The sequence below is a fragment of the Crocodylus siamensis genome, chromosome 7, assembly GCF_052110815.1.
Source record: "Crocodylus siamensis isolate JL-2025a chromosome 7, ASM5211081v1, whole genome shotgun sequence".
Classification (NCBI taxonomy): domain Eukaryota; kingdom Metazoa; phylum Chordata; order Crocodylia; family Crocodylidae; genus Crocodylus; species Crocodylus siamensis.
The window spans coordinates 41,700,115-41,772,203 of NC_143401.1; the positions used below are offsets into that span (position 1 = coordinate 41,700,115).

At 43.9% G+C, this 72,089-nt stretch overlaps 1 long non-coding RNA gene across 1 annotated transcript; it reads right to left on the reverse strand.

Annotated features, from left to right (window-relative positions):
* Nucleotides 1-33,180: 33,180 nt before the first annotated feature.
* On the reverse strand, nt 33,181-47,292 carry LOC149859726 (uncharacterized). Its single transcript, XR_016443524.1, has 3 exons — nt 45,604-47,292; nt 44,367-44,559; nt 33,181-34,039 (listed from the first exon to the last, which is right to left on the reverse strand). It is a non-coding gene; the product is annotated as an uncharacterized LOC149859726 (long non-coding RNA).
* Between the last annotated feature and the right edge of the window lie 24,797 nt (nt 47,293-72,089).

Genomic DNA, 72,089 nt, shown 5'->3' on the forward strand with positions numbered 1-72,089 from the left:
CTAGTCGCAAAAGATCCTGAGGCTCATCTCATAGGTTGGCGTATGGCTGGGGTGTAGGGGAGGTTGGAGCCCCCTAGGCATCCGCCAAGGCACTTGACAACTCTGGAGGCATCCTGAGAGGGGACCCCCCTCCACTGAAGAACCATCCGAAGTCATGGCAGACAAGTTTGGGGGATACCCAGAATGTACTCAAGGGACCCTCTGGGGTCTACACGAGGGTCCTAGGCAAACAAGACTAGTTACCCGGGGAAAGGCAGCGCGGGATCGGATCATCGAGTGGAGATAACCCACAAAACAGTATGTGCCTATTTCCCATTTTATCGCTCTAATTGCCTGAACATGTGGCCAAGTTACTATTTAATTAAGTGGTTAATTGCATCTTAAGTCTAATATATGCCAGGGACCTACCAACCCCATGTTCTTAATGAGGGATAGGCCAAGGGATTAGGTGTTTGAATGTAAACCACTTTAAAATAAATTAAAAAACAGGCTTTGGGATTCAGTTCTGTTACTAGTGTTTTAGGATTAAATAACCCTAGAGATTGAAACTATATGTGAACAAGGAAGATCTCACTTCCTTCTAATGGAGGTGTCATTCCTATCTTTCCTTTCGTTGATGACCCCGATTTAGAGAAGGTCTGTTAAACTTCATCAGTGCATTCATGATCCTGCATCGCTAAACTGTTTATCATGAAGTCCAGTCATTCCAAGACCCAGCAGGAGTCCTGAGTAACTGATTATACACTGCTATACATCCAGAATCACTCAAAAGCTTATAAGGATCTCTATGAATCTAAAATGAGGAAAAAAGGAGCTGTACTTGTGTTTGTCATATCTTAAGTGTAAGTTGCTGGTAACACTACTGCAAATGGTTAGGTTAGGAACTATGTTCTAATAGGCTCCTTGATTACCAAATTCTTAACATTTTTCAACTTTGTCGTTGCTCAAAGGGGAATTTTTTTGGAAAATGTGAATAAAACTTTCTTTTGGATGAGGAGGAATGTGGGAGGAATATCTACTGCATCCTCTTAAATAAAATCAAGCATTTTTGCAGAGGTCAGGATCACAAAAAACAAAGACTGGACCAGCCGAGCTTCATTCTTCAACCAAGAATAGCTTTGTTTTGGAATACTGGTATGATAGCAGGATGTGCCAGAGTTCTCTAAACTGGGAGAACTAGATATAAACCCCTTTACAGTACACTCCACAGGGAGTTATTAAGCTCCAATAGAGAGTTAAGAAACAGCTGTCTTTAATGCCAGGTGGCCCATGTTACTTTGTTATTTAGCTCAGCATGTGCTCTGAAACCTCCTGAACAGAGGCAGCTGTGTGAAGAAGGCCTGCTATAGGAGCTATTAAGAGAGTGGCCTAAGGTTTATTCATTGCTGCAACTCATTTGTAGTAAACTGTGATGTGGGAGGGCATCATCCTGAATGTGAATTTTATTCTTAGGGGGAAGATACATTTTGTTTTATTTTCTAACTTGCTACAGTTCACTCAGTCTTTGCGGCTTCTGGCCCTCTTTTTTTTTGCATTCCCTCTGGGGTCAGGGCCCATGAACACAAACTATTTTGTTACAGGCTCAGCTTCTCATTTTTGCAGCCTCCAGCAACAGTAGCAGCACCCCCACCCCCACTCCCCCTCCTGGCTGTCTTGGTCTTAAATGGCCCTGCAGACCCTTCATCATATTTCTCTCTCTCTCTCTCTCTCTCTCTCTCTCTCTCTCTCTCGGCTCCCCTCAGAGCCTTTGGACTCCATCCAGTTCTGACCTCTTCTGATTTTAACCCCTCCTGGACTCCAAGTCACTGACTCTGCCTTGCAAACCTTTCAGACTGTGTGTCTCTGGCCTTCCATGCTCTCACTAACTCTGGCTGGGCTCTGCTCTTTAGCATCCACTCTGAATTCCTCTCTGTGCTCCGTGAGCCTCTCAAACCCCTCAAAGATCTTCCACTTTAGCAGGTCTTTGGGTCTAGCTTTTTTCTTTTTTTTGGTAACTCTAATGGCAATACTTTCTCCAGCAGATCTTTCTCTCTAGAATCCCCAAACTTCCTTCTTCTAGGTCCTACTTAACTTCCAGTTTTCTTTTCCTTACCAGATCTTAACCATAACCTTTTCTGGGCTACAGGCTTCCCAATCCATTCTCATCAGTGGCCCCTTCTTACCTTGCTTTTTGCAAACCAACCCATCCATCAAATCTTGATTTCTCTCTCTCTTTCTTACAGCTGCAAAATTTGTGCTGGCCTTACCTTCTACAAACTAAAAACAACCTCTCTCTCTCCTTTACAGACGCACAGTCCAGCAAGCTCCATTCTAGATCCCTCCAAAAGACCCCGGGTGGTGCTTCTGGTAGAGAATCCTGAGAGCTGTATGGAAGGGTTTGTACCTTTGGAAAAAGAAACCTAAGAAAACTTAATAGTTTAAGAAGTCTAAGAGGTTTAAAGCCTGAAGACAGATTTAAACTTCAAACTTCTCTTGGTGCACACCTCATACAACAAAGGAACTATAAAGTGTCAGTTGCCTACAGGTGTAATATGTTAGATGCTCTTTTTAGAGTGTTTCTTAACCTGTGTGTTTCTAAGGCTATGTGAAAATGTACACCCTGGTCTTCATCCTGCAATTAGATATGTACAGGTACACCCTTATACTCCTGTGACATTTTACTAACTTCACTGGGGCTCCATTTAGTTAAGTAAACATATGTTAGCTATTAGCTGGCCCTCTGGTGCCAAGGAAACTGGGAATATCTACTTTTGTGCTTTTTCCACTATATAAAAGGAGCCTGCAGTATTAAATAAACATACAAAATCAAGTTGTATATGGATGATTTGGTGCTTAGATAAAAAGAATGCTTAAAACTGGATTCACCTAGTTGTACATATAACTTTAAAGCTGCCCTCTTGCATATTTGTGTTTGATAAGTCTTCAGTGTCTTGCTTGGTACATCAGATGCATGCAAGTTCTTAATCATCTGTTCACATAAAGACCATAGTAATCATTCAGGGGAAGAGCTGAAATGTCATTTTCAGCTTGCTCATTTCCAAATTTTTCTTCATATGCTTACCCTGTGCAAACTTCACAGGGCATCAACCACAACTTTTGCATTTAAAAAATGGCTTCATAATCATTGTATAACAGATATTACTACGGTTCTTGGAAGAAAAAAAATCCACTTCTTCAAAACAGTAGTGGATGCAGTTGAAAGACAAGCAGTTCAGAGTTGTAGACAGGAAGGTTTCCTTTAACTGTTTTCAAGGTACCTGGATAATTCAGCAAACACAAAATGATGTCTGAATAAGACACCAGCCTACAAGAAGAGTAACTTTCATGTTGCTTTGTCAGGCCACGAACACAATTGGATGCACTCTGAGTGCTGGAAGGACAAAAGGGTCTTTCACTTTTTTGGTGAAAAATATAGTTTTATGCCAAGAATAAATGGAACTAATTTGAATCAGTAATGTGACAATGGGTGGGCACACAAGGCACGAGCCCTGGGGGTTGCTAATGGGAGGGTTCTGGAAAAAAGCTTGTGGGGTGGGGGGCACCTTGCCCTCTCATCCACTGTCCCTCCTCCTTTGCTCCATATGCCTTCACTGCAGTATCTCCAGCAACAGGGCAGACAGAGCAGTGGCAGTGGTATGCGGTGAAGGAGCAGCAGCTGGTGGTTCACTACTGCTGTGGGAAATGTTACCTTTTTTTGAAGCTGTAAACTAGTGGGTTTTTTGGCAATTTGAAATGTGTCAGCAGCAAGAAAAGGAGGTGACATTTTCCCTTACCAGCAACAAGCCTATGGTCACCCCACTGCATCTTGGGCTTAGTACTGGCAGGTTATATGCCTGGTTTGATCTTTGGCCATTTAAAGCATGGGAGACCCCAACAGCAAATGCAAATATGGCACCTGCAGAGTTGATAGATATGCTTACTTAAATTATGAGAAACCTGGCTTTGCTTTTTTTTTATACCAAGCAACTTGGAGACCAAGGAAGATTCTAATTTGATTTTGTGCATAACCAGTAGAATTGCTACCTAAGGTCTTACTTCAAAATGTTTACTTCAAGGTGTGCACCTTCCCCCACTCCCCCAGGGGTCAGATTTACTACTGATGAACTGGAAAGAACACGACTGACTTCTGGTGCTCTGGCTGAGTTTTCAGGGCTGGCAGTCAGAAAAAAAAATCTCTTTGCTTATAAACAAAATGACTGATGCACAAATGGATGAAACACCATAAACATGGAATTTCATGGGGGTTTTTTGTTTGTATTTTTTTAGTCACTTTCTGCAGTGGTACCACATACTTCTTAGTTCTGGACATTGCTGTATCTGAAGAGAATCTTTAATGATTGAGGGAGTAAAACTAAAAGTTCATGGACAGTATTTGTACATAGTACTGAAGGAAAAAAAAAGATACAGTTGAGTAGTAAGTGTCCAGATAGTGTTGGTAGAAGCTGCACATTTGAATAGCTGAAAGATTAAATGACAGTTAGCTCTGTCATGTTTTTACCAAAGAGCAATGTTGTCAGTGGGGAAAGTTTTATTCTAAACTTTATTTTCCTACTGAGTTTGTATCTTAGGGCCTTGTTACATGTTGCCCTTTGACCTGCTCAAATGTAAAGTGGTGTCAGTGGTAGCTCCACCAGTTGTACCTGAAGGCCAAAATCCTTCTTTGTCTGCTCCACCTGCACAGCTGTGACTTGCCAGTAGAAGGCTGGTGAGCAGGGACCTGACTAGGAACTACAGTTATGAGTTGCCACTACAGGACTGGTGACCTAGGACAGGCTTCTTTCCCTGCTCTAGGTGGGTCTGTGAGATGGGTTGGGGGGACAGAAACATGAAACTGGGAGGCAGAGAGTTAATGGGATGCAGGTAGGTAGTGAAAGGGTGGTGGAAAGAGAATGGGGTGGTGGAAGGGTAGTGAAATGAAAGAAGTCAGCCACTGAAGGATAAAATAAGAAGTTAAAGAAAATTGCAAAAGAAACAAAGAGGAAATATATTAAAGAAGGTTTCATGTTTCAATATGTGGTGGATTTGCTGCTTTTGCCTGGTAAGCCCAGCTTGGAGAAGGAAACTTTGGATTTGTGGAAAATTTCTGCCAATCAGGTAACAGCTGAGATGGGCTTGGCCCACCCCTGTGCTGGAGGATATGCAAGGAGCCCCTTGACCTGATTTGAAGACTGCGCTTTGCAGGTCTAGCAGACTTCAGGGGTGGGGCCTCCAGTGCAAATAAAAGCCCAGCATGCTCAGCACACTGGGCAGATGCAGTGAGGGATGGTGAGGTGAGAGGAGCTCCAGAGAAGACCATCATCAGGACCCGGCCTGAGACTTCACACTATGTGGATTGGTGCACGGAGAGCCGGTCCTGGGAGCAACTCCAGACTACTCAAGTTAGCCCTGGCTCTAGGCCGCATAACAAGAGCCCTGCAGTGTGGCTCAGTGTTAAACTAAAAGAGCCCCAGTGCCCAGAGCAGGACCCAGAAAGGGGAAAGATCCCTGGCATGAGGCTGGGGAGCTGGAGCCAGTGAGGGTTTGGCTCCCATAGGAGCTTCCTGGATGCCCAACACAGGGCCCAGGGCCCAGAGGCAAGAGCCCTCAACTTGAGGCCAATGGCTCCAGGAGGTCTGAGATGGCATGGGGCCATCCAGAGGTCAGATCAACAGCCCCCCAAAGGAAGGATGCTGCAGATCCACTCCTCCCCAGGTGAAGAACCTTGCATTTTTCCATGTTAAACACCATCAGGTTCTTGTCTGCCCATTTGCTGAGCCTATCCAGGTCAGCCTGGATTGCCCTTCTGTCTTCAGGTGTGGATGCTTTGCCCCAAAGTTTGGTGTCATCGGTGAACTTGGCCAGTCCACTCCTGACACCAATATTCACATCATTAATGAAGATGTTGAACAATATGAGTCCAAGGACAGAGCCTTGGGGGACCCCACTGGTCACAGGGCACCATGATGAGTGACTTCCATCAATTACTACCCTCTGGATCCAACCACGGAGCCAGTTTCCCAGCCAGCGGATGGTGGTGGACCCAAGGCCACAATTGGCCAGTTTCACCAAGAGGTGATCATGGGATACCAGATCGAAGGCTTTTTTTGAAGCCAAGATATATGACATCAATCTCTTCTCCCTTGTCCAGGTGATGGGTCACCTGGTCGTAGAAGGAAATGAGATTGGTCAAGGAAGACCTACCCACAACAAACCAGTGCTGGCCATCCCTTAGGACGCTGGCGTCGGCCAGTCCATTAAGGATGGCCTCTTTAATAAACTTTTCTAGGATCTTCCCCAGGATAGAAATCAGGCTGATGGGCCTATAGTTGGCCAGATTCACTTTCCTCCCTTTCTTGAAGATAGGCACCACATTGGCCTTCTTTCAGTCTTCGGGCATTACACCAGAGTGCCAGGAGTTTTCAAAGATCCATGCCAGAGGCTGGGCTATGATGCTCGCCAGCTCCTTGTGTACCCTGGGGTGTAGATTGTCAGGGCTGGCTGACTTGAAGGTATCCAGCCTCTCAAGGTGTTCCTTCACAAGGTCAGCATTAATGGAGGGCAGGGGATCTCCCTCACCCAGATCTCCCTGTCCTGTGGTGGGCATGAGCATCCCATGGGACTGATGAAAGATGGACGCATAGTACCCATTTAATAGGTTTGGCTTTTTCCTGAGCGTCAGTTGTCAGTTGCCCCATCTGGTTCAGCAGGGATACAATGTTGCCCTTGCTTTTCCTCTGGCTCCCCACATATCTGAAAAAGGACTTTTTATTGTCCTTTGTTCAAAGCTAGTTGGAGTTTAGTTGCAGCCTTGGCTTTCCTGGTTCACTCCCTGCAGGACTGGACCAGTACAGAATATTCTGCCTTGGAGGTGAATCCCATCCTCCATCCTTTGTAGGCCTTTCTTTTTAGCCTCAGGAGGTCTGCTAGATCACTGGAGAGCCAGGGGGGACTGCTGTGTGCTCTTGCTGACTTTCCTCTGAGATGGAATAGAATTAACTTGTGCATTGAGGATTGCTTCCTTGAGGAGCAGCCTCTCTTCCTCAACTCCCCTCCCCCTGAGGAGAACCTTGGACTAAGGGGAAATGCAAGATTACTGACTGATGCAGGGCAGAGCCATATTCCATAGTCAGGAGGATGGGGGACCTACCCGTTTATGAGATTGCCCCTGAAGGGGGATCTGGGCAATGCCGGGTCATGCATAGAAATCTTCTACCTGTTGGAGAGCTACAAGAGCCTAATTTGGCAGAGGGAGAATGCCCCTTAACAGGCCACAGTCTCTCCAACCCAAACAGCCTAGGGAAGAAAGGGGACTCCCTCCTCCACCTCTGGAAGACTCTGATTATGAGTCTGACTATGGGGGATGTTACTCCTCTCAATTCCATCACAGTCTGGGACCCCCTGCATTGGAAGAGAATGACCGACAAGGCAACAACTCGGCTGGGCTGCCCCTTGAGAGCACCAACACGAGGCCTGTGCTTCCCATTCAGGGGGATGGAACCCCCATGTCAGGGGCTGCCCCTGCCTCTCCCAGACTTTCCTGGAGCCCCACACAAGATCATACTCAGCAGGAATGAAGACCCATTCAGATGTTCACTTATGATGCCCCTGGGGTACCTGGGGAGGCACTCATCACTGCCCCTTGGACCCAGTGAATCCAGAGGAATACACTCTTCACTGGGGATGGTAAAGGGTTCCACAGGGGAGTGTGTGGTGGGCTCACTGCTTTTGCCTGGCAAGCCCAGCTTGGAGAAAGACACTTTGTATTGGTGGAATATTTCCACCAATCAGGTAACAGCTGGGAGGGGCTTGCCCCACGCCTGGTCAGAGGTGGGAAGGGGAATGTGAGGAGCTCCTGGATCTGATGGAAGACTGTGTTTTGCAGGTCCAGCAGACTTCAGGAGTGGGGCTTCTGGTGTAAATAAAAGCCCAGTGTGCTCAGCATGCTAGGCACATGAGGAGCTCCAGAGAAGACCATCATCGGGACCCCACTTGAGCCTTGATGGTGTGTGGATCAGTGCATGGAAAGCTGGCCCTGAGATCAGCTTGAGGCTGCTCAGGCCCCACTTGGTGCACTGGATAACCAGAGCCCTGCAGTGTGGCTCAGCATTAAACTGAGCCCCAGTGCCCAGAGCAGTGCCCAGGAAGGGGAAAGACCCCTGGCATGAGGATGGGGAACTGGAGCCAGTGAGGTTCATCTCCCATAGGAGCTCCCTGGGTGCCCAACATGGGGCCCAGGACCCAGAGGGATGAACCCTCAACTTGAGGCCAATGGCTCCAGGAGGCCTGAGATGGTGTGGGGACCCAGAGGCAAAACTGACAGGAAGGATTGTGACTTACCAGGAACCCAGGCAAGGGACCTTGGGGGGAGTAGGCCTAGGAGGAGAAGACCCTATCGCATTTGAGGGACCAAGTGGTTGGCACCCAGATAGGGTGCATCTAATATATGGTATAGTTATGTTTCCTATGTGGTATCTATTGTTATTGTTGATGTTATAGATAGTTAGGTGTATTCATTGTGTATAAGGCTCTGTAAGGATGTCTTTATTAGCTTAACCCACTTGTGGTATAAACTTGCTGGATTGACTGTCCTGGGATCCACCCCTTTTCTGGCCCTGAATGCCCTCCGTAGGGTAGACTTCCTGCAGCTAACGGAACTTTATATGTATATTTGTATCTATATCTGTAATTATGTCTATTTTAAAGAGTTTTATATATTGTGCCTGCCTTGCTTCAAGTATCTGTTCTCACACCATCTTGGTGCAGGCGCCTGGTGATGAGTGCGGGGAGGCTTTGTGCAACCTCTGACAGGGGCCCCAATCACCCTGGGGAGGACACCAGAACTCTCCTGCCATGACTTTGAGTGTTTCTTCAATGGTGGGGTCTCCCATTGCCGGTCCCTTGAGGTTGGATATTCCTCCTGATGGATATTCATGGGGCTCCACCTCCCCCACACCCCTTCCATATGCCAGCCTCTGACAGGCCACCTGATCTTGATGCAGCCGGCCCTCTGGTCTTGATAACTCTTAACCGTTGCACAATCTCCAGTATTGGGTCATAGTCTTCTTTTCCTAATGGACTATGGGTCCATTGGATATTTCCCTCTTCTACGGGTCCCTCTTGCTCTCTGCTGGATGTTTGTTGCTTCTTGTGAGTGGTCCTTGTTGTTTGACTGTCACCCAGATTCCTCAACCAGGAGTTACCAGCAAAATAAAATAAAATATAAAAAAAACCCAGAAGACGACCAAGGAGTAGATGCAGGTCAGAAGGAAACAAAAAGGAAAGCAAAAAGCAGGAACGTGACAAAAAAAAAAAGGATCATACTGAACTGCCTTACTATACTCACTCTACTCTAAAGAGTGTGTCTTGCCACATCCCTCGATGCTGCTCTGCTCTCTTCCCCCTGTTGAGAGCTTCCTGTACTTCTCCCTCTTGTTTAATTATCCTCCCATGACCCAGTCTGCAAGTGCCTGATGTGGGAGTGTCCCCCATCTTCAGTGCATCTTCCTGGTCTTCCCAGAGTGGGGTCTCTTCCCACACACGGGTGCTGCCCGTGACTGGCATGGGGTTTTTCCGTAGTCGTTGCTGCCTGGGTGGCCCTGCCCAATCGGGGCTTCCTTTGTCTTGCTGGCACTGACTGCCACTGGTGTGGAGAGCATCTGTAGCCTCCACTGCCTCTCCCTTGTTCCTAGCTGGTGCTGGCTTTTATCATTGACAGCTGGTGATTGTACGTGATGTCACCCACCAGCCCCAGCTGTATATAGGCGTGGCAGACAAACGGTGTGGGTTTCTCTCATTGGTGTTGCTCGTCTGGAGCCTTCAGTAGGTAAGTAATCTTTACTTTCGGGGTTTCCCCTCTGGGTGTGTGTAGCCCCCGTGCTTGTGCCCCTGGGACATATATAAATGTTGGTAACTCAATAAATTGTATATAGGTAAGAACTTTGGACTTGGGCTAATTCTATAGAGAAAAGAGGGATCTCCTCAAAATTCTGGCATCCCTCTCACAGCACCCTGTCCTGCCTATCCATCCCATCCAATTAAGAATAGGACACACCCTTGGGTGTACCCATGTTACAAATAATTTGGGATTGGGGTATGGGAGGATGCTGGTCATGCTTCCCAAGGTGGCTGGGAGGTGGGAGCATGGAGGGAAGGTACTTTTGGGGGAGCTACTGCCCCTGCCCCAGGAAGGAAGCCCTAACTTTTGGGACTAATCTGGCTCCCTACTCTGTTCTTTCCCCACTTCTCCTAGACCCCACTTCTGGACCCATCTGTGCCTCATGACCTGGCTAACTAGCATGTGCTCTGCAGGCTGTTTGCACAGGGTTACATCTCTGGTGGTAGGAATATCACACCCCCAGGTGTGGGAGAGGGAGTTGGCTTGGTGCCTGAGCAGTAGAGGTCAGCAGGTAGAAAGTCTTTCCACACAAAAAAGGGGGGTGGGAGGCAGCACATTGGAACAGAGTCAATTAATTGAGTCTTCTAGAGCTTGGTAATTATCATGCTCCAGCAGACTCCAGCATCTGGGAGCCACTTTAATTAAAGCACTGCCCACTACTCACTGATCACCCTGAAGATCATAAAATAGCTGCAAAGCTTGTGATTTTTCTGTTTTTTATCTCTGTTGTGGATTGTTGGTGTATATTCAGCAACTGTTCCTTACAGGAAATCTCATGACAATCTGTATCACCTGCTCTGTTTCCACTCCTGAAACCAGATAATGATGAAAATCCCTTCTGAACTGCATATGTGTAGGGCAAAACATTGCTACATTGAGTCTTCAAAATGGTCCCAAATTATGCTGTGTGTCTAAACATTCTGATTTCATGACTTCTCCCATCAGCGTTTCATTTAAGTGTGTCCCTCAAAGAGCAAATGTTTCCAACACTAGTGTTTCCTTATCAAAAATAATTTTTGTGTTTAAATTCCTTGATCTTGAATATCAGTGAGTGAAATGAAGGGCTGCTAACAACTCTATGAAGTCAAGCTATCCCAGGTGTAGCCAGAAGCCTGTAAGTATACAATATTGAACACTGTACAGTCCTAGTCTCTCTGGGGTTAATTTAACAAATGCCTTATAACTTTCTTTTATAATAAGGTTTAAGATGATTGCTAGTCAGACTTTTAAAACTGAAGCAATGAAAAAGCCAATTAGATTCTCCCCTCTTTTCTTCCGCAAAGGAGGAAGAGAGTCTGTCTGCATTTCAGAACCAGCTGGCAACACTGATTCAGGGGTTATACCTGGAGACTCTTGTAAATGCATACCACTTTTTAAATTTTATCCCTGGAATACTTTTATATGCATTAGTTTTCAGAGAGCCAAAATATGCTCACAAGTGATGTGTGAGGGAGTCAAGAATTCTACTTGCATTCTGTGGCAGAAATTTAACTAAAGAAGATGTATGAGACAAATGCAAAGCCCCACAGTTTGCATTATTTACAAAGTGTCTTTCATTTGTGACTAAACATTTTGGGATGAAAGCAAATGTGATGCATAGGCTAAATCTCATCCAAATAATTAGTAATAATATTAATAAATCAATTGACTTGATCTCTAAGTAGTCTGACATTCGTCCCCTGCATTTCAGAGCTTCTCTGGTGTAGGGACTATGGGCTGTGGCAAGCTGATGAAAGGTTTCTCATTTGACTGTTGGGAGTGGCCTAACAAAAGAACAGCTATTATGAACTTGTAATTTATTTGTGGTCTGAAGGCTTCATATTTCTATCCCTGCTTCTGGAGAGGTCTAATGTATTATGTGACAGAATAACAAAAGACTTCAGCTCCATTTTTAAGCTGAAAACAATTAAACAGTAGGATCCATAAATGACTAGGACATACCAGTTGAAATTCCTCTTCTAACTAGCAGTCTCTGAACATTTTTGCACAGAAAAAAGTGATTAGTTGAAATTGCAACATGTCCTGAAACCAGGTTGGTGTTAACTGTTCTTTAGAAAACTTTTAGAATGGCTTGATTTCTCATTTTCTTTGGTATTTTGTTCAAATTCTTCCTGTAGCCTGTTGCATATTGTGCTACATATTCTCTGGTTCAGTTTAGCCATTTGCCACATATAGGAATGCAACCACCTTCCGGCTTGGAAACTGACTGTGGGGGAGGAGGGGAGCAGGTTGCCCCCGAAACCCCACGCCCCGTTGCTAAACAGCCCGTGTTATGCCCCTTGGCACAAATTGCCAGGGCGGGAACACTCACTGTCCACAGGTGTGTCTGGAAGAAAGGCCCCGAGGCAGCTCCGTCCACTATAAAGGAGACGCTGAAGGCGGCTGGAGAAGAGGAACCGGAAGCGAGCGGCGGCGGTGCGGATGTCGGCGGGAGCACCTGGTCATGGACAAAGGTAGCCCGGAGGCATGGGAGGACCTTCTGGGGTAAGGGCAAACCGCAATGAGACCCGGGATCTGGGAAGGAACTACCCCAGCGCAGACACTGACAGTTCTGGGCCAGTGAGCCCGGCTTGGCTCGGCAGGAGCTGGCGAGCCGTATTCCTTCTAATAGGGGGGCACTCGCAGGAGGGAAGGTGCTGCCGCTGCGACGGAGAGGGGCCAGTGGACCCCGCAAGCCCTGGAGCAAGTTGATTACTTAAACAGAAACCTGAGGAGGGGTGTTAACCACACAGCGGACAGGGAAAGACCAGGGAGACCCGCAAAAAGGTCCAGGTGGCCTCCAGACTCTGGGGAATCCCTGGCTGTTAGAATTGAGTTGTTTTTGCCTGCTTTGATTTACTGATCCTGGGCACGATATCCTGACAAGGAGGCTGAGCGGACTGTTGCTCAACCCCATGGAGGTACGGGTGAGGGTGTAGGGGTGGAGGAGCCCTCGACACCTTGGGACCCCTAGGACCCAGGAGTCTCATCTGTGGACTGGCATGAACCGGATTATCAACACTGAACCAGGAGGTCATCAAAGTCGTGGCAGGAAATCTGGAGGTGTCCAGCCTGCAGAGGAGCAGCTCTGGGTAAAGTACGCTGAGGACGGTCCCCAAATCAGGGGGGTGGAGACTGCAGAGAGTAGCAGCGTCATCAGACATTCCCTTTGACAGTGACCAAAGAAGGATCAAGAATACTGGCTGTGAAGAAACTTCTGACTTCCTTCATAAAGGGCTGGGGCTTCAGATGCTTTGTGGCTACCACTACTGCAACTTGGAGATCCCTGGTTGTTCTTAGTTCTCATCTCTGGTGGGCAAAACAATTCATAATCTCCCAATTGGGTTGGCTTAGCTTTTGATGTAGAAGACACAGGTGAATCGCATGAACCAAGCGGGGTTGTGCCTGTGCCCTGTCTCCCCAGTGAAATTTCATTAGAACAGCGTGTCAGTCATCTGGCTGTGTGGACTGCATCAGGGATGTGGGGCTGTCTATGAGTTGGAGCTAGCTTGTGTCCCGCACCAGGAGAGAGGCTTGGCAGTGCCCTCCGGTTCTGGGAGGATCTGGAGTTTACAAGATGAGGAAGGCTCGGAGGCATAGGTAGTTTCAAACAGGAAAAGTTTATTTACTCATGCCCCTAAGATTACAGGTGGTGGCGGAGGCCGATATGCCATGCTTCAGTTGTGTTACAAGATATGAGTCAAGATGAGACGGTTCGGATTAAACGGGGTATACGCCGGGGGGAGCGGCGGCTGGAGAATGTTGGGTGATCAGCCAGGGGTAACTACGAGTCTGGCTTGAGTTACAGTTGAATGGCGGTCTCTCTGAACAAGGGACAGGTGCGGTTTAAATAACTTGCTGTTTAGTTTCGCTTTTGCATTAGCCAATCATGGTGTGAGTCTTTGTCTCAGCCTGGGCTTTTCCTGCCTTGCCAGCACAGCTGAACGGATGGCGGGGGAGGTTCTTTTGGTGGTTTTAGGTTTGATTGGCCATATGAGGGCGCATGTGGCACAGACATCAGTTTGACTTTTACATGCACCCTTGCCGTATGCGCACTTAAATTTGGGTGTCTTCGTCATTCAACTCATCATCAAGCGGATTAAGCGATAAGCGGGTGTATACTAAAGCAGATAAATGCATTAATTTACGTCTTAGCCATTGTAACAAACAACAACTAGGACATAATGCTACGCATAATACACTAAACACTAAAATTCCAGTAATAAACTCCCTTTTTAACCAACCAAAGTGAAGCCAATTTAATCATTTAAAACCCCACTCAGACCACTCATCGTGTTCCAACATGGAGCGGTTGATGAGGGTTTTTGCATCTTTTATGCCTTGGATTACATCAGTTAGGTTGAATGAAGTCAAATTGAAATTCAGGCAACAGTGGCTCACATTTGCAAAGACTGAGCACAGCCCACCTTTCATGGCTAAAAGGTAGTCTAGACCGAGTCAGTTGTAACACTGCTTGTTGCATATTTTTGATGTCAGCTTCAACTCGCTCAAAGCCTAACTGGGTCGAATTGGCGAGAGCTTCAATCGCTTCAGTTAGCAACACAATATGGCTCATGATGTGATTTGACTCAAAGTATGGAAAATACACGGCTCATTTGTCCCAGGTGGTCATTAATTTCCACGCGTGGTCGAGGTCGGGATCTGCCGACAGGGACAACTGTTTTTGGCGGGAGGCATGGGGGTTACTACGGGTTTTGGTAAAGAAAATCATGTCCAGGCTGTTCAAAAGAGAGGCCACTAATCTAAATGTTACATTTGGCTCGAGAATAAGGGACTGGGTGACGCAAGAGGTGTTTAGGTTAAGCCACAATCATCCTGGTGGGGTTAGGCTCATGGTAGATAATATTCCCAAGCACTGGGGAGGAAGTCTTCAGCTGCGTTTAGTAAAGTTTTCACCTTTACCCTCTTCAGTTATATTACATAAGGGGGTTTGCAGTAGCAAGCATCCTTTTCCGTCGTTGGTGTTTGAGCTATTCAGACACACTTGGGACCTGGAAGATGTGTTACTGGTTGTGGTTTGATTCATGCACCACAGTTTGAGGGTGGTTAATATAGCTAAGACAGCGCGAACACCATGGGAGAACTGGCATGGAGGCGCCTTATTGATAAGTAGGCTATGAGGATCCAGATCGGGTAAAGTATACACAGCTTGAGCCAGGGCGCCAAGCACCGAGCTGTCATTGAGGGTGGAAGTGTTTAACTGCACAGCTTTTAACAGCTGGCTTATGGGGGAGGTGCAATTTAGTGCACAGTCTGGACACTTAGGCCCAATGCATACATACAGCCAGTTAGGTATGGCATTTGTTGGAGTGAACAAAGTCTTGGCTAACACGCTAAGCGTGAGGAGCGAAAAACTGGACAGCTAGTTTGATTAAAAAGATTAACACAAAGGAGGTGACTATCCTGACAATGGGGATGACTGGCAGTTAACAACAGTTTTAAGTCGGCAGCACCCGTCAATCGGAGAAAGAACAGCTTATAGTCTGTCGCATTGGCGAGGGTGTCATCTGCGCTATCCACTTCCAGGCACTCCGCTGCTAAGATTCTGAGTGTTCTCAAGAAGGTGTTAGAGTTATTGTGGGGCAAATGGAGTAGGGTCCCACAGGAGGACAACAGCAACAGGATTGCGGCCGTCGGCATGTCGACCTAACGGCCAGCCGTCTGTTAGTTTGTACATCCGCCCCTGTAACGACAAAGACAACAAGTAACTGGACTCTTTTAACTGGTAACTTCTAACTGATTAGAACGCCTCAAAAGTCAATTATAGTGCACCAGATGGGGCCTAGATTGTCCCTGCAGTTCACAGATATAAGTGTTGGGGTAAGTGCCGGCTTCGGTGACACGTCCCGGCAGGGGGATCAGATAGAGGTCGTTGTGGGTGGGTATTGTCACTCACACGAGCGTGGCGGGCTCATAGACAGGGTTCCAGGGTGGCAGTCTGACTGGGTCATGGGGTTCCCATAACGCCTTGTCGAAGTTTAGGGAGCTTAACACTTGTGGAAGGTGCGCGTCCCAGCTTTTATAGCTTCCATTTCCACAAAGGCGTAGCTTTTAACAGTCCAGTGGAGTGTTCCATGATGCCATTGCTTTGCGGGTGGTACAGAAAATTAAGATGCCAGCTAATGTTGTTTTCCACTGCGAATTTGGCGAGTTGGCAACTATTAAATGGCGGTCTGCCATCAGACTGTATCTGTTGTGGGTACTTCCACTATTGTCCTGCTTGACGGAGTGCATGGACGACGTCTTGGGCATGGGACTTCGAGAGTGGTATTGCAGCTAGTTGGCATGTCCTGAAGTCAACTACGATGAGACCCTTAGGTTTTTGGTGAGCTTCTGGGAGCGGACCGAGGAGGTCTATTTGCCACACCTGACGTATCGTAGGTGTGCTTTTCGTACTTGACGCTATGCTGCAGTTTGTCACAGCTACAAGCAAGGTAGTGGTGCGTTGCTTCATCCCAAGTTTCAGGTCGGACTTCTCTGGTTTCTCCTCCTGCTTGTTTCCAGCAGGCGTGCGCCTTGCGCTTCCCAGGGTGGTTCCAGAACTCGTGCAACCAATGAACTAGGTGGTCACCATTTGGTGGTAGGTCCTCAGAAGCTATGTCAACACACAGGGGGTCTTGTAGTCAACGGTCAATGAATGCGTGTACTGGGTCTGTGTCGGGTTGGTGGGAGTTGGTGTGTTTTATTAGCGGAAGCTGGACGAATTGGTCGAACATCTGAAATATGCACTCAAATACGTACTTGTTCTTGGTGGGTTCGGCATTTCCGGTGTGTGACCGCCGGACTGGGGGGGGTCCTCCCCGTGGGTAGCCGCCTGAGGATGAAGGGCCGTCGCTGCTCACTCTGGGATACCGCTGACTCGGAGTAGGTGTTAGGTCATCCAGTCCCTGCCCTGGTTCTCGCCCGCCATGACTTGTTAGGTTCAGTAGGGCGGTTCCTGGTCACTCCACAGCCCGGGATCCCTGGTGGTCACGTTGCGGGGCTCCGCCACCCCTGCACCCCGACCTCACGCCTCCTCAGGTAGGTCCCCTTCTAACAGATATCCCGGCTACCTGTCCTGAGGCCGGTCGCCTCGGCGGCCCGGCCGACTCTTATCTTCAGGCTCCTTGTGCCCTGGGTGTCCTGGGACCAGGTCCCGGCCAAGACGGGGTTTCCACTACGGGCCCCTGGCCAGAACTCCCTGGCTATACTCCCTGACCGGGGTTCCTCCTTTAACGGAAAAGAACCTGAAAACTAAAGCTAGGTCTCCACAACCCTACTAGCTAGGTCTTTAGTTTGGACCTTCCTAGGTCCCCTACAGCAACCCTTATCTTGGTCTCTGGCCATAGGTGGCTGACAACAGCCTCCGCCCAGCTGCGTCACCTCGGCGCCCTCCCGGGCCCGATCCTCCCTGGAGGTACTGCCTTCCGGTGCCAGTGCCCCAACCCCGGACCTGTAAGTCCAATGCGCCTCCGGTTCGCAGTCCCAGAACACTTCGCCGCTGGATCCCTTGTCCTCAGAGTCCATCTGCCGCTCTTCGCCTGTTGGGCTGGGGCTGGCCACCGCTGATGTTCTCCCCTCTGCTTGGGTAGGCTCCAGCTCCCCGCCGGGGTCCCCGTTTCACCTTCAGGGAGGTCAGCCGCTCAGCTATGGTTGCTGTTCTTTATCCCTCGGACCGGGCGGGTGGCAGGTCGTCCATTCCAGGCCCTCCTTGACCCTTCTCTTGAGGGGTTCAGGGCCCGTCCCCCTTTGGGGGCCTCGCTTTCGGTGGCTGCGAGGTTGCCAGCTCACTCCACCCTGGGATCCTCTGCCTCAGCGGGTGTGAGGCTCCTTCCTGGATCCCTTGCCTCGGCGGGTGTGAGGCTCCTCCCTAGATCCCGCGCCCATCCTTCCTTGGCGGCCGCTTTTATCGCTGGTGTCTGACTGCCGGCACCGGCGCTGACTTCTGGCTGCGCCGGTGTAAACAAGCGGCGGATGTCCCGCTCGGGCTCTGCTGCTGCCGTGGGTGGATCCCGTTCCGGCTCCCCGGGACACGGTGACTATGCGGTAGATGTATTGGCTGTCAATTATGAGTGCTGAGTCCGGTTTGACGCCATCATGGTACTTGAGGCAGTGTCTTACCAGTTCTCGAAAGCCCTTCAGTTATAGCATCTGGGCATTGTCATCGTCTGTCCCAGCCCATATTGGGGTGCAACTGCATGGTTTGCAATGGAACCCGTAGGCTCCCCCATCTTTGGTGGAGCTGTCTGACGCCATCCAGCCATCTTCTATAGTTCCATACAGACGAGGTTGGCTGGTCGTGGTGGGATTAGGACTGGTGTCTTGCTGGTCCCAGTTGTACCAGTCGTAGTGATGCTAAAGGACTAGGCGGGTCCAGGTTTTGCTATCACCTTGGAATGTAGGCTCAGGGCATTCCGGGTCTAACAACGGTAACAGTGAAGTGCCTAGGGAACAGACTTTCTGGAATACATGGAAGCATGCTGAAGGGCTAACAAATGCTTACCGTTGATCCCATATCGGTGTTGGGTTGCTTGCAAAGTTTTATGTGCACAGTGAACAAGTTGGCCTTGCTCGTTGTGAATCGATACGAAGATGTGCGTGTCCGTACAACTGGCTTGGACTTTGAGCCGGGACGACGGATTCCACGCCACTAGGGATGTGGTCGCTAGAGCAGGCGAAAGACACTGCAGGTCACGCGCATCTTTTGGAGTCCATGGTGATGACTTGCATGCCTTGTTGTGAATTTGGGACTGAATGCACGCCAAGATAGGCAGATGTTTGAGGTTAATGAAGTGGTGTCGTCAACAGAGTTCCCCAAGCAGCTGTTGAAAGTCTTGTTTGCTCTCTGGTGGATTTTTCAGCCAGCGCGTGAGTGGCGGACCGTCGCTGGACAGCACGCGGAATTGGTTTTCATCAAGCTCGAATCCCAAAAAGGCTATTTGAGTCTGTGGCGTGAGCTGGGATTTCTTATCGTTTACTGTCCACCCGTACTCGGTGAGGTGACGTACAAGCTCTTGAGCTGTGGTATCGGCCTGTTCATCGGAGCCTATGATTGCCAGGTTGTCAATGTAGCTCCAGACTTTGACATCGGGATGGGGGTTTCGAAAGTTTGCGAGAGTATCAGCAATGGCACTACATGCAAGAGCGGGTGCGTTACAGTAGTCTTGTGGGCAGACTTTCCATTTGAACATCCGCCCGTAGACAGCCATGTTGAGGATGCCAAGGTGATCATCGATGCTGATCGAATAGAACATGTCCTTTAAGTCAACGGTGGCGCCCCACCATTTCACAGCTTGGTGTAGTCACGTCTGTGACAGTGTTTCGGGGAGAGACAAAGCATACGGTGTAGCGAGCAGAGAACAGCGCTTATTGGCCTCGCGATAGTCGATGACTAGGCGTACAGCTCCTGGTTGGTGAGCTTTAGCGAGGCCGCATCCAGAGGACAGGAAAGTTGAGGTGGTGATGGGAGTGATTTTCCCTTCATTTTGCAAGTGTTGGAGTAAAACCTTTAGGGGGTCACAGAGCGGTTCCTTTGTTGGGATGGGTTGGTACCTCCAGGGCCTTGTAGATTAGTGATGGGATGTGCAGTAGACTTGCAGTGGTGACAGGCAGTGCGGCAGCGACTTGGTGCTTAAGCTGCAGTTGACGCAGGCCGGGCATCCCTAGGAGATTTATGTCCCCTAAAATGGCCGTAAGGGGTTTTTCCTCTCCTTTTACCCAAAAGTGCACAACTCGGGTCTGTTTCATTTCATTCAGGCCTCAAACGAACATGGTAGCCTTGGCAGGTACATGCGGGACGTCAGGGCAAATGACATTGACCTGAGCGCTAGTATCCAGAAGGAACCGTACATCGTGGGGTTGTTGCAAGAGCTGGGGGTGATAGACGGTAACATGGCTATAGATTCAGGAGTCGTCGGTGGCTGCGATGCCGATGGCTACGGTTGTTTTTTTTGATGACCGTTGTTGGGCCAGTTAAAGCCAAGTTTTGCCACTAGTTGTTGTTGTTCTGCATCACTAAGTTTTCTGATAGCAGCTTTGCTTAGGCCAGAATGGTGCAACAGGAATCCAAACATAGCCCGTTCGTGAGGGCTACGCTGTGTCCTTGGAGGTGGGTACGCAGTAGCGAGGAGTTCAGGTTAATGTGAGAGCTGCTGGGGGCAGCTTATGGCACGGATGGCTGGACTACTAGAGGGTTGCTGTAGGCCAGAAACTTTAGGTTGGTAGGTGGTAAGCTGTGAGACGGGATTTCCAACGGTTCCAGCTAACATCAGCTGCAGTGAAACTTTATGCGGACCACCGTGAACTTCAATCACTGCTTCTTCCTCAGTGCGGACAGGAACTGCCGCTGGGTCAGCATGATAGCACTGCGGCCACACCCCGGCCCATTGGATTTGGGTCATTCCCGGGCCTGGGTGGTACATGGGGTCCCAACTGCAGTATAACATCCTTGCGATCGTGTCTAGCAGGGCGTCAGGGTCGAAGTGGTCGTTGCCCAGGCAGTCATGCCACTTGTATGCTATGTGGGGGAGATGTGCAGCAGGGAGAGCCAGGAGCAGGATGGGTCAGTTGGTGTTCTGCTGAGCCTGCCCAATGTTGCTTACATTACCTTGGCTCCACTGGGGGGTGCGCGATAGGGTGGTGCACTCGGGCAAGTCTATTCACTCGTACCCAAATGCGAGGACCAACCTCCCCAACCACGCAATGACGGGCTCCTGCTGTTGAATTTGAGTTTCATCTACCAAGTCTCTTATCTCTGGGCACATGTGTGTGTACCAGACTGTCATTGTGTGCTGATTTCTGTGCGGGTCGACCGTTGTTTTGGCAAGAACTACAGGGAGCGCCTCTGGCGGATCTCCACCTACCGCCGGTTTCTTGAGTGGGAGCGGCGGATAAATCTTAGGAGGTTCTCTACGCTCACTTTCATATGGAGGGGGTGCTGTTGGTGGTGGATTGGCCTCCTCGGGGGTTGGCACGTTGCTTGGCTCTGCGAGCGGCGGAGTGGCGCCCTCCCCCTCTTGTACCTCGTCACGCCCCGGTGAGCTAGTGTCTCCACTTGAGCTCCCAAGTCCGCATTTTCACGGAGAAGACCCATGTACTCATGGAACAGGACATTTAACATCTTGCCTTTATCCCATTTTGGACCACCCCACTTAGTGGCAGTGCGTCCATCAGATTCAAGGGCTTTGCGGCACTGCGTTAACAGTTCGTGTCCGCAGGACCCTTCCTTCAGGTTGGGGCAGTTGAACTTGTCTGAAGGGGTGCTCTCCCCTCCCTCCTTGATGTGTTGTATGCATCGGGCAAATTCTTGTGCCAGAGTCAGGTTAGGAGTGCCCATGGGCTTGACTCTCGCAAGGCTTAGCGTAGCGCAGGCCTCACGGGGGCAAAATATTACTTTGGGATGGCTCATAAAGCACCCGAATGTGGAGGGTGCGAGATTCATGCTCCACTCCTTTCCCCCGTCTGTGAGTGAGAGGTAACCCGACACCTCCCTACCCCCGGGTAGGCTGCCAGCCTGGTGGTAAGCTATATGGGCCCACAGATCATCGGGGCACTTCAGCGGTCGCCTGCTGGTGGACCACGGGCAGTGGCAGATTAAATTGCCCCGCATCTTTTCATCATCTCCACCAGATCCTGTTCGTGACACCATGTCCCACACTGGAAGAGGGGCTTGGCAGAGCCCTCCGGTTCTGGGAGGATCTGGAGTTTACGAGATGAGGAAGGCTCGGAGGCATAAGTAGTTTTAAACAGGAAAAGTTTATTTACTCACGCCCCTAAGATTACAGGTGGTGGTGGAGGCCGATATGCTGTGCTTCAGTTGTGTTACGAGATACGAGTCAAGATGAGACGGTCCGGATTAAATGGGGTATACGCCTGGGGGAGCGGTGGCGGGAGAATGTTGGGTGATCAGCCCGGGGTAACTACGAGTCCAGCTCGAGTTACAGTCAAATGGCGGTCTCTCTGAGCAAAGGACGGGTGCGATTTAAATAACTTGCTGTTTAGTTTCACTTTTGCATTAGCCAATCATGGTGCAAGTCTTTGTCTCAGCCCGGGCTTTTCCTGACTTGCCAGCACAGTTGAAAGGATGGGGGTGGGGTGGGGTTTCTTTTGGTGGTTTTAGGTTTGATTGGCTATATGAGGGCGCATGCAGCACAGATATCAGTTTGACTTTTATAGCTTGCAGGTCTCATTTGGTGTGGGCATTGACACTTCACACCTCACACGCTGCTTCCAGTGTTTGTGCCAGCACTAGCTCCAGACACCACATACAGGATGTACTGGCTCTGGCCTGCACATGGGGCCAGTGCAGGGCCTGCGCTGTACACAATGCATGGAGCTGGTCAGGGTTTGTGCTACACATGGTGCAGGCCAGTCTGGAGCATGTGCTGCATGTGGCACCTGTACTGGACCCATACTGCATGCTGGGTCTGGCATACGAGGCTGGTTTCTGGGCCTGATCCTGACTGGTCCCAGATCCAGCACGCAGGGCTGGGCTGGTATGGGCATTGCATGCAACATGTAGTGTCCCAAATGGCCCTGCATGTGCATCAGCCTTGGTCCCTGTGTATCATATGCAGTGCATGCTGGCCCCAGCTCAATGAAACACACAGGGCTGGTCAGGGGTGCATGCTGCATCTTGCCTCTGTGTGTTGGCTCAGGCATGGGGGACCAGTCTGTGGGTCTGATCCAAACTGGCACCAGATCCAGTGTGGAGGGCTGGTTTGGTACTGGTGCAATGTGCAACGTGACCCAGACTGGGCCCTCATGCTGTATGCAGTGCGCGCTGGCTCCATTGGCTGCGACAAACAGGCTCCATGCACTGTGCGCAGCATGGTGGGCTGGAACCAGCACGTGCTGCATGCTGTGCATGGAGACCCACAGGCAGCACGGTGGGCTGGGTAATAGGGCTCCACAGTCCTAAATATCCCAGAGCTTCTCACAGGCTCTGATTTGGATGTCCTTTTTTGGTGTATGCTTGGGGCCACTGGGAGTTAGCTATATTGCCTCATCTTGAAATGAGATAGCAGAAATGGCATGGAGGTAGTGCAGACTTGTCCTTAGGAAGTAAAGGCAAGTTCTTTCTTTCTCCCTTTTCTTCTGCCTTTATGGTTTTAAGGTGTTCTCTTGTAAACTGTCCCTCCCTCACCCCATTCTATCAGTCCTGCAGACACTCAACTTGCCTCTGTTCCCTGCCCTGTATAGTAATAAAAATACAAATAAAACTAGGCATTGGACGTTTTTTGTTTGGGACTGTAACCTTCTCTATTTTTGATGCACATTTTGCTGAAAACCTTTAAAGAGCTTTTCCTACAATTTCTGTTTCTGAAGAGGAAAAATATGGAATGAAATAAAAATTTTAAAGTTCATAAATAAGAGCAAAATAGAAACTTAGTATTTTTTCCCCAGCTCAGCTCTATTTTTAACCTTTGGAACTGATATCTTTATCATTAGTGGACTATTTACTTTGAACACTTCTGAAATGTACTGTGATATCTCTTGAATATAAATGTTCTGGAAAGTGATACATAGTGTATAAAGTACTTGACATTTAAAAATTTGCTCAGAAAGGTGAATGGATTAAAATGTTAATTTGGTACAATGGTTTTTCATGGTGATAAATTCTAAAGGTCTTTTGCTCACATTTTCAGGTCAGGAAACAGTTTGATTATTGAAATTTTAAAAAAACCCCGTACATAATGCATCAGTAACATATGACTTCAAAGAGAACTTTCTGAGAGCAAAGTCTTAATCTGCCCACACCAGTGCCTTCTTATTGGGAATAGGAGATGGGGAATTGGGGAACTGTATTGCTTGAAGGATTAGTGAAGAGATTCAAAGTCTTCCACTTTCACAGTTGGTCATTAGTCTGAATCATTATCATTAACTGGCTGTTCAGTGATTTATTGGTAATTTCAGTTCCCTCCCTAGTGGGAAGATGATAGAATCTTAATGAACAGTAATGTGGGCTTGGGTCAGGGCAAAACTTGGAGCGAATATTGTGAAACTTCCTGATGGGGATCTATCCAGGTTTCACAATAGTCTTCCAAGAGAAGTGGTAGAAGTCCAATCAGTTTGCTTGTTTAACCAGTCTACATATTTACTTCTTTTAGGAAGACTGAAAATTATGTGAATCGTAGGCTCTTTCTTCTACCATCACAGGCAACCAAATCTGATAACCCCTTTGTAAACTGATCAGGCTCTCTTTTAAACTTTATTTTGTACAATGCTATAATTGGAAAGCTATTCCAAAACCTCACTCCTCTTATGGTCAGAAACATTCTAAATTTTAGCCTAAATTTATTCATGGCTAGTTTATACCCCTTTGGTCTTGTACCAATTAAGTTCCTGAGTTTAAACAGCTCTTCCCTTTCCCTGCTGTTAAACCTACCTGATGTGTATATATAGAGTAGAACCATATTCCTTTTGATCCCAATTTTCTAGATTAAGCAAGCCAAAATCTTTCAGCTGCCTCTTGCAGGATGGGTTCTTTGTCCTCTTGATCATCCTAGTAGCCCTTCTCTGCACTTGTTCCCGGCTGATTTCATTTTTCTTGAAAATGAATAATCAGAAGGATACCAGTGACCAATGCAGCATACTTAGGCATTTGAAATATCTCTTTTGATGTATCTGTGAATCAGATTTGCCTCTCTCATGGCCATATCACCCTGGATGGTCTTAATTGTGCTCTGATCAATCAAAAGGGCCAAGTTTGTTATTGTTTCTAAGTGATGAGCTCCCAGCAGGCATAATCATCACCATATTTTCTCACATACCACCTGCACCTTTTCTCTTAAAAAAAAAAAAAACTGCTGGAAATTTGATTATGCACTATAAGTGAGGAAATACGGTAGCAGCAGGTTCTGCTGCTTAAGCTTCTGCCCAGAGAAAATGAAAGTAACTCTGTAGACAATCCATAGGGAACAGAACAATATACAGGCTGCACTCCCTAGCTGCTGCTACTCAATCACAACAAGGAAAGATCTTTTTTTTCCCTTGCTTTTGAAAAGCAAGGTGTATATTTTATTCTAGGGCATGTTGTCTGCAAAATAGTACAGTAGTCCCTACAGCACTTTGTGCTGTTCACTTGCATCACATTTCTGTTACTCCAGTCTTCAAGGTCATCCAGTTAGTTCTTTATGAGATTCTGGTTCTCTTCTACATTAACCTTTATGTCCTCAGTAACTTTCACTGCTACTTCCTCTGCCATGGTTATTAATATTAAATAATATTAATTAATATTAAACAAGACCAGTTCTAAGACTGATGGAACTCCACTAGTAGCCTCCCTCCAGCTTGCTAGGTTGTGTTGAAAGGGGAGCCTTTCATTTTCCCGCTGTATAGCTCCTTTATTCATCACCTGACTTCTGTACTAATCGTAATATCCATCTTAATTTTTAACCTATCTTCTAACCTTGCAGCCTGTTTTCCAGTGGCATTCCCTTGCTTCTGTGATTCTCCCCAGCCTTTCATTATGGTGCTTCATCCTGAATCCCCTGATCCTTAGAGATCCAGGACAAGATATCTTGGTTCAGCTCAAGTTCTAGGACTATTGAAAAGGGAAGTTATTCAAATCTGGATCTGTAGGATCAGATTCTTTGCTATTGTAAGTATACCTTCACTGCTTCATGTTTTTTTTTAATGCTGAAAATCTGATCTGCAGTTCTGTGCTCTTTTATGAGTCATATTCCTCAGAGCCCTTGGCTTCTATCCCAAACTGAAAATGCTCTTGTTTTTTTAAATATTAACACAGTCTTCTCAGTTGTCTCCACATGACAGAACTCTTATGGTGGCCATATTGAATCTTACCTAGATTGTTCTTATTATGCTTTTCATACTACTATCATTATTTGGTCTGTATTTGCTCACTAACATTTTATTTTACAATCCAGTTAAGTTCAGCTGTTACTTTATGTCTTGGAGATAATGGGTTTTAATGTATGAATGTAACTGACAACACAGTGGAATCTATACCTCTAATATGATATATCTTATCTTTTAATGCAGCCCAGCCCATTAAGTACCACATCAAACTCTTTATTATATATCTTACATCCTGTTCAGTAGAAAATGTATATACCCATTTAAACATCTGTATCTGTAGACTGAAACTCATACAGTGCTTCCTGTATCATACAGTGCTTCCTGTACCACCATTTCAATGACAGATCACCACAGCATTTGTGGTTTTGTTTTGCAGGCTCATTTTGATGTCAAACGTGCTTCAATAAAACAAGCTTAGCTTCTTTCTTTTCACCCTCTCCTCTCCCCACATTTTTTTTTACCCTCGCTGTGTCAAATCTTTGTACAATAGCTGATATACAATATATTTTGATTGATGTCTGGGTTTAAAACTTGTTTATTCCAGTGTCATAAATCTCACACTTGTAGAATTTTGCTTCATATACATACTGAACAAAATCTCTGTCTATATCCTCATTGGAGCTTTGTCCTCCAGCTGTAAGTTCATGAACATATACTGCTTTTCTATTTTTTTAGATACATGTTAAGAATGACAAGCTCTTGCTAAATGCCCCTTTCTTTTTGTAAGGGGCCTTTTGTGCATGTGCGTGTTTGCATATTTACAATTGCTTTCATAGCTAATAAAAAATAAATAAATTGCTCTTCTCTGCTGTTCATCTAACCTTTTATTCTGCCTTTATCCTTGTTTTGACTTGGGATGTGAAGATCTTGAAAACCTTGTTAAATACTGTCAGAGGGTAATGGCACGGTATAGCCCCGAAAGGCAAAAGGGGAATCCCGGGACCCAAAACAAGGCCAGGAAGATGAGGGGAGAAGAAAAAAAACCCAATGATCTCCTTACCTGCATCTGATGACACAGAAGAACCAGAAGTGGCTGCAGGACCCACACGGCTGATTATCTGCATCTTTTTAAAACTGCGGCCAGCTGTGATCAATAATGATCGGAGCCGGTGCAGGGGCATAAAGAGCGCCCCGAGAGAAGAGGAAAGGGAGGGAGACAGCTGGAGCAGAGCCATGAGGGGAGGCACTCCTGGGGCCCCACTTGGAGGCAAAGAAGGGGCCAGTGGCTAGCCATGAGGCAGGAAGACATCCCTCAACTGCGGGAAGGAGAATGCCCAGGGAGAGGCAGCAGATGCCCGGGCTCGTGACAGCGGAGCCAGATATAAGGATTTGGGGACAGAATCCGGTGATATGAGCCACCCCGAAGAGAGGGGAATGGAAGAAGACCTGGCAATCCAGGTGGGATTAGCATGGGTTTGGGGAGTACCCCAGAGTCCATCCCAGCAGGGAACCGGGAGTACAAGGAGCGAGAGGGGTTGCAGAGTACGGGATTCTGCCGGGCGGAGCCACTCGGTGAGGGACTGAGTGAAGAAGGAACCAGAGTGGCTGGGAGCAGCCCCAGGTGGCACTTAGAAAAGTACAGCAACCAGCTAGAGGGCATGCTGTAGACAGGGTTAAGCAGGGAGAGGATTTTCTCTGGGCCAGAGAGGCCAAACTTTAATTTGTAGCCCGGGAGACTTACAGGTAGTGTTTTCTTTGAGTTATGTGCTAAGTGGCCCACTGTTGGATGGTCAGGGAGGAAGCCTCAGAAGGATTCCCTAACCAGCTGGGTCTAGAGTCAGGACAAGCCTGCGGATTCACCACTAAGTACCCCTTGGAATCGCAAGATGAGGGTCGGGCCCAGGAATCATCAGTAACTCGGCGTGGCTGGGTATTAGGGTGAGGTGTAGGGAAGGGCACGCAGAAGACCATCACCCCAAGAGTCCCAGCTCTGGAGAAGCTTTAGTAGTTGGCCCCTCCACTGAAAATTTACGAGCAAAGTCGTGGCAGGTGACTACTCCTAAGACCTATCCAAAATAGAAAATTCCAGGGATGAGGCGACAGAGAAGCCCACACACCAGAGGCAGAGCAGCGCAAGACCTAATGTTCGAAGCCCGCCGGTTACAAATACCTATTGTTAATTTTAAAGTCCATTTTTTTCGTTACCTTTGCTCTTAGATGTGGCTTCAGTCAGTATGCAAGAGAGGTTCTTAGTGTTTGATATTTAATTAGTCTGTTAGCTGTTCAAATTCATCTAACTTTTAGCTTTTAGACAGGTCTATCGCAAAATGATGAATCCTCTTGTCTGAGTCCAGAAAATTTACTTTTTCCATCTATTGCCCTGCCTTGTTCTTGAATTTTTATTTATTTATTTTGTTCTGCAGTTTTTGTTCCCTTTCATATTTCAGTGAAATACATTTTAGAACTATTTTCATTCTTGGCCTTTCATATGTAGTAGTACAGAGGGTTTCTCTCTCTCTCTCTCCATTCACTTTTAAGAAAACTTATAAGTACCAAAGGCCTCCCCCTCCTCCACTATATTCCCTTTTAGACTGACAGATTCAGATTGGAGCAAATGAAACTTCTTTGGCAAAGACCTAGCTATCTAGTGACACCATGAGGTTGCATAGGATTGTGAGTAAGAAACTGAAGTTTACAAAGGTCAAGACTTCTGTCATGATTTTCTGATTTAAAGTGGTTGTTGCCTTCCAAGTAAAGATTCAGCTAAGTTTGCTTCTCTCTTTCTCTAAAATTTAGCTATTGAGAAGTTGGGTCTTTTTTAAGTTGCTTTTACTTCAGCACAAAAATTGTGCAACCAGGAGTTTTGTCCACAGAATCTCACTGTTGCACCATACTCTGACACAGGTGATTTGGATGGATCCTGCCTCTATCTCTAAATATGACTAGCTGTTCTGTAGATCTTTTTTCCTAGCATAACCAGAAACCTATGAAGGGGTGCATGCAGAGAAAGAGGAATCAGTGGCTTAGTAGGTATATTCAAAGGGTGCTAAAAATATACCTGACTAAAAATAACTAAAAAGAAAAACTGAATCCTTCTTTTGGTTTCTTTCTATCTTGGATTCCTCCTATTTACAGAGAATGAAGCAATAAAAGCCTATTTTTTCTGGTTGAACTCCTGTGTACACAAAGCTTGCAATCAAAGTTTTCCTCTCATTCCACACCACTGCTTAGCAAGCTTGACGGACTTCAGTGCAGATTTCCCATTAGCAATCCACCAAGTTTGGGGAAGAAAACATGGGATTTGGATACTTCCTGGATCCATTTCCATCACAACCCCTCCTCTATCAAGCTTGAAGCATACATTATGCCTGAGGAAGTGCTACTCATGGCTTTTCATGTATGAAGAACCTATAGTGGAAACTGCCTCCAGCCCACATGCTGCTGCCTTTGGATTGTGCTGTTACTGACAGAAGTGGAAGAAATTACAGAGGGTACATTTTTGTGGAGTAACGCAGTGCTGTACAGACACCCACACTGAATTGGACCCTGTAGCAAGTTGTGTTCCAGAGGCAGCTATGATGCCTCCTGGTGGCCATGCAACCCCTGCCCTGGCTCTAGGGTACTGTCGCCTTCTTCTTGCCTGCTATGCTTTGATGTAACTATTGAATGCTAGAAAGGGAGGTTGCCTAAGGGTATTATAGCAAGCCCTCAGTTCTCCTGACAGCCATCAAGTCCCACTCAGACTCCAGTGGTCTCAGTCCTATTTCGCACTCAGTGGGCCCTCTTGACTGGCCTGTGGCCCTCAAGGTACTTATAGCCATAAGGGCTATTCACAGTTTCTGACCTCCCTTACAGCCATGCCTATACCTCACAGGTGTTACCAATTAACGATTGGGGGAGGGTGGGAACTTGGCCCCCAATCCAATAGCAGGCTACCTCAGGCCTCCTATACCCTTGCTGAGGCCTCAGCCTTCTCAGCCTCTGGCCCTTTCCTTTCACTGGTTCTTTTAGCCTAGACCCACTGTGCCTGACCAAGCTTTGGGACCCTGGCCCTCATTCTTGCCCAGTTTGGGCTATAGCAGCTTGCTCCCTGCCCCTAGTAGGCTTAAGCCTCATGTCTCCTTGCCACCCTGAGACCTCCAAACCTCCCCTACAGTCCCAAACCCTCAAAACTCCAGCCCACTAATAAAACTCAAACAAAAATGATAAGTACTCTAGCTATAACTAAATCTTTAGCCAATTGACTATAAACCAAAAACTCCTCCCTAGCCTTGGGTCTTAGCCAGCTGCTAGTCCTCAGCCCTTCACTTGCTGTCTCCAGGAATAGCATGCTTACTGTCCATCTCCTAGCAACACAAATCTTACTGCAGAGCTTTTCCCTTTTTGGCCTCCAGGGCCAGAATAATTTCCCTGGCTTTGGACCTGGCTTTTCTCTCTCCCAGGCCCTGCCCCTTTTTGGTCCGGTGACTCCAGAGGTACCTTCTAATTAGATTTACTGACTGGTCTCCATGGCAGCCTACCTGGAGCAGTCCCTTCTCTCTCCTGCAGAGCTCCAGCCTATAGTCCTACTGCAAGCAGTTAGCACTGCAGTATGTCAGAGCAAAATTTTGATTAAATGCTGCCAACACAGAAGACTGAGACTGACATGCACGGTTTGACTCTGTGAGTGGAAAGTTCCACGGCTCACCCGGCCCTTGCTCCTTGGGTGACCTACTTTCCCCACAGACACATGCTCAGACTGTGTCAGCTTCTGACTGAGAGCATGCTCAGTCAGAACCTGACATGAGGTAATCTGGCTAGAAATTTCTCTGTGGAGAGCGTTCTGATTGGCCACTAAATTCAAATAAAAGTTCAGTGAGCCCCTCCCTCAGGGGGAGATCCCGTTAGCTGGAGACAGAGGCTGGTGCTGCAGGGACTCTCTCAGTCAGGCTTTAGGGCCTATCGATCTCCTCCTTCGCTTGGCGTTTCATGTTGCTTGTGTTGTTGAATTGTGGTTTTGACTCTACTTACCTGGCTTCCGACCTACCTTGGCACTGACTAGCGACTGCGATTCCGGATCACCCGTTGGACTTTGGTTGCAACCTTGGCTCGACTTACCTGGTTTTGACCTCGGCTTCCAATACCACTGCTTCTCGTCATTGTCCTACGGGACTGGTGTCACGCGACTCACCGTGTGCAGCGTGTTACAGTTTACATTTTGTTGTTTGTTTATGCCCTTTTATGAGCTGTTGACCAGCCCTGGGACTTATCTGACAGGCTTGCCCTGTTGGTGAACCTCGTGGGCCAACAGACCCCTTTGTTTGTTAATAGTTTGTATTCGTTCTGCAACTGTAACTGAAGAAAGCAGCTCTGTGCCTCCACTTCAAAGCATGAGTAATAAACCCTCTTAATTGAAACCATTATGATTCCGTCCCACTCAGACTCCATTGCCAAAACTCCCGCCTGTTCCATGTCCAATCCGCCACCACCCGGCCGCCCCACCGTGACACCGTGAGCTTGGCTCCCCAGCTCCGGGACACAGTAGGTTTTCTACAGCTCACATAAGCATTGCCCTATTGTTAAACTGCAGAGCAACTAGCTTTGCAGTAAGTACTCATAGTTCTTACTTCTCTGGGGCCAGCTCTTTCGGAGCTTCTCCCTTACAGTCTTCTTCCACCTGGGGCTCTCCCTGGACTTTTTCCCCCATAAAGTAACAGCCTGAGGCCCTCTGGGCACTTGTACATGTGACAAAAATTGCTCCCTACCCCCTTTTTTGAAGTTTAATTGGATCACATTTTACACATATGGGATTTTTTTTTGCTATTTAAATTAGTTTGTTATGTTGCAAACTAAATCACATCTCCATGTAGTGTATTTTGCAACATAGCTACTTGTAGCATTGCAGCCTTTAATCCGACACCTCACCCCCTAGCTGTGGGAGAGGCAGGCTGAAGGCAGAAGGGGCGAGGGGTCTAAGCCTTCTCTTTTCTGTGGAGCCTGCCCATGTCTCCCACAGCTGGGGCGGGGGGCAGTGAGCTGTTGGTAGGCCAAGTGGCCCCTGAGTTGTAGGGGGCCCCAGTCCTTCTCTCTCCAGTGGTGGCACCCCCCAGGGCTACCTGGGTGGGCTGTTAGCAGGTGGGTGCTGCCCTAGCTCGGAGGCACCCAATCCAATGTTTCCCCAAGCCTGCCTGGCCTTCCAGTGCCTCATGCACCATCCCTACCACCTTTTCTGGCTGCCAGCACACCAAGCTACCCTCCTGCCTTCCTGCACTGCCCCATGGGCAAGCCAGCCCATTCCCAGGTGGTAAGAAGGTGGTGGGGTACTACAGTGTATGGGGTACTGCTTCCTGGGCAGGTTCACCCCCCCACTGGCAGCTCACCCCCCAGCAACGGAAGAGGTGGGCAGGCTCTGGAAAAAAAATAAAGGATCAGCTCCCTTGTCACTCCTTGACCCAATCCTGCTTTTTGGGGAGGCTGCCTGCAGCTGGGAGGGGCAAGCTGTCAGTGGGCTAAGCACCCCCTGAGCTGCGGGAGGCTTCAGTCCTTCCCTTCATGGTGGTGGTGCCCCCAAGGGCCACCTGGGTGGGCTGCTAGTGGGTGGGGTCAGGGAACAGTTGGATCTGGCCAGGCACTGCCTCCAAGCTGGGGCAGCACCTGGCCCACTAGCCACCCATCTGGGAAGCCCCAGGGGGAGCTCCCACCATGGAGGGAAGGACCATGCCCCCCCACAGCTCAGGGGATACTCAACTGCCACCAGCTTGCCCACTGGCCATAGGAGAGGCGGTCAGGCTTTGCAAAGAAAAAGAAAAGGATTGTGGCCCTCATCATAACAGTGATGGAACCCTCTAAATTGAAACAGTGGGTTTTTCATTGTCACAATTAAAAATCTACCATTTCAATTTGGGGGACTAAACCCCCACTACGTGTACAAGAACCATCTGTTACAGACCCATATAAAGTATAATAGCATCAGTGCTAACCAGCAGCATAATCTGGCCTGGGAAGTGCTGCACAAAGATAGCCCTGGTAATCCAGGTACTAGACAGTATAGCTATCTCTCCATGGCACTGCATTATGCCATGGCCTTACTTTAGGGAATAATACTGTACTGACAAGATAAGGGACCAAACAGCCTGGTAGACATTAGTTATAAAATGTACTCCAAGCTAACACCAGGAGTATGGACTGCCACACCAGGAGGATGAGCTAGACCTGGAATTCTCCAGACAGCTCTCAGAGGCTGTATGGTCAGGAGATATGGTGGTTATGGGTGACTTAAACTACCCTGACATCTGCTGGGAGGAGGTCAGCCAAATCTAACCAGTCAAGTAGGTTCTTAACCTGCATACAGGACCTCCACTTAATGCAGGAGGTATACGATCCCACTAAGGGAAATGCCTTGCTGGACTTGGTATTAGCCACAGGGGATGACCTGGCGGGGAATCTGCAGGTACAAGGTAACTGTTACACCCCAACTCCATGAGGTGCCCAATGACTTGGGGGACTATGATCTAATTGCTTATGAGTCCTGCTACTCATTAGCCAGAGCAGATAGGGAGTAAATGCTGCTTGCACACATTGCTCACAACAGCTTTATTTAGAAAGGAGACAGCTTCAGACTAGCTCCCAAAAACCAACAAACCAGGGAGCCACACTGAACAATAGTTTTTTCCCACATTTATACACTTTGGGTTATGCTTATCACCATTCATTCTACCCTCGCTCCTTCTATGTTCCTCCCATTTCTCCTCCCATCTTAAGCTCTGCCTCTGTTTACCGTTTGCTTCATTATCATGGAACTGCCTATGCATTTCTTTCATTTACATGTTTTTTGCTATGAGTGTATGTCTAAGACCTTGACTTCTCTTTTTCAGTCAATGGGCAGACTTTGACCAAAACCTGGAAGCTTCTGGAGGCTTCTTCACCAAACACCATTCACCTTTTCTCATATGTTCATTTAGGATTCTGTAACCAATTACATGTTGTTTTCCACATTCCAGTCTGTTTTTCTGTTCTGGGTTGTACCATCTTCCACATTCCTAAAACATCACCTCATTCACAGCACGCAGACACACAGATTCACTTGCTGCTTTTTCCTCAGAAAATGGTTGACACAGTTAAGATGGTTACTTAGCTAAGCCAGCCATTTGCTTATGCTATCATTCTGCCTTGTGGTTAGCAGCTCTGCTAAGCTACAGATCATGTCTTTATTCAGCTGCAGATCCAATGCTCCCTAAGATGCAAATATTGTCACCCTAACAGTAACCTAGGGAATAGTGATCATCTATTAATTGAATTCGCTATCCGGTGAAGGGTGGGTAAACTAACCAACAGGGCTGAAATGCTAGACTTCAGAAAGGCTGCCTTCAGTGTGCTCAGGAGATTAGTTAGTGAGGCATTGGTGAAATGAGGGTCCAGGAAGGGTGGTCATTCCTCAAGGCAGCGATCCTATGGAGGAGAAGGAGACAATTCCATTATACATAAATGGGGTCAAAGAGGCCAAAACCCCATCTTGGCTGAACAGGGAAGTCCAGGAAAGCCTAAGGGCAAAGAAAGAGGTATACAGGCTGTGGAAACAGGGGGTAGCTACCAGGAAGAAGTATACCTCCCTGGATGCACTTGCAGGGAATCAGGAAGGCCAAAGCAGGATTAGAAATTAGGATGGTGACAAAAATTAAGGACAACAAAAAGTCCTTCAAGTATATAGGGATCAAAAGGAAGGCACAGGATAGCATAAGACCTCTACAGGACAAACTAGGGCAATTGGTGGCAGGGAGGGGGAACAAAGCTGAGCTCTTCAATGAGTTCTTTTCATTTGCATTCCTAGACACAGACCAAGACAAATCTCCCAATTGGATCATAGATAGACACAGGAGGGATACCAGCCCACCAACTGTTAGTGCAGACTTAGTGAAGGGGCACTTGGCGGGGCTGGATGTGTTCATATCAGGAGGCCCAGATGAACTTCATCCAAGGGTGTTGAAGATATTGGCTAGTGTCATAGCAGAGCCACTGGCATGGCTGTTCGAGCACGCATGGTGCTCCAGTCAGGTCCCAGAGGACTAGAAAAGGACCATCATGATCCCTATTTTCAAAAAGGGGAGGAGGGATGAACCAAGAAACTATGTTAGTCTCACCTCTGTCCTTGGGAAAACTCTGAAACAAATTGTTAAGGATCACATTTGCGGGAGCCCAGCAGGGGAAATAATGCTGAAGGGAAATCAGCACAGGTTCGTTGCAGATAGATCCTGCCTAACTTTGATTCTTTTTATGACCAGCTCACAAAATGCTTAGATGCAGGAGTCGAGGTAGATGTCATCTGCCTAGACTTTAAGAAGGCCTTCAATATGGTATTGCATTCTGGTCTCATAAATAAACTGACAGGTTGTGATGTAAATGATTACATGGCCAGGTGGGTGGCAAATTGGCTTAGGGGTCACGCCCAGAGAGTGACGTTGGATGGGTTGATATTGACCTGGAAAGATGTGGACAGTAGAGTCTTGCAAGGCTCAGTCCTTGGACTGGCTCTATTCAACGTCTTCGTCAGTGACTCGGATGAGGGCATAGAGAGCACTGTGTCCAAGTTTGCAGATGATACCAAATTATGGGGCAAAGTTAACACACCAGAGGGTAGGGAATGGATCCAGATGGATCCGGGCAGGTTGGAAAAATGGGCTGAATAAAATAGGATGCAGTTCAACAAAGACAAATGCAAAGTGCTGCACCTGGGCAAAAAGAACTAACACACTTACAGGCTGGGGGATGACCTTCTCAGCAGCACAGCAGAGGAGACGGATCTTGGAGTCATAGTTGACTTCAAGATGAACATGAGTTGTCAATGTGATGAACTGATCAACAAGGCTAACTGCATTTTATCATGCATTAGCTGATGCATGACTAACAGATCCAGGGAGGTGATGCTTCCCCTCTACGTGGCACTGGTCAGATTGCAGTTGGAGTACTGCATCCAGTTTTGGGCACCGCACTTCAAGAGGTATGTGGAGAATCTTGAGAGGGTCCAGAGGAAGGCCATTCGTATGGTCACAGGCCTGCAGGCAAGGCCCTATGCGGGGAGACTGAGGGACCTAGATCTCTTCAGCCTTCTCAAGAGAAGGCTGAGAAGTGATTTTCTGGCTGCTTATAAATTCATCAGGGGAGAGCAGCAGGGAATAAAAGATGCTCTGTTTACTAGGGCATCCCCTGGAGTAACTAGGAACAATGGCCACAAATTGATGGAAAGTAGATTTAGATTGGACATTAGAAAGAACTTCTTCACAGTAAGGGGTGCCATAATCTGGAATAGACTTCCAAGAGAGGTGGTGCTCTCCCCTACTTTGGGGGTCTTCAAGAGAAGACTGGACAAGCATCTAGTTGGGGTCATCTGACTCCACTGCTCTTTCTTGCCCAGGCAAGGGGATGGACTTGATGACCTAATGAGGTCCCTTCCAACCCTAATGTCTATGCATCTAAGGAAGGAATTCTGCATAGAAAGGAGAGAGGGACAGGGCTCTTAGTTGAAGAAGCTGGGAATTAGATGCATTGACCTAGCCATATCTTGACACTAAACTCAGAGTAGAGCAGAATTGGAATGCATGCCTGGCTGTTCATTATACTGGGTTTCAATGAACAGAAGACTTCAGTCTCTTGCCATCCAAAATATTTATGATCACTAAAAGTCATGGAATAGACCCTATGTAGATGTTCATGTGTAGGTACAGAGGTATTTTTCCAATATGCATTTAGGTTCAGTCTTGAATTAAAGGGAAATCAAGGTGCTTAAATGGATGCAATTAATTTTGAGTTATTTGATCTTTGGTTAAATTTTAAAATTAGAATCCATACAGTTTTAATTTAAAAAACAAAAAACAAATCCAGAAAATGTTTGGATCCTAAATTCAGTTTTCCTGCTTTGACAGCTATTGTGCCAATGATCATCCTAACTCTATTGAAAATAAATTCAGTTCTAAGGAATATCTGTAAGATAGTTCCACTTTCCCAGGGACTGGGAATCATGCGTGTAATTTTTCAAAGTAATGACAAGACTTGGATGGAGTGCATTGACTTAGAACAAAAACATCTTGTTAAAAAGCACTGTGTTTAGACAGCTGACAGCAAAAAGAGATTAAATTCCAGAATCAGCCTTTTATATGGCTTGATTGATGAGAAAACTATACTACAGAATTCATTGTTTAGCAACTGTCACTTGGACAGTGGCCCTAACAAAAACAATTATCTATTGGATGCAAGATTAAAACCTGAAAAACTTAGCTCAGTTAGTTCCAATAAAGATATTTCTATATTTTTCTGAATTTGTAAAAAGTTATGGAATGCTTAACTAGCAGCAACAAGATGGATTACCTACTGGACCAGTGGTAGGAGTATGTAAAATAGTCCTTGTGTTAACATACTATTACTATAGGCTCACTTTTGTAGGGTATTGCAGAAGTAATCTAGCTATCTGTATGCACCTCTGGGCTTACTTCAGTAAAAAAAAAAACCAGCGACCTCTCCAAATGCAGTCTTGCTTTAATTTAATGGACAACAAAATATCTCCATTTTGTTAGGTTATTTATATCCACTTAAAACCACCCATTTTTCCCTTTATTTCTATGACATTCTGGCATGATACCCTGGTGTAACTGAATGCACCATAAGGTTCTGCTGTGGATTACACTTAAGTAAATGTGAGAGTTAAATCTGAATAGCTGCAAAACAGGACTAATACATTCTCCATATTTTTTGGCTTGCATATGCCAACAGTTACAACTCAGAAGTGTTGGACATACTATTATTGTCCCCACTTTCCCCACCATGTGCAGAACTATCTTGCAGTAGCTAGCAAATGTTGACTTTTTAACAGCTTTCTTTGTAACTACAAGAAAATATCTTGGATGCAATCCCCCATCCAAGTGTACGTATTGAATAATAAACAGATGTTACAATGTGGTAAAATAAGCCATGTGTCTGCCAGACGTATTTTTTCCTTTGTCTCTTTAAAAAAAGATCTAACTTAGTGCTTCTGAAAATGAGACCATCCCTATTGGCTATAGATGAGTGTAATGTGAAAGAAGCACTGTGCCAGCTTCCTCTGATCAGTTTGCCAAGAAGTCCAGTTTTGATGTGCACTATTACTAAGATCACCTTTGCTTCGATTCTGTTGTTCTATTTGATTTTCATCCTTGTATTTCTCAATAAATTTTTCATTGTAGAATAATGGAAAATAGCTAATTTAACAGCTGGTAATTACAATAGCTGGCAGCAAATGACTTTCTCCTAGTGGGTAATACGATTGCTTCATATTTCAAACTTTGATAGTCCAAAATCTGTTTAATTTGTTGTAGTTCTAGCATTGCATTGTGTAACTTAGTTAGAAACTAAGCTTGCTTTTCTAATGCCAGAAAAGGACAAACAGAATTTAAATAGTGAGATCCAAACTGCTCCAGGTCCTTCATGTCATGAAACGTCTGAAATTGGGAGGGTGAATCAGAGAAGTAGCCCTAATATCATTTAATTTATCTTGGCGATTTTATATGGCAAATGGTTTTCATGAATCTCATAGGAAGACTCAGAGTGTATGCTTCCTAGGGCAGGGAGCATGGGCATGTACATGGATCCTGTACAGTTACTAACAGAATGCAACCCTGTCTTGGTTGAGTCCTGACTGCACCACCAAAGGCTGCCAAACTGTTCTCTTAGGCTAAGTACAGACAGTCAAAAAGCCTGAGGCTGAATAGATTCAGTCCTTGCAGGTTAGTTTAAACTTCACAGATTAAATTGAAACAGAAGTGAACAGACATCTACTGTTGACTCAAGAAATGGAGCCACATGCCTGCAGTGTCTTAAGCCAGAGGCTGGGGGGTACTAGAGCATGGCTCTCTGCCTGTGTGTTCACTTACTCTTCCTGCTGCCCCTGTGATTTGCAGTCCAGATTTAGATCAGCCAGACTCTGCAGGGTTGCTTATCACTCCCTTTTCCTGCTTCCAGGTGCCTCTGGGATTTGTAGTCCACAGTCACAGCCAGCAATAAGTTTGAGTGGGGGAAGGGGTGTTTAACCCCTCTCCCTAGCCCCAGATCCCAGCTGGGGTTTGCTGGGGGGGCAGTCCCACCCTGCCCCCCTGCAGACTGGGCTGCATCCCTAGCCAGGCTTGCCTCCACCTCCACCCCCTTGTCAGCCAGCCTTCACTGCTCCAGCTAGGGAGCAGAGGGGCAGGGCCAGCCCTGCTCTCTGGAGAGGACAGCCCAGCCCAGCCCAAGGCTGTGAAATGTTAGGATGTTGGAGGACTGATTTAACTTAAACCAAGAAGGGATCTGGGATAGAAGGTCCATAAACCAGTTTGACCCAAATCAGTTAAGTCTGATACTGCATACAACCAGGTTTATTTTAAATTAATTTCAGCCATTTTAAAACTGGCTTATGTGCCTTAAGCTTCTGTTTTGTTACAGGTTTAAACCAGTTTCTGATAATTTAAATCAGCTTATGTGTAACTTCTGTCCCCAGCCTTATGACATGAACAAGTGATAATGGGGGACCCAGCTCAGTTTAAGCTGCCTAAACCTAAACTGGGATAGCTGCATGTAAACATTCACTACTTAGGAGGAGGTACATAGGTAGTTGGAGGCTAGTCAGTCAGGGGTGGGGGTGCTGGTGGGATTTGGGGAGGAGGAGGGCCTGGAGAGTTCAAGGACAGGGCTGCCATATCCATGTGGGGCTGCCCAGTCAGGGGGTGGGCTGGTTATTGAGGGGAAACCTGGTTAGTGATGGTGGGATGAAGGGTATAAAAATATGAGGGCCCTGGGACTGTGGAGAGTAGCTGGACTTTCCCAGCCCCAGGACTGTGCTGGGGATGTATGGAAGCATTCAGATGAGGTTAACACATGCCAATCTAAAGCTAGCTCTTGTCTGATGAGAACTAACTTTAGACGGGGTGCACCATTTTTAGGGTGAGGTGACTAAAGCCCTGTGAATAATTGAACATCCACCCATTTCAATCATCCTAAACTCGGTTAGGGCAATCTAAATATAATACTTGAATGAACCCTTTAACACTTTCTCCCGTCCCACCCCACCCCGCCTTTTCTCTCCCCTCAATCCCCCTCCCCCCAAGTTCTAGAGAAGCAAGAGAAGGGTGGGTAATCTAGAGAATCAAAGAAAATGTTTCCAAGAGTCCAGATACAAAAGAATTTTCCTGACCTTGAGGTGAAACTGTCTGATGAGATGCAGTATACAAAATTCCTTATCTTTTCCCTTTTACTGTGGTACATAATCTGCAGACAGGGTAACGGGGTAAAAGAAGAAGTCAAGAGAATATCTTGTATATGTGCCTGCTATAATATGTGTGGATTTGGATGACCAAACATGATGTCAGTCTTCTGAGTGCTAAGCAACAGCAATGGATCAAAATGTATTACATAGTTTCAAAATAAGAAAACTATTCTTTTTTGTTTGTTTATTTTGTTAAATATGTGGTAAAAATGCATTGGCAGATAATAGAAGATTATTGGCTTCCCACAGCAGTACTGTGAACAGACATGGCCATTCCAGCTGACTCAGGGTACATTAAGCTGGATTGAATCAAGTGTTGTTCATGGTTTGGAACAGTAGCCAATTTTAGATGATCTCCAACTTCTTGTTAAAAGGGTGAGGGTGCTCTACATTATGATAAATATCATTAGTCTAGACAAGACGAAGTCTTCAAGTAAACTGAATTTTAACATCTTAAAATACCTCGTCAATTATCTTATCCTCTTTTTAAAAAGCCAGTTGGTCAAGTTAGAATATTTTTTTCTTTTTCAAATTATGGATATGCACACTGGTTTGGATAATAGAATAAGAATCTTCTCCCGTGGGGCAAACCTTCTTTGAAAACTCAAAGTAAACACTTTATATCTGGGAAAATTGTTTGTTTGAGGGTGGGGGAGGATGGTGGTTGTTGGAGGTTGTTTTTTCTGGTCTCCCAAAGTGGGACCTGCCATTTGAATAAAACCATTAATTGAAACACTCTTCAAACTTTGGGTTCTTCATGATAGAAATCAGGTCCCAGATCTGAATGTTTCTACCAGCTTCCCAATCCATATAAATGTTACAGGGGTGAAACCAATAGCTATTTTCCTGTCTTTGGGATTGTATTTAGAATTTGAGAGATAAGTCCTTCTCTAGGACTTCTAAACAAGATCATACAAGAAGTACCTATTTTGTGGGTTGGTTTCACCTTTGTCTCTTAGAATGGGTTGAAAGGTAGCATAAGAGAAAATCTAAAATGATACTTTGGGGTACTTTTCCCTTAGGAGCTGGAACAAACTGAGTTCAGAAAGAGAAAGAGAGACCCTCTAACTTGTGTGCAAAATGAAATAAAGATCTGAAATATTTAACTTCACCTTCTCTTTAACATTCTACCTACTCTGATCTTCCAGCTTCTAAATGTGCTCAAACATGGTGAAAGTAAGAAGGGAAGTTAGTCTATCTATATTTCTGACCTAGCCAGAGCAAGATGTAGAAAATCCTGTATTTGCAAGACCTCTTCCACCCACATACGTACACACTAAATATTGGGCATCTATCCTCAGATGTTGGATAGCTTTATTTTTAACACTGATTTCACCCTCTCTCTGGCCCCTCTTTGTTATCTGAACTCATTCTGATTTTGAACACTTAAAACAGTGCAACCGACCTATACAGGTGATTTGAATAATACAGTACTGGGCTAAGCCAGTCAGCATGTATTAAGAGTTTCTCTTAAAATCATCTCATTAGTAGCTTATAAGAAGATCAGATTCTTCTTTTTGCTTTTCTTCTTCTATCCAGAAGCAGCAGTTAGGTATCAATCAAAAGCCTAAAGAAAGGACTGTCCTGGAAGTGGAAATATGCTGTATTTGGATTCACATATTGGGAACAAAATGCAGATAAATGAAATAGTCTCTTGCCTTTTGGCTAGAGCAGGGAGTGGTGAACAAGCAGTGATGGAAGAGAGAGAGTTTCTTTACCTATTAAGAAGCCAAGACCAGGAAGTCATAAAGACAGTGGAGTAGAAGGAAAGAAAAGGAAAATATACTTTACATCTGCCATACTATCCAGCAGGCATGAGACGCTTCTGCACAGTAGCATCTGAAAAAAACATACAGCGATGGTACTGTGCAGTAACAATGGTAACACTAGTTACTGTGCAGTTGTTTAGTACTTGCTTATGCATAAATAACAACTGTGCAGTCTGCCACTTGTGTAGACTAGTGTGGCCAGTATTACCCAACTCTACTGCAGTCGGGCAATTGGGTATTGTTGTTCTTTGGTAAATTCTGTGACTAATTAAAATGTCTGTGGTACCACAAAGCAGAAAATATTTTAAAATGGATAGTCTTTGAACTTCCGGAATTATTTAAGTGAATAAAGGATTCTGATGTCTTGATTCATAGATTGTAGAGTTGGAAGGAACCACAGTGGATCATCATGTCCAAACCCTGCCCCTAGCAGGAAAGAGGACCAAGGTCAGATGACCCCAGCCAGGTGCCTATCAAGCCTCCTCTTGAAAACCTCCAAGTTAGGTAATAGTACTACCTGTCTTGGAAGCCCATTCCAGATTCTGGCCATGCTTAGTGTAAAAAATTTCTTCCTAATGTCTAACCTAAATCTCCACTAGTTTGCACCCATTATTCCTAGTTACTTGGGACTCTCTGGTAAATAGCGCATCACCAATTCCCTGTTGTCCTCCCTTGATAAACTTATAGGTGGCTACAATGTCTCCCCTCAGATGTCTCTTGTGAAGACTGAAAAGATCCAGATCTCTCAGCCTCCCCTCATAAGGTCTTTCATGGAGGCCACTAATCATCCAAATGGCCCTCCTCTGAACCCTATCCAGATTCTCCATGTCCCTTTTGAAGTGCGGTGCCCAAAACTGGACACAGTACTCCAACTGCAGCCTGACCAATGCCACATAGAGGGAGGAGCATCACCTCCTTTGATCTGTTGGTCATGCATCTGCTAATACACGACAAGGTGTGATTGGCCTTGTTGATGGCTTCATTACACTGCCAGCTCATGTTCATCTTGGAGTTCACTATGACTCCAAGTTCTCTCTCACCCTCTGAGCTGCTGACGAGGTCATCCCCCAACCTATAGATGTGCTAAGGATTCCTCCTTCCTAGGTGGAGTACCCTACATTTATCTTTGTTGAATTGCATCCTATTTTGTTCTGCCCATTGATCTGATCTGTCCAGGTCAGCCTGTATCAGCTCCCTGCCCTCGGGTGTGTTAACTTTGCCCCATAACTTGGTATCATCTGTGAACTTGGAGAGGGTGCTCTCCATACCCTCATCCAAATCACTGATAAAGATATTAAATAACACCGGTCCAAGGACCGAACCCTGTGGCACCCCACTGACTACTTCCTTCCAGGCCGAGAATGACCCATCCACCACCACTGTCTGGGTGCGGTCCTTAAGCCAACTGGCCACCCACCTTACTTTGTAAGCATTCACTCCACAGCCTGCTAGCTTCCCTGTGAGAATAGGATGCAAAACTGTGTTGAAGCCCTTCCTAAAATCCAGGGAGCTGACATCAGCCTCAGCTCCTGTGTCAAGGCAGTGTGTGACCTGGTCATAAAAGGCTATAAGGTTTGTTAGGCAGGATCTACCTGTGACAAACCCGTGCTGGTTTCCTTTTAGCATCATTTCCCCTGCTGGGTCTTCACAAATGCGCTCTTTGATGATTTTTTCCAGTATTTTCCCAAGGATAGAGATAAGACTGACTGGCCTAACGTTACCTGGCTTATCCTGTTGCCCTGAGGGGTCAGGCCAATGCTCAGGATCTCAATATTGTGTTGCTAGACAGAAGGGTGTGGTGTACAATTGCACATGCACACATAAAAATCCATTAAGCACACATTCACTAGGTGCATACACCCCTATTAGGCATACACACTCACACTACCAGCTCAGGCACATACACTATACATCCCAAATGTTAGACACAGATCACTAATTTGTATATCATGCACACAATGCCATATACACATATATACATATATATATATACATGAGCAAGCACGCACGTGCACGCACACACACACACACACATACATATACATATTATATATATACACACACACATATATATACACATATACATATATACACACACACACATACATATACATATACATACATATACATATATACATACATACATACTTACATACACTGCTCCTATATGGCATCTGAGAGCTCCCTGGAGAATATCTCGTCTAGCTTGTCATCCTGGTGACGAGGTCTGTAGTAGACCCCCACTACTAAGTCCTTTTCCCCGGTCCCCACTGGATCCTGACCCACAATGCCTTGGTATTCCCCTCCTCTACCCCTGCCTTGATGATGGAAGATGTGTACTGCCCCTTAACATAGAGAGCTACACCCCTGCTATTTTTCCCACTCTGTCATGCCTATATACTTCAATGCCTATGCCCAGTCATGGGTAGAATCCCACCATGTTTCAGTTAAGCCAACTAGGTCATGCTGTGTGCTAGCAAGTAAGAGTGTGAGCTCCTCCTGCTTATTGCCCATATTCCTGGCATTTGTGTAAAGACATTTTATCCCCCCAGTGGGTACTCTTGGTGCCCTGTTGCCTTGATGGTTTGTATTCCCCTTAGTGGTTACCTGGTTAGGTCTGGTGCCTTGTTTGTGGCTTTCCAGCCCTGGGTTCTCATCTACCACCAGTTCCCCATCCCCCATTGAACTTAGTTTAAAGCTCTTTGGAGGAGAACAGCCAACCTGTGGGAGAACAGATGCTTACCTCTAGGAGAGAGATGAAGCCTCTTCCCTGGAAGTGCTGTCATGGTTGTAGAATCCGAAGCCCTCCTGAAGACACCATCTCTGGAGCCGCCGGTTGACTACCCTGATGCAGGCATCCTGAACGTCTGTTCACTAAAGCACCCCAAGGGATGACAGGATCGAATGGTCACAAACTCCATTGCGACCAATTCAGGCTGGACATAAGGAAGAACTTCTTTACTGTCTGAGCCCCCAAGGTTTGGAATAGACTGCCACTGGAGGTGGTTCAAGCACCCACTTTGAACACCTTCAAGACACATTTGCATGTTTATCTTGCTGGGGTCCTATGATCCCTACTGACTTCCTGCCCATAGGGCAGGGGGCTGTACTCAATCCTCCAGGGTCCCTTCCAGCCCAAATGTCTATGAAATTTATGAAATCTATGAAATCCTGGCACCTCTGGCTGCTGCCTACTGGAAGGATGGAGAAGAATACCACCTGTGCCCCTGAGTTCCTGAGTCTGACCCCCAGCTCATGGAAGGGAATATTTTCGGTGATGTCACTGATCTTTGCTCCCCACATGCAGTAGACCTCTCTCACCATAGGATCTGGTCGGCAGAGCAATGAAAAAGCAGTCATTGAATACTGGAAATGCCAAAGCATTTCAGAGCTACATTCATGGAACACGTGTTTGTTCTAAGTCTATTTGCCCACTCTTCCCCTCTTGCATTACATTTTATTCCCTTTCTGCAGCCATCCCACAAAGCAAAATCTGTTTTACTCTTTTTGAGCAGAAAAGTGAATTGTGGGATTGAGCAATCCATTGCTGGATTGATCTGAACAAAGTCAGCCCACTGTCCTGACCTATAAAAAACCAGAAAAACCAAACCAAAGCAAACCAAAAAAGGCAGCTGTGCCAAAATTACTTGTGTGCTTCTGATGGAAGATGAATTAGGCTTTGCTGACAGAAACCAGTATAGATGCAATTTAGGTTGAGTAGGGAAGAATGTGTATAATTCAAACCCTGTGGTGCAACTTGGCAAGGTCTTTGGTTGCTATAAGACTGGGTAGTTGGGAAGGGAGCAATTGTAAACCCAAAATGAGATACTGACTGAGCAGGCAGATTTGCTAACTTCAGGGCTTGATGGAGAACATTCCGCACAGATGCTGTACATAACCTTTATCTTGAAGACTTTCAGTATGATAAACAAGATGTATACATGATCTCAAAATTGAACTTACGAGCTTATGCCACTTACCTCTTATTTGCATGGTTTGTTTCCATTTATTGTGCAAAGCTATTCATTGTTATTGGGAATAACCATTGTCAGTTGCTTCTGAGGAAGTGAATCTTTAACCTCAAACAGGCAGATGGAGGAGGCAGCAGCTCAAGTGTTTGGACAAAGGTGTGTCACTAGGAGATGTGTTTGAAAATGGGCCTCAGGTCCTGGCTGCAGCCCTATTGGCACAGAGGAAGAGAATGGTTATATTTGAGGAACCTGAAGTGACTGATACTTAGACAAAAATGCTATACTATGCCATGAGTGCTAATTGGGCATATAACTAACTGTAACTTTTGTAATTTACCCTCTGGCCACTAAGAGCTTTGTGATGGGCATGTCTGAAAAGTCTCTAGAAGAGCCAAAGAACTGCTGTTGGTGGAAGCTGAGATACCTGATGACCTCAGTCATGTTCTTCAGGATAAATGATGGTTGGGCAATGTAGCAGGGCACTGAGGTGCCTGCTTTTTTTAAAGTAGTAATGAAGAGGCACCGGTACAGGTTGCTATGGCAACCAGTGGGAGTCAGCTGACCGGAAAGGGCAGGGCTTGGCTCCTATATAACTCCCAGGCTGAGGCCAGGTAGGCAGTTCTCTGCCAGCAGCCATGGGGGAAGGAGCTCTCCCAAAGCAAGCAGAGGGGAGAGGCCACACTGCAGGTACAGCTCTGAGGCTGCAGGAAGCATAGAGCCCTCCTGATGCAGCAGGAATAATGTTATAGCTGAGCAGTGTGAATTTATGTTACAGCCCAGGGGCTTGTGTTTTGTTTCCTGTTGTATAAGAGACCGGTGATTTGGGAGAGGCTATTAGGGGTTGGAGGAGGCCTCATAGGGGATCCACAGTAGTGTGGGGACCCCAGCACCACAGAGAGCGCAGCATTTTGGGATGCACTGACCCCAGCCCCAGAGCAGGGGGCAGTGGGAAGGCCCAAGCAAAGAGGGCAGTGAGAGAAGCCCTGGAGGAGGGGGCAGTGAGAAGCCCTGAAGGAGGGGGCGCAAACTCTGGCACCAGCAAGGTGCGATCTTAAAAGCCAGGGAGCTCTGGTGTGCCTGTGGTGCAGCTTTATTTTAGTATTTTTTTTGTGGCCTGGGCCTCTGGACCAGGCTCCAGATTGCAGCAGGAAAAGGAGCCGCAGGCCTTAAGACAATGGAAAATGCTAGAGCCTTGGAGTCAAACCCTGTTTAGTGGGTTTAGACAGGGAGGCCTAGCTAGAGAAAATCAGGGGTCAGTCCCACATAGGGGAAAGGCCCCAACACTCCCAATACAATAGGCAGCCTCCTGCTCGCAAGAACATCATCCTAATTTCCACCAAGACATGGCAGGCGAGTATAGGGCGGGATGTAATAACCCCAAAGAAAGATCCAAGGGCGCCCCCGCTAGGTGCGGAGGACTAGGAAGATGACGCCAGGAAGCTGCAACCTGTTACAGGCAATGTAGAGAAGCTTGGACTGCTGTTGCCCACACTGTATCTGTTCCATAGATAAATGGAGCATCATTTTTCAGGCATGTCAGTTGAGCTGTTTTCCACAGCATTTCAGAAAAGTAGCATAAACATTTCTTGACTGATGTATAAAATGGAGCTAAAATTCTGCTTTTACAGAGGCAAATACAGTTTATGGCCACTTATCTGGGAACTTTCTGCTGCCATCTGTAGAATTTAGCAATTTCATTTCCCTCCTGCTCTAGCAGCTGTGAATCCCAGCAGCAGCGGAATTGTTGCCTGGATACTCACTCTTCTTTCTGCATAATGATGTAAGTGTGTGCTCAATTTTGGTAACTTGATCATCACGACTTTTGTGTAGATCTAAGACTCCTTAGCAAAGACAATTTCTTAAGTAACAAGATAAATGCTACAGATATACAAGAAGTGCTTACAATCTATTCAGGAGGAGTGGAGCTGTGCTGCAATGAACATTTGTTGATATAATAATTATGGCATGAAATAAGTTGCATGGAAACTAAGCTATTATAAATGCACAAGTACCAGACTGTCTCTGCTCCTCTTTTCCCCAGAGAGTAAAAACCACCTATGAACACTGAAGTTGCCATCACCTGACCTGTTCCCTTTGTGGGTAGCTGGGTAAATTTGTTGTTTTCGGAACTTTATTTTTTGCTGTATACCTTGTCAACATGTTTTTTTCATGCCTGCTAGTATCTTCTGGCATAGTTAAACTTATAATAACTATTAAACTTACAGTTATGATTCAATCATGGTATTTCTGTCTTGAACACTTAAACCCAAGAGTTCATGTCAGGGATTCTAGATTTGCAGATAATATGGCATTAATTAATAGATCTGTCTCCCTCCTATACTTCAGACTCTTAACAGTACTTGACCATCTACTTACCTTTTTGAAGACTTGCCAGAGGATTCTAAAAGGAGACATGGGTTAACATCTACCATGTCAATAAGTTCTGACCCTCTTGGAGGGTCTCCATGAATATTTCATAACCATAGTTCTGATATCTTTCCACCTCTTGAAGAAGAATAACTTCCACTTCGCTCAATGACTCTCATTTGGTGCTAAGCAGCTCTTCTTCATTTTGCTTCTGCTCTTTTGCTTCTCCACTAGCTTGACTTATCCAATTCTTTTCTCTTTTGTAGCTGTTCCTTAGAAAGTATATTAGGGACACTTGTGTATAGGTTGGCAAACTCCTTGGGGGAAGTTTAAGAGTGTTGGTAGAATGCTTGTTTTGTTTTTCACATTGAATAAGTCAACATGCTTCTATAGGAGTTCACAAAACTCTCATCGCATTGCTTTCTAAAACACCATTAGTATGCAAGTTAGAAAGAAGGTAAGTGGGTGGTGAATGTAGATAACTGCTGCTTTTGTTTACTGTGTAGTACACAAAAGGAAGAAAAACTGAAAGGAAGAAAGCCATTTACAGTCACGCTCAAGAATCTCAGGTGATGAAGGCCAGTCCATAACAGCAGACGCAGAACTCAAGAGTTTTGGCTCTTATACTAGTCTAATTTTAATTATCAGTCTTCATGTTCTGCTCTCTAATTCCATGTCACTTGCTCCTGTCAGTTGATTTCCAGGCTGTATAATAAGGATTGAAAACTGAAGCAGTTGCCAGCCTGGGATGTATGAAATGCTAGATCAGTACCAAAAATCAGTATGCACAATGGCAGCTCCATAAACATTATGTGAAGGTGATTGATAACTTTATTTGGAGCTTCTTAAGAGTAGCTTCAGGCTTCATTTTATTCAAAATGGAAGGAAAACAGTATCTTTGCAGCACTGTGTACTACATTTTATGGTCAGTGCTAGAAATTGAATTTTCAAAGGATATTTATTCAAGTGCTTTTGCTATTGATTATCCTCCAAACTAGTATTACAATTCTGTTCTAGGTTTATAGAGCTTGAGGGATATACATTTAAGCATGAACAACTCATGCCCCTGGCAGCTGGGGGAGGTATGGTGGGAGTGGGGGAGTGGTAAGCAGGGGAGCTCCTGCAGATGGCACCAGTGCTGTTGGTGGTAGGGTCAGGGGGTGGAAAGCGCTGACCAAAGGTCAGTGACCACCTGCAGCCACCCCTGACAGCAGCAGCCAGCAGGGAGCAGCAACTGCCCACAGGCACCACTGACCATGTTGGTGGCACCTTTTCATTTGAGGTGCACTGCCACACTCAGGGGGTGCATGTGCACCCCCTATGTGTCACCCCTGCATTTAAGAAAGACCCTGGCTAGGACTGTGTTTTGGTCTGGTCATGGTCTGAGTGTGATCTAATGTATATGCATTCTCATTTGTGAAGTAAGTAGGCTAAGATGAAGTGCCTTGCATTTGAAAGACAAGGTTCTTTGGGTGAATCTGATATCTTTTATTAGAACAACTTAAATAATTGGAAAAAAATAGTTAAGCAAGATTTTGGGTTTAAAAACCTTTCATCAGGCTGGAGACATTTCTGCAGTTGGTGTGTGCTCTTCCTGGATGAAATGACAAATAAAGAAGCCTTTACTTTTCATTCCATCCAAGAAGAGCACACACCAACTGCAGAAATGTCCTCAGACTGCCAAAGGGTTTTTAAACTCGAAAGCTTGCTTAAATATTTTTTCCAACTATTTAAGTTGGTCTAATGAAAGATATCAGATTCATCCAAAGAACTTTATCTGACTATATCCTTAGACCAACACAGCTTCAGCCTACACCCTGGTTGCATTTGAAAGCTTGTCTAACTTTATTTCAGTCATGCAGTTGGTCCAATAAAAGTAACACCCACAAAAATCCTTGCCTCTTGCCCAGATGTGCTTAATTTAGCTTAGAGACATTTAGAAGAAGATCCTACATATATATTCCAGGCTTCTTAAAGCCAGAGGAGGGACTAGAAAATATTCTGATGGCTGGTTAGCTTTTTGATACATCCACTTTTTTAAAAAGTATCTTTCTGACCCTGGAAGCAAATCTGTTAATAATTAGAGAATTGATAAGAATCTTTGTACTATATCAAGTCACTCAGTTGCCAGTATCTACATTGGCAGAGTGGTCCATAGGATAAAGATGTTTGATCTTCTGAGAAACTAAAATGCTTTTACTGTAAACTGGGTCAGAAAGAATAAACAAGAGGGCAATATGCTGTTTCAGTGCATTGCCATAAGGACTGGTTTTGTTTTTCTGTAAATTGTTACAGCTTGCAAATATAATGAATTACAGCTACCTAATTTGTAGAATTTCCACTTGTGGAGATCAGTATCTCCTTTTCTGTTTTCTGATCTTAGAACTTGAACTAGATGACTCTTGGTCTTTTACCATCCCACATATAGTTCTCTTATATATCAAGCAAATAGAAATATATGGAGGTCTTGAAGACCTGGGGATAGATGTTTACACATACCAAGTTGACTAACTTTTCTAGTTAGACTTTAAAAATGCACTCTTTTCATTTCAGTACTTGATCAGCAGGGTGTCATAATGCTTTTATTTGCTATTTTACCTTAGGGGAAATATTGGCCAAGTGTAACTATATTGGATTTAGTTGTGCTCACCTGGCTTAAAACAGGTTAGGTTTATATCCTATTGGAATCACATCTGACAGGTTCTATGCCACTGAAATAATACTATAGCCCCATCTTTGGGAACATAAGTGTGAGAAGCACTTGGTTTGCAGGTCACTAGTGGAGTTAGGTGGGTTTTTTTCAAAGGGAAAGGGGGGAGGTTAATAGAGTACATTATGCAGAATGAAGCTTGTTCCAAGTGCAAGGGATCTGATTCTGCACTGATTCTTTTTATAACTGCTGTGCACATTCTGACTTTGGCATTTTACACTTGCTCTGAACAGATGTAATAAATGAATATACAGTTCACAGTGATGAAGAATTAGGACCAAGTAGGATGATTATCAGAGGCAGTCTTCTACAGAAAATCGTTTATTTCTGACAGCCCCTGTCCACCCTCTAATCCTCTTGTAGCATACTTGGAAATGAGGGTGGTTAACAAGTTCTCATGGATAAACAGCTTTTCAGGGGAGTTAGCCAAAAATATTAACTTCTTTCTGTTGGGACAGCTGAATTACTTCATCCCCAGAATCATTCTTTTGTTCCATTACTTTCATATGGTACTGAACTTGCTGCCTCTGGTTCAAGGCTCTCTACTTGTTGGATTTTACAAGACATTTTGACACACATGCACAATTATTCCTTGCGACTGGAATACCAGGTTATAAGGTCTTCAGTACAAGTCACTAACACTGTTCAGTTTTGGACTGAACTTGTCACTAAGCCCATTTCTCTATGGGAACATTTATATCAGCTTTCATATTGGCCACTTGGACATTATTTCTATAATATGGTGGCTTTTTTTCAAAGCTCCTTGAGCAACTGGACAAAACATGGCTTTGACATAACGTAAGTGAAGGTGAGCCACTGTTGGAAGAAGTCAGCATATAAGTGAGTTCAGCATAGTTTTAACTGCATATTTTTATCTGACCTGTATAATGCTATGAATTTTGCTACTAAGCCAGACTCTTCTCAGTGATAGCAGATGACAGAACAAGGAGAAAAGGTCTTAAGTTGCAGCATGGGAAGTTTAGGCTGGATATTAGGAAAAACTGTCTCACTAGGAGGGTGGTGAAGCACTGGAACAGGTTACCTAGAGAGGAGGTGTAATCTTCATCCTTGGAGGTTTTAAGATCCAGATAGACAAAGCTTTGGCTGGTATGATATAGTTGGGGCTGGTTCTGCTTTGAATAGGAGGTTGGACTAGATGACCTCCTGAGGACCCTTCCAACCCTAATTTTCTGTGATTCTATGATTCTATGATTTTCTGTATCTGAATATGTAACTGCATTGAAACTGGCCTAAATGAGGTTAATTAGGGAGAAGCAGAGCTATTGTTATCATGAATGGGTAGGTGAGTGTCAGGGGGCAGGGCTTAAGGTAAAAAATATGGTTTGATGAGAAGTGGAAGAAGTAAATAGTAAAACTCATTTAATTAAACTCTGGTGCTGATCAGGTGGGAATGCCTGGTCTCTAACAGACAGACAGCTAGCTGTAAAGGCTTTTGTTCAACAATCTTGTAAAAATAGATAAGTGGCATCCTTGGGGTTTGTTCGTTTGTTTGATGTTCTGCTTTTTCTTAATTGTCTGAAATTAGATGTTACAGAATTTAAAAAGTCTTTCCCTTCAAGCCAAAACTTCTTTTTTCATATTACTAGTGAGAAATGGGGCTGATCCTAAGAGGAGGAAATCAAAATCAATGACTGACTCAGAATATTAAAAGAGAATGTGAACTTGAGAAGAACACTACTGACTGAGAACAAATGCTCCAGACTACCATCCTGGTCATGCAAAGACTTAAGTTTCAGTGTAACTGGCATGTAACTTGCTATTACTTTAGTGGGGCTCCTTATATATGTATTGTTCTGTGTGTTTTCAGGGATCAAGCCCCAAAGATACTGCTGCTCAGGAACTGAAACTCTTTATAGACTCACTGACAGAAGATATTGGACACTGCACAGAAACACAATAGCATTATTGCTTTTTAACCTACTTAGCAATTTTTATATTTTGGACGAAATGCAAATGTAAAATCTTGACTACCACAAGGCTTTGTGTTCTTTGCATAAAGGCAAGGGCAATCATTCCAGTGGTTTTGTTGAAAGGCATATTTTCTATGTACCTTGTCATTTATATTTCTAAAAACTCTGCTTGATACAGATTGCAACTCTTGTTTTTTGTGTTTCTGCAGCTTGCTTAGCTGGTAGATTTTTCTGGGGCAACTACTATTGTGGTCATCATATTGTGTCTGGTATTATGGGACCCTTATTCTTGGTGAAGACCTCTGGGAATTTCTATAATATAACTAAACCTAAACTAAAGTGACATATGCTATATTTGGTAGGATATTTGGCTTTTCCCCTATTCTCATGGGCTTTTTCTTGGGTTTTATTCTTTATTTCAACAGATAAATGCTCTGCTTAGCATAATGCCATTGACTTGGCATAAAATTGCACCAGAAGAAAACTGGACCTAAAGTAGTCTTCCTTTTACAAACAGCAAAACACAATAACATCTTGTCAAACTGAATGTAGATGGAAATAACTTTCCCCACACAAATTCACCTTTCTTCTTTCAATAGGAAATATTATTTTTCACTATTTTTGTGCCCAGCAACAGCACACTGTAGCTGTTGGAAGAGCTTCTGCATTTTACCTCTGACATGTCAAGTATTCTTGTATCTGTAGTTTGCTAGAATGGTTGAATGCTTTAGGATTTTTGAATGGTGCCATATAAAAATCACTATCCATAAACAGATAGCAAAAAGAACATCACAAAGCCAAATTTCATTTCTGTATGATCTGGCTTTGAGTTTACTTTTCAAAATGTCCTACTATTCTAACATGCAGGAAGCAGATAGTGTCAGAAATGGTATCAAGGTTTCCTAATCACAAGACATGGATCTACTAGATGGGATTATATTTTCAAATAGAAATTACCTGCTAGGTGTGATTCTTTTTTTTTTTGGTCTTAAAAATAGAGATTCAGATGTGTATGAACGTCTCAGAAAACTGGAATGTTTCAACATTTATAAAAGGCACAATTATTTAGCTGTAGCATCTGTTTCATCCCTTTGTGAGCTTGGAAGTAATAATTCTGACCGATTAATAATTCTAGTTGCCATTTTTAATGCACAGGATGAGTCGCTTCAAAATATTTAATTAAAATAAAAATCAGTAGTTCCATGACTGTCTCTCTGGCATTTGGTCATAGGGGCACAGCAAGCTCTTTCAGTCCCTGGGGCAGGGATGAGGTGTAGGGGGAAGGTGGGGAAAGGGAGAGTAATTTTACCTGTTTGGGCTCTCCTTACTTGAGCAGCAGTACAGACCTGGGTTGCTGCTGCTGAGGGATAGGTAGTGCCACGGGCTCCCTGGGGGTTGCATCTGGTGCCGTGTTTGCCCTCCCCCTCCTCTCCCCACCCCATCCACTGGGACCAGGGCTGTGCTTTCCATGGCAAAGCCACCTGTTGGGTGGGGAGTCATTCTACCTTTCCATCCATCTGTCTGCCCCCCCCACCCCTCCTAATGCACTGTTGGGCATGCACCTGTCATGGCAAAGACTCCTGGGGAAAGGGGCCATACTGGCACCTCCTCTAAGTTAGTGCCTATGGCTGGTGTCCTGCTTGCCCTGTCCTAGTTAAGCTACTGTCTGGTCAGCAAAGAAATAGCCATTATGCTGTTCCTGGATGCCAGTGTCCTCAGATTAGCTAACATGTTTGTATAAATTATGTATAAACTTTGTATAAACTATATAAACTATAAATAGTTGTGACTTACCCTAAGGTGAACAAATGTGTTAATAGATTTCCAACCTGTTTGAGATAATTAATTAATTCACAGTAAGATCTTGTGAACATACCCCTAAAGCTAGTTGTGATGTAGCTACCTGTTCACTGTAACATAATGCCCAGCCAGAATCCACCTTGCTGGGTAACGTTAAGATGAGAATAAGCAGAAATAATCACTGTTGGGCTGAATAAAATATGTAGGGCTTGTTCACATAGGGAAGTTTAATGAGGAGTAACAGTGTGCTGTAAATGCTTGCTCCACAATAGTAACTTTCCTTACTCGTACCATTTGTTAGGTGTGCAGTAGAGTATGCTACCTCACAGTTCCTGCCTGCTCTGAATGTCCACGGAGGGAGTTAGCGTAGAGTTGATAATATGATATAAATCTATAACCTTCTAATCACTTGCCTGAGAAGGCAAGCTCTTAGCTGTCAACTACTTTAATCCAGATATCCCTCTGTCATTCCTTAGGCCTCCAATTTCTTTATCTAGAATGTTTTTAATGTTTGTCATCTTGGCTTTTCCTCCATGAAATCACTTCAGTAGGAGCTTTGTGCTAATAGGAACTGAAGACTGGAATTAGAGAATTTAAAAACAACTTTTCAATACACAAGCTTAAATTTATCCACAAGATCATCTTGTAGTAAGCATCTGTATATCTCACAAGACAACAGAATTGTACCAAGTGAGGCATCAGATCACATTATAGGATCATCTTATAGCAACCATATTATAAGATCATCTTATAGCAACAGAATTAGGAGCCCTAATTTAGCAGTATTCTATTTTTCCTGATGGGACAGTCTTTATTAGCTTAAGAGAGACCAAACTTATTTTTTTGAACATTATCTCTGCCAATACAGAAAATTAGGGGGTAGCTGTCGGAAATCTTATTATACCAGCAAGTTTCTAATATAATAATTGAAAGAGTCTACATTTTGTTGAAATTACAGCATGCATATGTTTTTAAAGGGACACTGACTCCACAATAAAATAGATGTTGCAGGAGCTATGCCTAAACAGCCACACACAGCCCTTTTCTTACACCCTCTAGAAGCCTCTTTGTGATTCCTGAGGCTCTGCATATATATTTACGGAAATGGCTGAAGTCCTCAGCAAACCATTGGAAAAAATCCCAGGAATGTAATTCTGAATTTGTCATCATTAAATCTGTTGACTCCTGATCTGTATTGGCTCATTTAATTCTAGATCAAGTGCTTGAACTGTGATCATCGCTGCAGTGTCAGGGTTGGGAGGGGACTTGTTGTTGGATCATCTTTGGTAATATTGCACCAAACAGACCAATACTTTCAGGAGTCATGGGAATGGGTACAGCCAAGAATTAGTACAGATTGACCAGTTTTGTTAGGTGTTATGAAGTCTCGTGGACTTCAGAGTACCACTTCTCCTTTGTACTGGCCGTCTACTGCAAAGATGGGTGCAATTCTCTATTCATATACCAGAATGATCTACTAAAAGCTTGGGTATTCACATGAATGGGTGCAGTCTTGGCTTTTGTTGCCAGTCACAGAGACTCATTTACCATCAGAATTTCACGTACCGCAAATATTATGAAAGTTCCTGCGACCTAGAATTAAATAACACATTATTGCACTTGCTTTCTGGTAGCTTCTCTAAAGTAACGTTCTTTGTAGAGATAGTAGGTATCTGAGAATATTAAAGGCCTCTGACTTTTCGAGAAAAGCACAATGATTTTTGCAGACAGGGGATGGCACTGTTGCACTGCTGCTTCTCAGCTTTCTATTCAAAATGTCTCTATAAAAGGGCTCAGTATTTACCAGGAAGGGAGCAGATGAGCTAGTTATATTATTGCAGGTTTTTCTTGAAATTGCCATGCATAAAAAAAACAAATCTAGGTTACCAGTAATGTTTTATATTTTGATAAAAAACCAAAAGAAATGTACTAGCATGCACTCTGGATTAAATATTAGCAGGAGACTTAGTTTATGGTTCGCTTATTTACTTTAAATTTAAAAGAGGACACATGCTCAAGCCTCTAGGCATCCTAACCCTAACAAATCATTAATACTACTTTAAAATCTTAACAGTATATTGAAGTAATCATTTCAACAGCAACTCACCTGCCAGACAACTGCAGAACTCTTTCAACCCCTTCATGGTTCTGAAAAATGCACCATCCCCTTCTGCAAAATCCGAATAAACAGATGTCTTTGGAAGTCCAGCCAGGTCAACAAATTAACTAGAAATCAAGTTCCAGGGAGCAATCTGTGTACAGTGTTTCAGGAAGTGACCTGTGGCCTCTTTTTAATGTGAGAGATCTAGGTTGGTTACTACCAACTTGAAGGTGTGACAGCTTGGCAAGTGGTAAGAGCCAGTTCCCCAGACAAATGACCAAGGACCAGCCTACTAGTTCATAGATAAGGGAACCCCTGGACAGCTAGTGCTGATCTTGGATTATTGGTGTTGCATATTCCCAATGAAATGTCCTTCTTAGTAAGCTGCTGAGTACTGCACTGGTTCCAGTCCTGGAAATCTCTGAGTGTCGTCTTATGTTGAATAGTCTAATATTGTGCCATAGAAAACAGTAGCAAGGTCCATATTCCAAATGCAGATGGTGCAATGATGACTGGGTCACTGAGATAATGTAATAGCCAGACAGAATTTGGGAATCAAAAGTTTCCCTTGGATTACAAAGCATCATAACTAAATGCTGGATGTTCTCTCTCAATCATTGGGGTTGCTACTACCTCTACCAATTTCCTCTGGGTGCTTTCCCTGACTCACCATCCACTTAGCTTAGTCTGGACTGAAAATCAGCCATCTCTGTCTCATCTATGCCTGAATTTTAATTAGATGCTAGCTGTGGTCCTGAATTGCATTATCTAAATTGGATAAGATAAAGAAGTATAGTTGGGAGCCACTAGCTTACTGAAAATGCAGCACCTCATACCTCTTTACTACCTTTTTGTCAGACACAGACACACCACGTCTCTTCATGAGCTGACTACCATCACTGATGAAGGGACATTAGGAACATTCTTTAACTTTAATATATTTCAGATTTTTGTTTAAGAATAATACTTTGCTGCACAAATCCCCCAAAATGAACTGCAACATTTAATTCTAGGTTGAATTTGACCCAAAGCAACTTTTTTTGGACTACTAGGTGAACAAAGGAAACAATTTATTCACACAGATATACAGAAAGGCAGCCCAACGTACTTCTGCCTAGGGTCTGCAAATTAGTCAACATCATCTGGAAATCAGTGGTATCAAAGGTGACTGATAAATATAGTAGTAGCAACATGGATTTCCTTCTGGTGATGGGCAGCAAACCAATCAATGCAGTTTCTGTCTCAAATTCAGGTCTGCACCCATATTGACAAGGGTCAATAAGATTACAAGCAATTTAACTACTGTTTTATAGGGAAACCGCAGTGTGGTCAGGTTGGATTTTAAGCATCAGCTAATGCTTTCTGTAGCAAAGACCTTGGCTGTATTAAGGGATAATTGCCTATTCGTGAATCTAAACCCCAGGTTAAACTGCCTAGCCTCAAATCCCAAAGCCAGATCCAATGCATGGCCAATTCTGAGCCAGTAAGCACCTAGGAATAGGCTTATGGCCAGCATCATGGCTAGGAAATTCTAAGCTTTCTCAGAAGATTCCTCACTTACGTGAAGTGAAACACTGCACTTCTAGTGGTGCCATAGTCAGCTCACAAAGGGATTTGGCAGTTCTGTGAACTAAAATTTAATCCTATATTTAATCTCATGCTAGTTCTCTCATACTCCATGGACCTGCTATTTTCATTTACAGTTTTCAACTGGGGGATTTTAACAGCACTCCTTTTCATTCAACATTTTATTGTTTATTATTAAGAGGAGATACTAAGGTCAAAATAACATTTTTTTCCCTTCTGTGTGTCTGGACAACCTATAAAATATAAAAATAAAGCATGACTACCTTTCAGAAATGGAAAGAGAGGGTTAAAGAGACCTATTACAGCTTAATATAGCTAAGCCCCATTGATGGTTATCTCAGATATTTAAATCTAGACTGGAAAAAACATGAAAACCCTTTGATTAAGGGGCAGGCCTAGGCGAGCTCCCAAGGTCCTTTTCAGTCCTACTTTTTTATGATTTTCTGTGATTCTAAAAGTATGCTAAACCTTAGTGGCAGGGAGATGGAGCTATCTGTGACTTAGCACTCTTCTTCTGTAGTTATCAAACCTTTTTTAAGTATACTAATATCCCTATTTAACAGATATGAAGTTAAGGTGGAAGGTTGAATGTCTAGTGGCAATACATAGTTGCTTCCATTATGAAGCCTCCTGAATGGAATTTTAGATGTAAAATCTCTTAGTGGGCTCCATTCTGATAGGGATTTTCATGTGTGAGATAAGCAGACCACCTTACATGTATGTTGTTGGTGGGTAAATTGTCTATTTGTTTCTTGCAAAAGAATTGCAGTAATCACTGAGTAGTTATTAGGTGGAGAGTTTTCTGAAAACTACATTACAATATTTTCTTTCATTCACTGACTATTGTCTTCTCTTATTAGGAATTTGTTGGTATTGCTTTATTTAAAAACAAAACCTCGTCAATTGCCCAGATCACATAATGTGAAATAAGGAATGGATACAGAAAGCAGATGATGTACTTTGAAGACTAATTTAGAGTGGATCTTTCATTTTGATTGTGTAGCGAAATTTTGAAGGACCATAACTCCATGATGCGTTTCCTAAGAATCAGTTTATGATTTGTCACAATTTTCTAGGCAGTGCTTGACCATTCTACATTATAAAATCTTCCCTCCTTACATGTTAAAGAACTTATGTGCTAACTCCTAAAACATTTAAAAACATAAAGCATTTAAATGTTAAAGTCTATATAATAAATAAAAGATAAATTCAGAGTGACTGAGAGGTCAAACTGGTTTGCTACTGCCATTCAACAACTGGGTTGTAATATTGGTGGAAGATCTCAAGGGAAATGCATACCTCCATGTGCAGTTGCAATCCAAGTATCACTCTTAAAAAAAAAAAGAAAAATACTGTGCAATGATCATACTGAGTAGCTTATGCTGGATTTAAAGATAAGGGAGATTCACAGTAAAGACTTTTTAACCAATAAAAATATTCTTTGACTGCCATGTTACAGTCTATCACATTTCTTATATGTAAAATGTGCATTGTATTTGTTGGAGCTGGAACTATGTGCCTCTGCATGGAGCTTTGTCTTTTGACATATTTTAGTGTTTGATTTGCAACGCTATTACAGCAAAAGAACTAACAGCCTTCTTATTGTGGACAAAAGTCTCCATAAAAATGGTTAAAGACACAATGTAGTAGCTGCTGTGAGATACTTGGGCCATTAGATCTTCATGAGCTGCTCAGAATGAAAGCTGATAGCCATGTCACTTCCTCTAGAACATGAACCTAGAGATCTGAGCTAGAAAGTTTCAGTGTGTGAAGCACAAGAGCTTGGGGAAATCAATCTGTAGGAGGGAGTGTGTTTAAACAGATAGATCTGTTTTGAAAATTATGGGTCCTAGAGAGTGAAAAAAATCAAGGTAGCTGCTTTTTTTTTAATACTGGATTGTAGAGGTTGATTAGATGTATCTGAAGGTTGGTGCCGTGTGCAGTTGGTGCTGTGTGTTCAAGGAAACAAGACAAGCTTGCTTTGTAAATAGACTAATTTTACTTGGCTTTCTCAGTTTTATGGATACATGAAACTAGTGGGTATGTCAGATGTGTTGTGGGAGGTTTTTCTAATAGCAAGGTTAAACGGAATAGCAGTTATATTTTTTCCAAAGAAGTAGAAACAGAAACAGAATTTATCCGAGTTTCTACTTAAGGCAGAATTTATCCTGATGGTATGCTGATTATTTACAGCACTGGGAGACATTTAAATTGCCTTGAACAAACTTCAAGTAATGGCACATAGGTAAACTGTAGGTAATGATTTTTAGGTTAGAATCAGTTATGCAACCTAATAGCATTTTAGCCCCTACTCTTGTCCCCACTTCAATATTATCCATTTGTTTAACTACCTTTCCTTCTTGTCATATTTCAAAACCTAAGATTGGACTTGGTCACTACTTGGACTCAAATCAAAGGAAAATATAAGCAGCAGCTTTAGTAGTTGAGAGAGTGGTTTCCTGAATTGCCATCCATATAGTTTTGTTCAATTAACCTTTATTTTTTTAAACAACTGTTAAAAACAAGGTCCTAGCTGCTTATGATCATAAATATGCCCTTCTACCTTTCACAGGAAATATAAGTCTAAAAAATATAGTAAATCTGTGAATCAGGTGAATGTGTATAGTTTGAAAATTAAAATCAGATGACTTACAAACTTCTCATGATCAACAAAACCTTTTTAATTTTTAAGAGAGCTCCTTAATTCTCCATGGATTGTAGGGGCAATTGGAGGCAGGGTGGCTAGGGACAGAGGCTGTGGAGGGGCAGGGGGAGAGATGGTAGAGCCAGGCTCTGGGAAGGCAGGGTATGCTGAGGTGGCAGGGGCGGGAAGTGTGGGGAGGTAGCAGCTATGGCTCCCCTCACTTCCCTGTACTCGACTGCAAGATGAGGGACTTTTTTTCTCCATATTAAATGCGGGGATGGGGGACCTTGTCTTGGAATTGAGTAAATACAGTATATTCTTCACTTACTGTTCTTAGTGTTGGAGTGTCATGAACTGCTAAAAAACTGCTGCATCTCATATTAGATTAAACATGACCACATTTCTATCACTGAGGGAAAGGAATCTTGTGTGTTAGGATGGAAATCATAATGTAATGCTTCAGTCATTGGACTTCTTTAGGCTAAGTGCTGTGCAGATAAACACCAAGTTCTAGTTCTAGAGATCTTACCCTATTAGTACTTGAGGGTAAACAGTGCACAAATAGGAGCCATCAACAACATAATGGAGAACACAATAGGAAAAAAGTCATGGTTTTGTTCCTAAGAAACTGGCAAAGAATTAATTTGGGGAAAACAATTTGAGGTGGTTCTCACTGAGCTGAGTCAAAGTCTAGGACAAAAAAGAGTGGCATAGCCCTTTATGTGGTAGCTGAACCCTGAAATGAATGGCAGTTAATTTGAGTGAGTGGTAGTTGTCCCAGGAGAAAATCTTAGCACACTATCTTGCCTACTTCACAAGTATTTAAATAGGAAGATGGGCTCTTGCATCTCTAGGCTCCCAAGACAAAAGCTTTTTTCTTGGAAGACAAGTTTTTGCCCTTAAGGTATTATTCAATTAATACTCCTTCCAATATTTGATCCTTTCCCTGAGAATGGCTAAGCATTTTCAACTCTTGTAATCAGTAATCAGAATTACTCCCTCATTGGTGGAATAATCCCTTCCAATTTTAATATGAAAATGAATACACAGTAGCACATTTAAAACAATAACAACAATCAATCCCAATTTTACAATCCCAATTTTATTTTTGCATAAAAACAGCAGTTTATAATTAAAGGGGAACTAAACTGTAAAAATGAGACCTTTCTGATGAGTTAATTAAGTATAGAAGACAGTGATAGACTTAGTAGATTTGATGTACTGGAATATTAACCTGAATTATAAGCATCTTGTTTTAATAGCTAACAGTTGATGAAAGAATAGCCAAATGTCTCTTGGGATATTGACTATTTTATATTTGATTGTTCCATCTGTAATATGTGCAAGCTTGCTTTAATAATAATAATAATAATAATAATAATAATAATAATAATAAAAACCCTTTAAATAATGAAAGGAATAGCATCTATTTTCCTATAGTAGCTGTAGACCTATAAGAGATGCCTTCTCTTCTGGAGATCAAAGAATGAAGCTATATGTGGGTTGTTGCCATGTATCATTGTATATGTGCATGTATATATGATTGTGTGTGCCTGTGTGTATGTGAGATGCTGTTTGGATGGCTGATCAGTATTACTTTCATCAAAACTGTAAATTACTTCAAATAGATTAGATTCTGAAGATGGAAAATACACTATACAGTAAATTATCCAAAATTCCTCTTAATGTTTAATAACATAAGTGCTCAAAACCAAAGAATGCTTGTTGTAGCATTCTTATCATTGGATTGCAGCTCCTGAAATGTCAGAAATCCCATACATTGAAAAGAAACCAACAGATGGCATTTTATAAACCCAATGTTTCATTGTCCTATAAATAGAGAGTATCAAGTACATAATGAGCATATTGCAAGAATATTATTCCTTTGCTGTTAGCTACATTTATTAATCCTAAGTAGCCAACTAATACCTTTTTTGCCTCTTACTAGTAATTCTGTTTGTAACATTCACAGTATTATTACAAGGCTGTGTTCATTTGTGAGTTAACATTTAAGTTGAACACCAAGAATGCAAATTGCACCCACATTTTTTGCCTTCTGCTGCTCATATTCCTATAATATATACATACTGGCACTGTGATTACATTGTATTTTACTCTAAGGATGAATTTCAAACAGCTGGAAATCAGCCTTTCTTTTTCGAGAAGGGAGGGTGGTAACTGGCAATTAGATTTAACATCGGCCTTAGCTGAAAGTCAGTGAAAGTGATTGCTTTTGAAATAATACTACTACCAGGTAGACAGAGATTGCTTATGGATGGTGAAACCAGCTGTGCAGCAGAAATGTCAAAAAATCGTTATGGAGTATTTGGAATGCAGAAAAATCAATCATGAAGGATGTTATAAAAACCATGTATTTCATACCTGTAGCCTTAAGGCTATTATCTTGTATCCCATCATTATGAGATCCTCTGGTGTAAGGCTATGACACTTTTCCTCACTATAACACTCTCTTAATATTTAATTCTTATAAGTTGAAAGCAACATACTACTGTTAGCAAAGCAGAATAAAATGGGCCAAAACATTCTGTTAAAAGAAAAAATAGGCAAGTCACCTGACAAGTTAAGAGTGTACTTCTGAGCATAGAAGTGATGTGTGTTTTAAATATTCTGTCTCTTCTACAGTATATCAGCTTCCTTAGTTCATCTGGGCCTGTCTGTTTTTGCTAAGTCATGTGTAGGCTATATGCATGTATACACTTTTCTCACGTTCACAGCAGTTCTTTGTGATACCTTGGCATAGATTCATCTTCCCCAAAAAAGTCACTAGTGAATCATGGAATTTGTTATCTTCTGGCTCTCAGGCTTTGACTTGGTTTGCCATTTGATTACAAGTACTTGTTTTGGAGGCTAAAGAAGTAGAAGAAGGTTGAACTGTATGGTTTTTACCCATGTTTCTGAATGGAAACCTTTATATTACTTTTTTTTAATTGTGTATGTATGAGTAGTTTCATTACTAGTTTCCTTAAAGAGCAACCTGTCATCAAATTATACCAATTTAATCTGGGTTAAAAGGGAATGTTGTCCAAAACTGTTGTGTGATTATTTTTTTAATCATCACCTGCATGTGAATCTGTAGAAAGTTTCTGTGATATTGTGAAAATGGGGGTGGGTAGAAGGAACTATAACCAGCACCCAATAGCATGCAACAGCAGTGGAGTTTATAGAGGAGGCCTTATAACAGAGCTGCTGCAAAACACTCAAAGCTATAGTTCATAAAGACAAACAGTGGGACTCCACCACCCGTATGAGGTAACTTTTCTTGGCTAGGGTTGAAGATAAGCATCCATTCTGATGCCCTAGAAATACTTTACTGGTAAGGATTTTAGATTGAAAAGAAACTGGTTCCTTCTTAAAATCTCTCAATACAAGTTAATACAAAGTAATTTCTTCTAGCATCAACCTTATAATTTGATTTTGATTACCTGCTACATTAATTTAGTGCCTCAGTAATTTGAGCCTATTGATTTCATTTTTATTTGATAATTACATTATTTGATCTTTACTAAGATTTTACTAAACTAATTAAACTAGTTTTGTAACATGCTAGCTTAAATGTTGGAGCAAGCAAGTATACTTTTTAATAAAATCCATAAAAAGGACACAGAAATGGTTTATTTAGTTAGATCACAGCCTGGTCATAAACTCAAGGAAACTGGTAATCCACATAATAAATTTTGTTCTGCTCCCAAATCAATACCCAGATGCTTATAGTAATAATCACTATGCTATCTTCTTTCATCCTCAGGTGGTATCCAATTGTGTGTGTTATAGAAAAACAGTTCTGGTTAATAACCGTTACATCAATGGAATGGTTGCTATTAGGGATGTGTGAAATTTGATTTGGATTTGGATTTGTCCCAAATCAGGGACAGTGATTCAACCAGTTGACTCAGATCATTGTCCCCAATTCGATTCCATGTTGATTCAGTGAATCAGCAATTTGGACATAGGCGCAGCTTTAAAAGTTTTTTTCTACATGCCTTGAGGTAGTAACATGGCTTGTGATCACTGCAGTGCTAGAGTAGATGGAGCGGTCCACAGCAGCACAGGTGGCTTTCCAGCTTGCTCATCAGCAAATCTGGAAGTACTTCCGGTAGACCTGGAAGTGGACCGGGGAGCACACAGGACCTCCCCCCGTGCCCCCCCCACTCTGCCCCGCCTGGCAATCAGTTGCAGGGGGACCCCAGGTGTCCTCCCCACTCCCCCCCCCCCACCCCAGACCCAGGAAACACCAGTTGCTGAGCTGGGAAGGTGTATGAGGGGCCGCCGGGGTGCTCCCCAGTGGACCTGGAAGTTCTTCTGGTCCACTTATGGGTCTGCTGCTGAATGTGCTGGAGAGCCCCCCATGCTTCTATGGGATGCTGCATCTGCCCCAGCACTGCAGTGTTAAGAGCCCCTGCTACCTAGAGGTATGTAGAAAAAACATATAAAGCTGTATCTATGTCCAAATCTCTCTGAATCGATTCGGAGGGTTCCAATTCAATTTGGAGAGATTAAAAGGTCCTCTGATTTCATTTGGATTTGGAGATTTGGCCATGGAATCATGCTTAATCTCTGCTGAATTGAATCAGGGACAGAAGTTTCACACAGCCCTAGTTGCTATTTTTATAAAGGATCATGTCATTTACCTATGACTGCAGATAACTCTACCTTTTGGTTTCTGTACTTCTAAATCTGAGATTTAAATATAAAAACATGTGTTACCATTTTAAACTTGCATCCTCCGAGGCCTAAACTCAAAACTCAGTACAATGTGATAGAGACTATCAATGAAATAATAATTAATAACATAAAATAAGAAGAAAGGTATGAGAAGCTATGGATTTGTTTTGCCTTGACTGTCAGATATTCTAGAGGGAGAAACAGATGCATGCACACAGCTTGTCCTTAAGGTGAGAAACATGGCCATTTTGTCATAAGAAATGGGAAGCAATTGCTGTATCACTACCAGGCAATCTTCCAAGCCCAACCTCAACCTGCAGGCATATAACAAAGAAGGGTTCCAGGGTGGGCCTGAGTGACTAGCCTTAGAGTGTCATGATGTAGCATTCTCACTAGAAGCTCAGTATCTAAAAATGTTTGCTAACAAAAGGCTTAGATTTGGAGAAAGGAAGTATATATTTGAGGTACCCCACTTAGTGGTAGGTAGGTCTGAAGGGCTCCATGTATTTGTTTTTATTAAGCAGAATTCCTAGCTCCCCAGGCTTTGCACTCATACAGGCACATTGCTTGCTCTACCTGAGCAAAGCAGGAGGGGAGAGGCAGTGAGATTGCAATAGAAGGCCTGGGATTTCAGAAAAAAAGTGCAGCTGCAACTGGCAGCCTGGACTGTAATGTAAAGTAACTTTCTTCTCGGATTATTTCACTGCCTAAATCCCACTTCTGTACTAAATTCCACTTGTCTTGCTACAGAGGCATACTTTTACATGAAACATCATTGTTATGACATTGTAGCTCACGTGATAAGAGGAGCTTCTTTCAAACTCACTTGAAATACAGGTAATTATTAGATTATTCCTTTCATATTGAATTTTTCTAGTTTTGGGTACATTGGCCTGGAAAAAAACCAAACTTTGTGCTGGTGAGAGGACAATTACCTTTTTAGTCTTGAATTTGCCAGCTGTAAGTAGTTGTTAGGCATTGAGAATGAAGGATGTTCTCTAAGGGTACTCAGAGTCAGGGTTGGAGGTGCAGGTAGGAAGAACACAGCCCCAAGATTGGGGTGAATGGTTGGACTTTCCCAGCTTCAGGGCTCTGCTCCAAACATGTGTTGACATTCACTAGGTGAGGCTAACCCATTCCTTAGCTAAGTTAGTTCCTCAGGTAAACTAATTTAGACTGGGCCCACCATTTTTCCCTAATTTAACCTCCCTGAATGTGCAGATTGGCAGTTAGATTGGCCTAAACTTTGTTACACTGATCCAAATGTCAGGGTCTGCACGTACCCTAAACATATTCTCTGGTTTTCAAGTCTTTGTTTACGAATAGATGCTATATACCAGGAACCATGAGTTTGCAGAGATGCATATTTTTATAAGCTCCATAGTGGAAAAATGCATCAGAAGCTATTTGGTCTTTGAGGAAAAACTAGAAATTTTCTAAAAGATCACACTAACATATTCCTTAAGGGAATATGTTACATGTCACTTGTATAATATGGAGATATCTCATAGCTGGCTTGAAGAATTAGAATATTTTATGCTATGCTTTCAGAAGGAAACTGGATAGGTATTAACACAACAGTGAGAAGACTTAGCAAATGAATCCAGAGAGCTTCACAAAACTTGACTGGCCTGAGAGGGGGAACAGCAGGATTTGGTACAACCACGAGGTTTTAGCGGTAAATCACAATTCAAGAATGGTAGCCCCAGCCTCAATTGATTTTAGTTTCTTGTTATGTGGAACCAAGATATACCCATGAGGCTGGGGATCCAAAGTAGCCACCACACACAGAGGCAGCAGTGATTTGCAGTTGCCCCTATCACTGCTGGTGCAACTTATGTATCTGTGGCAGCAGCCATTTTTCCCCCTACCCCAAGTTAGAGCCTGGAGTGGCTGCCCTGGTTGACCTGCCCTAGTTAAACTGCTGATGTGGAAGAACCAAATATGCCTATCAGACACATGCCCTACAGTGTAAACTGTGCAGCCTCAGGGAGCTCCAAGATGGACCTACCTAAATTGGATACAAAGTTGTCTCAAAGATTTCCTGCATCCCCCTGGAGCCTATTTGCTCCTGTTCTTTGCAAGATCACTGCTGTTTGTTGTGGCCATCAAGATCATCTAGGTTACACAGAGGGGCTGATGGAAATATGGGTGTGAGCTTGTCTTTCTTAACTAGCCAGTATTTGCTTAGGGGTGTAACCTGTGAGTTCAGCTGAGACTGGGGTAGGTATAAGGGATGAAGGGTGCAGAATGTGCCTTCAATTGTTCCTCACTGTGTAAAAGCCTGCTTCCAGTGAGAGTCCTGAAAATGTCATGGATGAATATCCCTTTCCTTGGTACTCCTTTTGGGTGACTTTACAAAAGTGTCACTGCATAGCTTCTTTGTTCTCTGAGTTTAGGTGAGTTGCTCTTTGAAAGGAAGCCAGTCTTAGCCAAAACTCTAAAAATGCAAATAAGCAGTGGAAGGTAAAACATAAATGGCTTATAAAGGGTAAGTCTATCAAAAGTGTAGGTGATTAATAGGAATCCTCACTCAGAGGTGGCATTCCAAACAGGCCTTGAAAAAGAGTCTAAGTATATTGTAACATGTTACCATGAAGGATACTGTGTACTTGAGGTTTTAGTGTTTATGAGTTCTGGGACTGAAAATACAGGTGTATATACTTAAGGGCATTTTTGAACTGCTAGATTAAGATGAGAGAGGTAGTTAGCCATGTTAGTTTGAAGCTGGGCAGAAAGCAGGGCAGAGAAAGGCAAAAGCCTCCATAAGCAACATAGCATCTGACAAATAAAGCTATTCAAAGCTTACACCTCTCTGAAATAGTTAGTTTATAAGGTACCACTCTATCCTGCCTCCTAGATTAAGATGCTCAGGGTTCAGAGGCAAGAGGAAAGAATCAAACTAAATACAGGACTTGTGTGGTGGAGGGACAGCTTATACAAGCCCTTTGCCCCTCAGCTTTTGAAGAGGTGAGCAAAGGCTGGGAAGCAGGTGTGGTAAACCACAACAATATAAGTTGAATTCTACTTGAAGCTAATATTTTACCTTCTCTCTGGCTCTTAAAAAGTCATGCCACCAGGGAAAAGCTCCATACCATAGCTAGCTGGGGAATACTTTTCCTGTTGCATGAGAATTTTTAAGATTTCAAAAATGTTCCTCTTCCTAACTTGGGGCCACCCTCCCTCCCAGATAAACATTGAATTGGGTCAATTGAAACATTGTTTAATAATTGCCAGATGGGTATTTTGACTTCTGCCTCTGTTTTTACTGAACCTAAAACTTTTCATTCTGTAACCATTGAAACCTCCCCCCCCCAAAAAAAATTCCAAACCTTTTTTTGGACAATTTTAATGCTCATTCAAAGGTTTCAAACCAGGATATTAATCTTTTTTTTCCCTATGAAAAGATATGGTCTGTCCCAGCTGGCATTTTCTGACCCTTTCACCTCTTCAAAAATGCAAAACCAGCCTTTCCATTTATTTATGGTTCCCTTTCCCCAACAGATTTTTGGAAACTGCATCCCTCCATCTTTCCAAGATGGGTGTTTGAATTAGGTACAACTCAAGGTGATGCTTCCTGTGCCATAAATTTATAGCCATGGAAGTATAATAATCTCTGTTTGTGACCAATCTCTTGTGCTTTTGTATGTGTTCTTGAGTTAAAGAACTGAGGTGGCTATAGAAGGAACACTGGAATGAGGCTAGCTCCAGAAAGGGGAGAAATGGTATTTGTATTCGTTTGGCAACAAAACTGATTGGTTTGTCTTGAACTGTCCAGAAGAACTAGTACAATGAGGTACTACTGAGTGAAAGAATATGCAAATCAGAATGAGCAAAACATGGCTTTTGGCTTTGCTACAAGAAATCCATTGCAGAGGGGCTGGTATAAGGAAGAATAAGCTAGGAAATTCTGCTAACCTTAGAAGCAAAAGCACTGGCCATAATAAAGTCCCAGGATGCAAGAAGTAAATGGAGTAATTTCAATCTCTTTTGGAATGGAGGTAGTAAGATCCCAAGGAAGTTGACAAAATATGGGGACTCTTTATTATGACAGGAAAAAAGGCAGCGTAAAATAAACTGGGGACTCTTTGAGTATGGAAGAATCCTGAAAGAAAAGAAGAAATGTAATTGTTGTAATGATTTTGTACTATAAAACTTGTATGTTGTCTATAATTTTGTAAATGTGAGCTCCCCTTCTAAAAGCAGTTTTGGGTATTGCTTCAGAGTTTGAGCCCAAACAGTATGTGGTAGTATTTGACCATAGTTCCAGAGAGTGGACATCTCTCCCTGCATCTGCTCTAACTGGCCAGAATTCAATATATTTCTCTCTCAAGAATACAAGCCTCTTTTTTCTGAAGGTGTAATACCTGGCAACCAAGAACTCAGCAGCAAGTAAAGGGAACAGGGGTATGGGGAGGAGGGGGAGAGGGGAAGGAAGGGAGTAGCTTCTGCAATTTTAAAAACAAGGATTTTAAAGCTTTTTTCCCCCCCTCCCAGTTGTGTAACTATGAGGTGCTTAGTGCAACTGGAACAGAAATCTCTTGAGTATAAATCTCTGCTGAAGTAGTTGGAATTACCTCAATTCAGTCATGCCCGTGTAAGTGAGAGGCATAGGCAACTGGTAGGGGGTGCACATGTCCCCCCCATGCCCCCAACAGGGCCCCCTGATGGCTGACACTTATGCTGTCAGCAGGGCTGGTGCTCACCCTGACGGAGCTGCCGCCATCAGCAGTTTCTGCAGGTGCCCCCCCAGATTCGGGAGGCACCAGTCACTCAGGGTGAGAGAAGACTTGCTGGAGTAACACCAGTAAAAGTAAGCCTTATAGTCCCTATGCAAGGGACATATCCTGCCACTAGTGTAAGCGGGACCTAATCAAATTAATTGCTTACAAATATGTGCATAATGTAGCCACATGTGAGAAAATAACACCACAACAAAAGTAATATGAACTATAAGCATCTGTACAACATAATGCAAAAATAAATCAAAAGTAAATTAACATACCTGTATATATACTGGTATTACAAAAACTTATTCTTTTGACCAGTGTTGTTGAGTCTTAAATAAAATCATAGATTGACATTTTCAAAGCTCTGTAGTGTCTAATAATGAGGTGAATAAGTACTAGCTTCACTTATGGACCTGGTATATCAAGCAATTAAGTGACTCATGCCTAGACAGTATAGAAGGTACTGCTTGTCACATTGATTTGTCAGACTCTTTTCTGAGTCTGGTTATAAATTGCCTTACTTTTATTTAATGAGCATGCACTGTGAGTCTTAGATGCTTAAAACATTACTTGCTTTTAATGACAGTGGGATAGAAGGCTTTCCACTTTTGCCTCCAGAGGTACTTGTGGCAAGTACTTTTGGTTTCCTTTAAGTTGACTAAGAGGGCAATCAAATTTTTTTTCGGGGGGGGAAAGGGAGGACAGGGATGAGGGGCGGAAGCTTTCTAACCTTGAACCTACCTGGTTTTGGAGAGAATGTATGTTCTGTTCTGGAAAAATGTCTTTAGCTCCATCTCCAGACACTGCCTAATATTGGTCCTGAAGGCAAGTGATATTAAGAATTCTTGTACATCTCACCCCACAGAGGCTGGGCACACACTACAAACAGCAAGTCTGAGTCTTGTTTGGAATTCTTGACTTAAACTAATTGGTTGCTTTGGTGTTTTTGTTCTATGGATATTGCAGTTTAATGGTACTCAAACAGTGGCATATCTAGAGCTAGGTAATTGTGCCATTTTAGATATCCTGTCTCTACACAGCTAAGCCATTTTAGAAGGCAACTGAAAAGTTATTTAAATGTTTTTATTTTTCCACATGAACAATGTGTCTATGTGATCAAGAATGGGAAAGAGTTGGTGAATGCATGGGGAGATATTGGACAATACAGTATCTCCACTGAGATGTGATCTAAAGTATTGAAAAGGATGTGAATGAGTTCACAGGCAGAGTATTTATGGACAAGCTAATTTTAAATGAATACCATAGAATACTTGTGGAAAATCAATTTGGAATTAGAATTCCTATTGACACTGGAACCCTGACAGACTTCTGCTTATGCATTCAAGGAACAAACATTTCTGTGTGACCTAGGCCTAGAACTGGACAGAAAAAATTGTTCCTATTGTGTGGAAACTTGAAATTTTAGACACTTTCCCCGCCTTTGCCTTCCTTCCATTCTGCATTGGGACAATAACAATCTCTTAAGGATATTTTTTTCTTCTGTGAAAAATGGTAGAAAAAGAGTATGTATGAAAACATACACATGTGGATAGCAAAGTGATCCAGGATGCAGAAGAACAAGGTTAAGCTCATGCTTTGCCTGATTCCGAGCAGGGATTTGAACCTGAATGGTCAGCATGTGGGAAGGTGAGTGCTTCGAACACTGAACTACTGACTCTTCTGGTTTTGGTCTCTCTTTAGCTCGCATATCATCCCCATCACTATATGTGGAAAGTGTTTTTTTCCCCCGTAAATATTACTTTTTGATGAAAATTGATTTTATTGAAAATTTCTAGTGAACCCTGGCTAGATTACCAAGCATATCTAGCAACACAGGAGAAACATCATTTCATATCAACACTAACCACTGCAGTTACTGTGCTATAGTTGAAGATCTGTTGTAGAAAGTATTTGAAAAACAGCTAATAGAAAATAGTGGTTG